The 72089-nt window shown below is 36.6% G+C and overlaps 4 protein-coding genes across 5 annotated transcripts in view; all 4 read right to left on the bottom strand.

Annotated features, from left to right (window-relative positions):
• LOC306869606 (actin-binding protein WASF3-like) overlaps positions 1-13376 on the bottom strand; it is a 15843-nt gene extending 2467 nt beyond the window's left edge. Inside the window, exons 1-9 of one of the 2 annotated variants that reach the window (XM_079416406.1) lie at positions 13304-13342; positions 12994-13051; positions 10098-10270; positions 9312-9446; positions 6016-6169; positions 5821-5938; positions 4672-4853; positions 3513-3764; positions 4-311 (exon numbers count right to left, since the gene is read on the bottom strand). In XM_079416406.1, the coding sequence (XP_079272532.1) occupies positions 4-311; positions 3513-3764; positions 4672-4853; positions 5821-5938; positions 6016-6169; positions 9312-9446; positions 10098-10230 (1282 nt within the window). In that variant the 5' untranslated portion in view covers positions 10231-10270; positions 12994-13051; positions 13304-13342. Of the gene's footprint in view, positions 1-3; positions 312-3512; positions 3765-4671; positions 4854-5820; positions 5939-6015; positions 6170-9311; positions 9447-10097; positions 10271-12993; positions 13052-13303 lie in introns of both variants that reach the window. The other variant, XM_079416405.1, reaches the window with a different exon arrangement.
• Positions 13377-17611: 4235 nt separating this feature from the next.
• LOC306869607 (E3 ubiquitin-protein ligase RNF167-like) lies at positions 17612-31173 on the bottom strand. The gene is made up of 10 exons (XM_079416407.1): positions 30928-31173; positions 27099-27214; positions 26820-26900; positions 26579-26719; positions 25581-25668; positions 25315-25405; positions 23138-23243; positions 22678-22771; positions 21826-21906; positions 17612-20242 (listed from the first exon to the last, which is right to left on the bottom strand). Exons 2-10 carry the CDS (start codon positions 27186-27188, stop codon positions 19782-19784), a joined length of 1233 nt encoding a protein of 410 aa, XP_079272533.1. The 5' UTR covers positions 27189-27214; positions 30928-31173; the 3' UTR covers positions 17612-19781.
• Positions 31174-32984: 1811 nt separating this feature from the next.
• On the bottom strand, positions 32985-37680 carry LOC306869616 (sperm-associated antigen 7 homolog). Its single transcript, XM_079416422.1, has 7 exons — positions 37560-37680; positions 36970-37037; positions 36792-36880; positions 36405-36489; positions 34533-34622; positions 34176-34332; positions 32985-33806 (listed from the first exon to the last, which is right to left on the bottom strand). The coding sequence occupies exons 1-7, from the start codon at positions 37642-37644 to the stop codon at positions 33688-33690; spliced, it is 693 nt and encodes a 230-aa protein (XP_079272548.1). The 5' UTR covers positions 37645-37680; the 3' UTR covers positions 32985-33687.
• Positions 37681-38117: 437 nt separating this feature from the next.
• On the bottom strand, positions 38118-56220 carry LOC306869609 (mitochondrial 2-oxoglutarate/malate carrier protein-like). Its single transcript, XM_079416410.1, has 8 exons — positions 55993-56220; positions 54049-54201; positions 53496-53702; positions 50631-50721; positions 44568-44658; positions 44244-44343; positions 40803-40854; positions 38118-39188 (listed from the first exon to the last, which is right to left on the bottom strand). The coding sequence occupies exons 1-8, from the start codon at positions 56073-56075 to the stop codon at positions 39033-39035; spliced, it is 933 nt and encodes a 310-aa protein (XP_079272536.1). The 5' UTR covers positions 56076-56220; the 3' UTR covers positions 38118-39032.
• Positions 56221-72089: the final 15869 nt, after the last annotated feature.

The raw sequence follows: 72089 nt of genomic DNA, 5'->3' as shown, positions 1-72089 counted from the left end.
TACCCATGCGTATTGCTGAGAGCAGGTCACTGCGAGCGTCTGTGACAGGCTGCAGAGTTAGTCTCCGTCCCTCTCCAAGTGCTACAGGATAAGGAGGCACGGGAGGTGCTGGAGGAGGAGGTGGGCCTTCAGGAGGTGAAGCTAAAACAGGTCCAGGAGGTGGCACAGGTGGAAGAGGATACTGTAAGGCTGATGTGATCAGTCCAGAATGAGGAGTAGCTGGAGGTGAGGCAAAAGCTGTCTGTGCAGATGGAATGACGGAACCCACTGGAGGGGGCGGCAGGCCTGAACTGGCATAGTACTCCATCATACTATAAGAGAGAAAACGAGAGCATGAGAAACCTAGTTTTTGAAACCTCTCCAAGTAACCTCTACCGTTACCAGCATATACTTTGTTTTGGATAAAGGCTTTTTACTACTGGCATGACGTCTGGTCCACTTTTTAGCTTTTTCTGTCCAAGAACTGCCTACTTATGGGGTGGGTTCCCCTGAAATGGTTTATAAACCAGAATTAACCAAGAAAATTGGCAGAAATATTGATTTTAATAAGAAGAACTTGTGTTAAATAGTATCAAGTACCTATTATTTTACAGCCATAACTCCAAACTATCTTTCCAAAATCTAATTATCTTTCTCAAAAGCGCTCACTGTATCATTCCTGTACTTTTACAACAAAACTTAAGTTTCCAGACTAACTTAAGATCCTGCTCCATATTATTTTTAAGATCTGTAACGGACAAGGTGGCTCTTAATAATTATGAACATGGGCAAGTTGTCACGCAACGTGGAAGCAAGGAGAATGCAGGAGGCATGAAATAACTTAAACTGTCTTTAATGACGAAACACAGGGATAATCCAACATGAAGGCTGAACAAATCAAAGAAACGCAGGGAGTGACACAAGTATTGTTGTGGGCAATACTTGGATATTTTGTTAAAAGCCTATTTCTAGACACACAAGCAGTGCATCTTTTTTCTACGCCCATGTTAACAGGTTAGGGGTACAAGGGGTACTTATTAGGGAAATAATATACTTTAAAAGAAGAATAAACTTATTTTCAGATATATAATAGCATGTTAACTGCAATCTAATGAAAATGTATTATAGTTTATATTTATATTTAATGCAATTAGCTGAATATTAGAGTGCTATTTTAAGCCACTTAAGTACATATGTTACATGGTTAAAGTATACTGTCGAATGTACTGATGATCATTTATGCTAAAGTAAATTATACTTTAATTGCCATTTCTATTGAAACTTGTATGTCATGTATTTACATGTATTTGTTATTTCAATTTACTACATTTAAAATAAATTTACTTAAGAAATATCAAATAACCCACTAAAGTTAAAATTGTTTTATGTACTTTGATTATAATGTAAGTGTTCTGTAGTATATTAGTCAGCATTTAATAACAAGAAAATTTTTTAATGTTTTAAAGTGTTTGTGTATATATATACATATATATATATATATATATATATATATATATATATATATATATTTATATGAAGTGAAGTGAAGTGACATACTGCCAAGTATAGTGACCCATACTCGGAATTCGTGCTCTGCATTTACCCCATCCAACGTGCACACACACAGCAGTGAACACACACACACCGTGAACACACACCCGGAGCAGTGGGCAGCCATTTATGCTGCGGCGCCCGGGGAGCAGTTGGGGGTTCGGTGCCTTGCTCAAGGGCACCTCAGTCGTGGTATTGAGAGTGGAGAGAGCGCTGGACATTCACTCCCCCCACCTACAATCCCTGCCGGCCCTAGACTCGAACCCGCAACCTTTGGATTACAAGTCCAACTCTCTAACCATTAGGCCACGATATATATATACATACATACATACAGTCATGGCCAAAAATATCGGCATCCTTGCAATTATGTCAGAAAATGCAACCCTTCTCCCAAAAAATTGTTCCAGTTGCAAATGTTTGGGTACTCACATGTTTTTTTTTGTTTGTTTGCATTGGAACAACACAAAAAAACAGAGGAAAAGTCAAATCTGATACAATTCCACACATAACCCAAAAAATGCACTGGACAAAATTATTGGCACCCTTAACTTAATATTTGGTAGCACCCCCTTTGGAAAAAATAACTGAAATTAATCGCTTCCCGTAACCATGATTGAATTTCTTACACCTCTCTACTGAAATTTTTGACCACTCTTCTTTTGCAAACTGCTCCAGGTCATTCAGATTTGAAGGATGCCTTCTCCCAACTGCTGTTTTGAGATCTCTCCACAGATGTTCTATGGGATTCAGATCTGAACTCATTGCTGGCCATTTCAGAACTCTCCAGCGCTTTGTTTGTAACCATTTCGGAGTGCTTTTTGAAGTGTGTTTCGGGTCATTGTCCTGCTGGAAGACCATGACCTCTGGTGGAGACGCAGCTTTCTGACACTGGCCACTATGTTGTGCCCCAAAATTCTTTGGTAACCATAAGATTTCATGATACCGTTCACACAGTCAAGGCATCCATTGCCAGAAGCAGCAAAGCAACCCCAAAACATCTTTGAACCTCCACCATGTTTGACTGTAGGGACTGTGTTCTTTTCTTTGAAGGCCTCATTTCTTTTTCTGTAAACAGTGCCATTATGTCCTTTACCAAAAAGCTCTACTTTTGTCTCATCTGTCCACAGTACGTTCTCCCAGAAGGATTGTGGTTTTGTCACATAAGATTTTGGCAAACTCCAGTCTTGCCTTTTTATGCCTTTGTGTCAGCAGTGGTGTCCTCCTGGGTTTCCTACCATAGCGTCCCTTTTCATTCAGATGGCGACAGAGTGTGAGCTGACACTGTAGTACCCGGTGTCTGCAGATCAGCTTGAATTTGTTTGGAAGTTAATCGGGTTTTTTTCGAACAATCCTTCGTTGTAATTTTTCATTAATTTTGCTCTTCCACATTCAGGGAGTTTAGCTACAGTGCCATGGGCTGTAAACCTCTTGATGATATTGCGCACAGTGGACACAGGAACATTAAAGATCTCTGGAGATGGACTTGTAGCCTTGAGATTGTCCATGTTTTTCCAAAAAATTTTCTCTCAAATCCACATTTTGTCCAGTCCATTTTTGAGTTCTGTGTGAAATTTTATAAAGTTTGACTTTTCAGTTTTTTTGTGTTGTTGCAGTGCAAACAAAAACAATAAGCACGTGAATACCAAAACATTTGCTACTGAAACAACTTTCTGAGAGAAGTGTTGCATTTTCTGACAGAATTGCAAGGGTGCTGATATTTTTGATCATGACTGTATATATCTTAAATTGTAGACTAATTTTACTATATGCTTTTATGATGCGTGTGTGAGGTGGGACACTATAGCATCAGAATGAGCTTTATTGGCCAAGTATGTTTACACATACAAGGAATTTGTTGTACAAATCCTTGTATGTGTATCACAGTGTATCACAATAGACTATCAGCATTCTGATACATTTTTCAACACAAAACCACAATATCTCATTATTTTTAAAGAGTCCCACATGTTTGCGGTTACCCATAGTCTGTTGGAGGAAGCGTGATGGTTCCATTGACTCCATTTTCAGGGGGTGGGTACTGTGGAGGTGTTGGATGTGTTCGAGCGAGTACACCCACTCTGTAAGAAACATCAGCACCCACCCCCACTCCCACAGGCCCTCCGATGCTGTGGTACTCATGCTCTACTCCTCCATTTGCACTAGATGATGCTGTCTCCACAGGCATGAAGGGACCGTGACATGCTTGGACTGGGTAGATGTTTGGATGTGGTCTGTTGAAAAGATGATAAATGCAATACATTGCAATAAAGGTTTTGACTAACTGAACCATAAGAAATGTATATATTTCATTTATTTAAAATAATTATAAAATACTCAATACAAGTTTGAACTACTGATCAAAAGTTTGGAATAACTATGAAAATTATGTTATGTATTTTTGCTCATGATGGATGTATTTTAACAAACTTTGTAAATATATTTTTGGGATATTTCATTTTTAACATTTATTTTGAGGAATTCTGTGAAAGCAAATATCTACATAGTTAAATAAATAAAAGGCCCTATAAACAGAATTTGTGAATCTTGCTGTAGAAAATTTCTATTTGTTCTGCTTGATGAGGTAAATCAATCAATCAATCAATCAATCATGCACTTATGCTCTTTGTTTTCATTTATTTCAGCACTTAAAGTCAGCATGAATCGGAAACTGTGATCATCTTTTTCGAAGTCAAAACAGCTTCTGGAATGAGAAAAACTTTAGGGCAGGAAGTGATTATTTATCAGAAATTGACTGGATTGTTGGATGTGAGTGACGGGTTACTGGAGGTTAATAAATAATTTTAATACACACTGCTATATTCCATAAAAATAAGAATTGTCCATTTTTATTTCATTGCAACTTTAAACAACTTGCCTTGTGAACTTGTGCATATCATGCCAGTGTGTATTTTGCATTGTGTGCCAGTGCATGTTAATGTTTGCATTGCATTGTCCCTTTCACTTTCTTTTAGTGCATTAATGTAGCTATTATTATTTCTACAAAAGCCTGACTGATAAGTAGATTTTTTTATGGCAATATGATTGTTATTGCACAAATGCTATTTAAAACCGCAGACATTTTCTTTAACTAGTATTTATACTATAAGGGATAATTTTGTGAATTGAGAGCTGACAAACCTGCCATCTGGAGACAGCGAGCCCTCAGATGATACACCCCTGTGAAGTGAATGATAATGACGATGGTCCGGTCGCAGCTCCTTATCAAATGCCATCATGTTCCATTCTTGTCTGCGGTTATGAGCCTTACGAACCTTTTTCACCTCACGGGGCAATGTACCATCAACACACCGCTTCTGCTCCTGTGTTAAAAATAGTTTATGGAGGTGAGAAAGTGAGGACATACTGAAGATGATCTAAGTGATTTGTATGCTAGCTTGAAAAAAAACAAACTTTTTCTGAAAGTTACTTCTGGGCAATACATTTTTCATCTGGCAGAAAAGTGAATAATATGCAAAAGTCCTTAAGGCAATAGTTTACCCAAAAATAAAATTATCAGGCCATCCAAGATGAAGATAGAGCTTATTTCTTCATCAGAACAGATTTGGAGAAAAATAAAACTGTGTTTGTAAGAAACAAATCCATCATTAAGATGTTTTTACCTTCAAATCATTGCATCCGGCTAAAATATGAGTCCTATAAGCATAATATAGAGAAAAATTTGTCTCATGTAAATCATGGTATGTACAGATCAAGCACTGTTTACAAGTGGAATCAGTCCAAGACAATTCTAAACAAACATGATTGTTGATTTTTATGTGAGAGGGCAACAAGGAATAAACTTCACTGGAGAAGCGTTATTATGGATTATGGACTTGTATTTTGGACAGAAGCAATGGTTTAAAGTTAAAATGCCTGGATGGATTTGTCTCTTACAAACACACATACCTACATTTCACTGCTGGTTATACTCTGTATGATTATGTATGTGACAAATAAAATAAATTACAGCTTTTCACTTCACAAGATGCTAACTGATGGACTAGAGCTGTGTGGATCATTGTGATGTTTTTATCCGCTGTTTGGACTCTTTGAATTCTGACGGCACCCATTCACTGCAGAGGATCCATTGGTGAGCAAGTGATGTAATGCATTTTTTTCCAAATGTGTTCTGATGAAGAAAAAAACTCCTCTATATCTTGGATGGCTTGGGGGATGAGTAAATTTTCATTTTTAGGTGTACTATTCCTTTAATGCAAGCCTCACTACTTTAGCAAGAATGTTACCAGATTTATAGATGAAAAACATTTAAAAGAGTAATTATTTTACCCTATGTTTTCTCTTCTCCTTTCTCTTGTCCTCTGTGTCTTGAAGCATTTTTTCCTTCCACAAGTCAAAGAAATATGAGGGGTCTGTGTAGAACTTAATCCCATCAATATGGTCATCCCTAGATAAAACAAACATATTTATAAACCTATAATGCATCTTGAAGAAGAAGAAGAAGAAGTACGCATACACACACACCTGTAGACAGAGAGTATATTCAGAGGTGGTGGTTTGTCGCTAGTGTTGTACATCTCTGTGATTGGGTTTGAAATGCTGCTCTTTGTCACCGCCTGCTGGTCTTGAACAGTAGAGCTCTTAAAGGCTTTACGCATATTAATATCCTGAAGTGAAACTGTGACAAAAATAAAACAGAGATTATTACACAGAGTACATCAACTATCTCTCCGCACTCCACAGATTTTTTCCAAATTCCCAAATCAACTTTTACAAAAATTCTGCACTTGCTCTATATAGTCTTTGAGTTGAATATATTTTGGTTTAATAATTTGTGTCATTGAAGTTCCATTAAACACATTAACCATGTTTATATCAATTCCACGTTTTCTTTAAAAATGGCGGAAAAAGAAAATTAACTCTGGGCCTGTCTATCATTTCTGTATCATGTTGCTAATCAGTGGTATTGAGTTTGATATTGTTTTGTTGGCCTTATGGTGTCATTTTTTCCCCCCACAATTCCCAGTCACCAACCCTGTCACCACAGAACTACATTTCCCAGCATCCCTCCTGGTTCCCATCGTGTTCTCACCTTGAAAACTTACTTACAGTCTTCTGTCTCTTCGGTTACACCTAGTTATGAGCAAATTAAGCCCCATGAAGCACTGAGACTTTCCTCTGACCGTTCAAAGCTTTGAGAGTGTCAAAAACAGTGCCATCTGGTGTCTGGTAAAAAATAAATAAATAAATAAAGCAGCAAAAAGCCTGTGAAAGAAGCCCTCTAGGACAAAGCACTCATGAACTGCATTTGGCAAATATTTTATTTTCCTAAAATAATTTGTATTCCTCATATTACTTGTGTGACGGAGTATTTAAAAATATAATTGAATAAATCTGAATGAAAACTTACTCGTAAAGTAAGATCTGTGGGTTTGAACATTCCAACACTCAAAGTGTGGACTGAAAGTGTGACTTCAGTTTCCATTGATCACAGGATTTCTAGGTTAACAACACAAGCCTCATCAGGCACACCCATTTATTCTCAACACAAACTCCGGTGCCTCGGTTTGAATGTCACATCATTAGTTACACCAGATGGCACCTGCAAAAAAAGGTATTGCTATTCACCTAGTTAAGTTTCTCAAATCATTCTATGAACTTATTTACTTAACCTTGCATCACTTGAATTTCTGACATTCCTGCTAATAACGACCTAGTTGTATGTTACCTCTGTGTCATCTGCTTCTGTTATTGTGACATAATACCAGATCATAACAGCTGCCATAGACATCATATCACTTGACCCAACAAATTTACTCCTGTCCATTCCACAAGATGGCAGTCCAATTGAAGATTATGTTGAGGAATTTCTTGATTTTTCAACAGCCAATGCCGGCGTCCAATTACCACCTGTCCTTTGGAGCGCTATATTGGTTATGCTCTGTGGCTAAGTGGTTCATCCTTCACTGTGGGAGTGGTTACTGTCTGCCATGTGGATAAAACTCACGTCTTCACGTCTTTGCAATGGTCTTTCAATACCATCACAGCAAGTGCTCTGGTTTTTCCTCGGGTGATAAAAGCAGTCTTAAACAGCGCGGACCTGACAGCAAAGCTAGTGGACCCACCTATCTTGTCCGTAAATTCTCAGTCCACAGTCCGCTCCAGTTACAGTGAACCAGTAAGCTTATTGTCTTACTGGTCTACTGGTCTTTATAGGCATTTCCCCCAGACCAAGAGTCCACTCCAGAGTTCAGCCTGGAATCCCTTTGTTTTCCAGAACTCAACCAGGAGCCCATTCAATTCCCCGCACACAGTCAGGAGCTTGCACTCGTCCCAGAGCTCAGCACAGTACCGCCAGAATCTTTAACCAACAAGGCCATCAAGTCAGTGTCTCCCACTATCATGAATGCTATGCCTGAGTCTCCTAATGTCATGGCCATCATGCCAGTACTTAGCTAGATAAGTTCTAAGCCAGTAAGCTGGTTCTAAGCCTAGAGCCAAGACCCTTCCACCACTGACTGATCTCCCTGTTACTGCAGTGACATAATGTGTGTTTCACACTGCTTTCTCACTCATATCGAAGTGGAGGTGTTCATTCCCAAGTTTCCTGTGTGTCATGAAGCGAAGGAGGTCATTCCCAAGTTTCCTGTCCATGCTCCTTCACGGCCATGGATGCCACCTTTGAACTCTTTATTTGTGTTTCATTTATGCTGAAATCAACCCTTCAGTCAGTCAGCCAGCCCCCAGACACCCCTTACTCAACTGGCACTCCAAACGATCTCAAGCCAGCCAGTCGGCCTAAGGTTAATTTCGGCTGTGGTGGTCTTCGGCTCCACCTTCGGGTCTTCAGTTCCACCATGGTGATCTGCTGCTCTGATAGATCCACCTGCACCTCCATGGTGGTCTCCAGCTCCACTTGACCCGCCGTGGTGGTTCTCAGCTCTGCCTGCTCTGCTGAAGGGGTCTTCAGTCCTGTCTGCTCTGCCCCGGTGGTCTTTAGCGCCATCGACTCTGCTATGGTGGTCTTCTGCTCTGCTATGGTGGTCAGTCCGCCATTCAGTCCGCCATCACCACACCTGCCACCTCATCAAGACACACTCATTCTCCACTTCACCTTGTTCCCAATGTAGCTACTTCCCAGTCTACTCACCTTGTTATACTTACCGGTCATCATCCTGTCTCTTCAGTTACACCAGCCAGGACCTGCATTGAAAGGGACTGTTGTCGGCGTCGATAGCCTCATGGTTATTGCTGCGGTTGGAATTGAACTGCTGGTTCATTTGGCCAGAGGAGAACTGGCCCCCCGACTGAGCCTGGTTTTTCTCCATTCTGTCACCGATGGAGTTTTGGTTCCTTGCCGCTGTCGCCTCTGGCTTGCTTAGTTGGGGACACTTAATTTCAAGCGATATCGTCGACTTGATTGCACAGATACTATTTAAACTGAACTGAGCTGGACAATGACATCATTGAATTCAATAATGAAATGCCTTTAACTGAAAATTGAGTGTTTAATCTTGTCATTTTACATTATTGATACTGTTTTCCTGTTTTGATATTGGAAAGTTGCTTTGACAAAATATGTATTGTTAAAAGCGCTATATAAATAAAGGTGACTTGACTTGACTAGTGCGGTGATACAGCCCAACTGTGCTCACGGTGACCCAAGTTCGATTCCCATGCCAATCCTGCTCCCCTCTCTCCAGTGCTTGAAGTGGAAAAAAAGAAGTGTCGGTACTCACCCTCACCCCTCCCCCTCCTCGCCCTCCCCCTATGCATCCCATGTCTGGTAAAGTGCATGTGATCTTTGACTTTTGACTGACCTTCCTCCACACTAGAGTCCAACTGAGTGACCTTGATTGCAAGACGATCTATACGGTCCTGTAGAGAATTAGCACGCAGGTAGAATGTATTGGCTTCATTGAAGAGCTCGCCAAACACATCTTCTGCATGTTTACCTGTTGTAGATGAGAAAGAAAGACTGAGGGTCAGAGATGACCTTTTAAATAGACCTGGATGCTTTATCCAAAGCATCTTACAGCACACTTATTAGGAAAATCCTCTTAAAGCAAACTGCTCAGCACTCAAGGGCACAATAGTGGTTATTGCTCAGTTTTTATTTACAATCTTCAACTGTTATGTCTACAAACTGATAATTCATTTGCATGCTCTAATCTACTGGAGAACTGCAAATCAATAGATGCAAGTCTTATTCTATACATTCACATAAACACAGCATCTTTGACTCATAGAACCCTGCAGGACATGCATATACTCCTTATCCACATCTGTTGATTGCTCTGTGCTTCATGGGATTAAGCTTTAGAGTGTTTCCTGGGGAGCCAGTGAACAAAAAAAAAGCATTGTTATCCCATCTCATTTATTCAATTGATTTATAGTGTATTTGTGTAAAACAGAAGTGCATGCATATAGGTTCAAATAAATTATGAATTAAACTGAAATGTTAAGTGTTCTTCTCAGAACAAGGTTGTTTTGCTTAAATGTCAGGTTGCACTTTTTTTTTTTTTTATCTGTGAATTTATAACATTTACATGCTCAGTATTTTTTTTTTTTTTTTTGTCAAACTAATATAATAAAGTAGATCTTACTGAGGCTGCTAAGTTGGCGTATGATGGCAGAGAGAGTGTTGTTGGTCACACACTCTAGCTCATTGCTGATGGTCTCAGGTAAAGCTCCTCTACACAGGTGCCTGGGCTCGATGTTTCTCTTCACCAGTGGCATGACTTCACCTCAACACATGTATACAAACAAACCTCAGAACCTGTAAGGACACACAAACAGGATGACAATTAGACCATATATACTCACACTGTCACAAACTACACAGGAGCGAGGAGACGAGGAGAATATTCAATAATCCTTTTTATTGAAGCCAACACAAGGAACATAGAACTTGGGGGTTAGACAAACAATACCAAAATAACAAAAACAGGTGGGGTATAAATCAAGCACAACTGGGAGGAATCATAATTGAAGAACCTAATGGGAACAGGAAACAGGAAAAACCATATATGGACATAAGAGGGAGGGAATCACAGGACATGGGGACACAAGACTGACACACACCATCCATCGCACATTTTTCTCATGTCACATGAGACTAACAGACTAATACACTAAATATGTTCTCTACAAATTGGAAGTCCTATTAAAAATCTATTTTGAGATAAATTATATGAATTTGTCTTATATTAAGAACCAATTAATATAAGGAAATTATCATAACATAAAATCATGGGTTCAGCCGTTAAGTGGACAATCATGAAGTCTATGAAGTAGCACCATGAAGAAGAGGAGGAAAAGATTAAAACTATTATGGAACTTTAGACATTCCACCAACACACAAAAATATCCCAAAATCTTTGGTTTACTATTGTTTTATTAAAACATAACAAATACCCTATGTGTGCTGTCTTCGACTTAATGCATTGATATTTAAATATTTGCACAAGTGGCTGAAGTGTCCAATATTTTGGTGGTCATATAGTTTTCTTTCCAAAACATATAGTTTTATATGTGGTCATGAATAAAATTTGTGTTTTGTTTATTTTAATTAAATAGTATCTAACTTGATTACGTTATAAATTGAAATGGCTAAATGGTCATAAATGGTATATATTGATAACTAGATTTATTTGTTTACTTACATACTTAACCTGCTACCCCTTATCTATTTCAGAAATAATATACTTAATAATACACTTAAAATTTAATGAGGTGCAAGCCGAATGTAATATTTTTGGACAATTAAGTGCATGTTAATTGCAATTAAAATAAAATGTATTAGTTTATAAATTAGTATGATGGATTTAAATCATATGCAATTTAGTTAGTCCAATTAGATCTTTTTTTTTTAACCGATTAAGGAGGACTTTGAAGTAAAGTGAAATGAAGTGAAGTGAAGGGAAGTGCAAGATGCAGTATCACAGGGCTGGAGCCTAAATTAAAATATGTTTCAATGTAATTTCCATTACTTCTCTGTCATGTGTTTAAATGTATTAGTAATTAGACATCTGTAATGGTGAAGTCGCGATTTAGTACATTTAAAACACATTAACTTTAAATGTAACACTCAGTACAGTTAGAATTATAATCAAGTATTCTTGTTAGTCAACGCATCAAAATCAGTGTACTTCTTTAAAGCACAAAAAAGATTGAGAAGAATGATTTAAAATCTACTTTAAAGTAAACTTTTAATTTGACATTATTACAAAGTGCACTTTAAAAGTCTACTTCAGTGTGTTTAACAGTTATGAAAGTGTCTCTCTTTAAGCGGACTTAAATGGACAGTTCAACCAACTAAGTAAATGATGAGTAATGATCATTTACATTTATGATGAGTACTGAGTAAATGATGACAAAATTGTCCTTTTTGGGTGAATTGTCCCTTTAATGGTCTTTTATTCCAGTTGTTATGTTATTTCATTAATATTACATTATTTGCCAGTACAGTTTAAAAATAAAAAAAGATTTGAAGCACACTATTAGTGCACGTTGAGTACAATTAAGTGTGCTTCTTTTTCACAAAGAATCCTCTATCCTGTTAATACGTATATTCTATAAACACCTTTGCACATCATAGGGTGACTTCAAAGATTCCACATGTTATGTTCGTTTCATTCTGTGGCCTACAATCCAGAAACGAGTAAGGTAACTGTATGTCACCAGAAGATTATACAGGGGGAGGTTGGTGTTCCCAGCCTCTCAGGATTAAGTTATTAGACACACGCTCACACACACACACACACACATACACACACAGCACTGCTCTCTGGATTACACCGCTTTCACTCACTAACTTCTATGACACATTTAAGAGCATTCGTTCCTATTCATAAATTATTCTTTAATGCATGGAACCAAGAATGTGTGTAGAAATAATTTGCAGGTAAATCTATTAAATCCACCACATCTCTTTTAGCCAATGGTCACCTTCCTGCAGAACATAACTGTACTGAAACATGTTTATTTCAATCATGGTTCAAGGTTTCCATTATTGAATATGTTTTATATATAATGCAGGTTTGAAATCACATTCCCTATCTCATTATAGCTAAATTTAGGTTTCAGGTTTCAGGAGAGGCTAAGAGCAAACATAATTGGTCAGCATCTCTCTGTTAGCTACCAATCATGCAGGCAGGGTTGTGGAAATGTCCATTAACTCAAATGGAAATCAATGGCTCACTACTCAACAGTGCTCCATTTCACTAGTAAAAGCAGAATATACATTATCACATTGTACTACATGACACTAATTACCTACTAATGACTAATCAAACGAGAAAATAATATTTCTAACGTCTAAATTATTGAAGACCATTCTATATTTGACATTCAATTCTCATTTTTGAAAAAGTGCCATGGTAATAGCAGGTTTTTTTTTTTTTTAAGTAATTTGAGTATACCATGCAAACATCAACATCAGACATATGATAACAATTCAGTACATAGTTTATATCATCATCAAAACATCACCAAACATACCATCACGGCACCATGATCCCACCACAGTACTTTTTGGGAATTGGAGTTGACTGAAAGGCTGATTCATAACAAAGTTGAGGTTTTTACTGTGAATGTGCAGTAATTAATATAAGGTCTACCATTACTGACGCAATGCTACACTGAATAAGGAGGAGTGCACTAGAGTTTATTATAGGGGACTGTTAATATACCAGCCTACGCTCTAAATAAACTATATAGACAAATTTAAACAAACGTTAGATTAAATATATTATACTAATGAAGCACTTTACAAAATTCTGAGCATGTATTTTAAAACATTTTCGCTTACCAAACGTAGCTTGAATGCAGATGTAATGTTAGATGAAACGGTCCGTCTGTTTGCGCTGACATCAGAGCACAGTATTAGGGCGGGATTATTCTGTTGATGGGCGGTTCTGTGCACCAATCGCATTTCAGCATCTGGAACGTTCTTTTGGGATTAAAACTGTGAGAGCCAATGAGATTTGTCCATAATTGCAAACACGCAGTCATGGGTGGATAAGGAGACGAGCCGGGTTGTAACGGGACAGTTTCAGGTGGGATATAAACAGTCCAATACACCGATTCTTTCGTTATAAAGTATATACTAACACACTCTAAAATCTGTTTTCTTGAAATGTCTTAACTGCTTTGTTATTAATGTTACCATGATTATTGTAGTTATTTGACCAATCTTAGTGTTTATAGGTCCTCGATTCGCTCACTGTTTTTATATTTTAGATTGTTTTATATTTCCCCCTGCAGTAATAGCTGTGATGTTTGCACACACTGGATCTCTGACTCCTCCTCTTCATAATCACACAGAAGTCCAGATCAATATTTCAATGTCATTCAAATGTAGGGCAGAACTAAATGTTAACACGTCAACAACCACAGCCTGATGCAATAAACAACCTTTCACAAATATGTTAATATTCCTATAAAAAATATAACTGATTTTAACTTGCATATTGAAAATATAAAACAGGGAATATTATAAAGCTATTGATTGTAAGGGAATCATCCATTAACTGTGATACGGTTTCTTGTATGATTCACTTCACTGGACTTGGCCATTCCAAAACCCTTTATTTTAGAGAGCGGACTCTTTGTCCTTTATGAACTCTCATGACCACAGTTGTGCAGTTTTTTCCAGAGCTGCCAGTAGATCCTTTGATGACACTGTGTGGTTCTTGGAGACTTCATCCTCAAACGAGAACGGTTCTTGGAGAAATTGTGGATTTTAAATTTCTTTACAGCATCATCAGACTCACCAGCCTACTTCTAAGGGTTTCAGGATAATATTGGTGCCATGTAATTCAATATTTATGACCAACCAGGCAGTGTATTGATGTTTATAAAAGGTGTGATCTTTCCTTTTAATGATGTTCTTGTCACGGCACAATCTCTGGAGAAGGGAACGAGGAACTTCTCTCAAGCATAAATATTTAATGAACAAACTGAGGAATCGCTGGAGACATTGAATTCACACTGAATGACGATAAGACGATCAGACTTGACACAGACTTGGCAGGGAAACACAGGGCTTATAAAGGGGAGACTAAACTTAGATAATTGACAGCACAGGGCTGGGGACTAATAAACTAATGATGACAGGAACAGGAGGAACACCAAATATGGGCATGGAAACACAGGGAGTACTTGGAAACACAAGACACAGGGAACCAAAGTCTGACATTACGCCCCCCTCTGGAAGGCGCATCCTCGTGCCATACACCATCCAACGGGGAGGGGGGGGGTGGGCGCTCTGGAGGCCTCCAGGGACCAGGAGGCAGGACTACCGGCCTCCAGGGCGGCGCCCGTTCCAGGAGCCATGGCGGGTCAGGGAGCTTGGGCGCCCATGGCGGGTCCGCCTCCGAGACCGCAGCCCTAGCCTCGGTCTCTTCGGCAGGAGCCCTAATCCCCCCCCCAAAAAAAATCCTTGGGAGAAGTAGGGGCTCGATCCAGCTGGCACACTGGAGTGGACTCTTGGAGGCGCTCGGAAGGTGTGGACTCTTTGGGGCGCTCGGGCGGTGCGGAGCTGGACAGGACCAGCGTGAACAATTGAGGGCGCTCTGGAAGCACGGACACTTGGGGGAGCTCGGGTAGCGTGGACACTTGGGGGCGCTTAGGCAGCGCGGAGCTGGACGGGACCAGCGTGAACACTTGAGGGCGCTCTGGAAGCGCGGACACTTGGGGGCACTCTGGAAGTGTGGAGCTGGCCATATGACCATACAAATTTGTGAATAATTACACCAAAGATTGAATACTTTTATATAAGATAAATGTGTTCTGTTTTTAAGGTTTTAATTTGAAAAACATAATGCTACTAAATGTGATTTTTCTCATTATGAATAATTAATTACCAATTACTAATGACAACATAAGAACAAGAGCAATAGTCTGAGTATTCATACCCCTTCATTTTTTTCCCGTTGTGTGTTGCTACCTTATGTTAATCTGCTTTAAATTACTTTTTTCCACATCAATCTACACTCCATACACTATAATGGTAAAGCAAAAAAAAAAAAAAAAAAAAAAAAGTTTTTTAACATCTTTGCAAATTTATTAAAAATAAAAAACTTAAATCATTCCATTGCATAAGTACTCATACCGTTATCTGGGACAGTTGGAATTTAGCTCAGGAGCATCCATATTTCTTGTAGGTGTTACTAGTAGACTTTGAGTGAAGGTAACCTGTGGCAAATTCAATTGAATGGGTCTGATTTGGAAAGGCACACGTCTTAATAAAAGGTCCAACAGCTGATAATGCATATCAGAGCAAAAACCAAGCCCTGGAGTCAAAAGAACAGTCTGTAGAGCTCAGAAACAGGTTTGCGTCAAGCCACACATGTGGGGAAGAGTTCAGAAAAAATTCTGCTTCATTGAAGGGTCACAGAAGCATGCAGTCTCTGTTACCCTTAATGGAAGAAGTTTGAAACAACCAGGATTCTTCTTAGAGCTGGCCTCCTGGCCAAACTGAGCAATTGATGGAGAAGGGCTTTGGTTAGAGTGGTGACGAAGAAGCTGATGGTCACTCTAGTAGAGCTTCATGATCGTATATGCAGATAGGAGAAATCTACAGAAGGACAAACACCACTGCAACACTCCATCAATCTGGGCTTTATGGCAGTGTGGCAAGACTCAATACTCTCTTCGGTGTAGACACTTGAAAACACACTTATAATTTGCAAAATAAATAATATTATGTGGTCTGATGAACCTCAATTCCAAGCATCATGTTTGAAGGAAAGCAGGCACTGCTCATCACCTGCAGAGTACCATCCCAAAAGTAAAGTGTGCTGGTAGCAGCCTCATGCTGTGGGGCTGTTTTTCAGCAGCCGGGACTGAGGGACTCGTCAGAGTAGAAGAAAAGCTCAGTGCACCAAAATATAGAGATAGCCTTAATGAAAACCCAGTCCAGAGCATTCAGAACCTCAGACGGGCAGAAGGTTTACCTTCCAACAGGACAATGGACCTAAACACACAACAAGAGTAGCTTAGACAACTCTGTGAATGTCCTTGAGTGGTCCAGCCAGAGCCTGAGCTTGAACCCAATCAAATATTTCTGGAGAAACCTGAAAATGTACGTCTGCCCCCATCCAACCTGACAGAGCTTGAGAGGTGAAGAGGTGAGGAGAAGAATAGCAGATAATTGCCAAATGCTGATGAGCAAAGCTTGTTGCATCAAACAAAAAAGACTTGAGGCTGTAAAGGTGCTTCAGCGAAATATTTATTTAAGAGTATGAATACTTATGCAATGTACTTATTTCAGTTTTTTTTTTTTTCATTAATTTACAAAGTTGTGACAATTCTTTTTTTGCTTTGTCAATATGGTGTATGGAGTGTAGACTGATGTAGAAAAATAATAATAATTTAAAACAGTTAACATAAGGCAGCAACATAACAAAACGTGAAAAAATGAAGGGGTATGAACTTCCGCAAGGCACTGCATGTAAATATGATCAAAGAATGCTGTGAAAATTAATCTACATTGTTAATCCTTTTGATCTTTTATTAAAAAATTCTCAAAAATCTAACCTTTCATTGGATAAGAATTTAAAATGGGGGGGAAATATCATTATGAATTTTTTTTTTTTTCTCTAATACACACTGGCCACAATTAACGGCACCCTTTTATTCAATACTTTTCGAAACTTCCATTTGCCAGTTTAACAGATCTAAATTTTCTCCTAAAATGCCAGATGCGGTTAGAGAACACCTGACAAAAGATCAGAGACCATTCCTTCATCCAGAATCACTCCAGACCCTTTAGATTCTCAGCTCCATGTTAGTGCTTCTTCTCTTAATGTTAATAATGTTACATGTAATTTGAAATTTGTTGTTTTTAAATGAGTTCAAGTAGTTTATATTTATTCAAAGAAAATCATTGTATAAATTGTGAAAATCCAGTTATTTACCACAGTCTGTTCAACTTAAAATTAAGCTGTATAGATAATTAATAAATAATTTAATAAATATTTACGCTCACTTCCGCAAACCTACAAAGCCACTCTACACCATGGGTTAAATTATGTGATAGTATGCGTATTTCATTGCCCAGTAAAGAACCCATTCCCTTTAACCACAGGGAATAATATACAATTAAATATCTCAAATAGTTGTTCTACAGTTTATTTACAACTCTTTTTATCATTCCATAAATCAGAGAAAAAAACTAACAACCAGAAAAAAAGAAAAGAATTTATCATGTTTTAGGAATAGTGTTATATAAAACAGGTGAATGATAAATGAAAATATTTCTCGGTAAAACCTTTAGAATATAGGCAGAAATAAATCAGAAAGGTCTGGTGTGTAAGTGCTGCTAAAGTGGAGATTTCTGAATTAGTTTTTAAATGGACTATAATAAAATAAAAGTTTTGGTCCCAGGGCACATCATTACAGTGTTATTTGTTTTATATTTTAAATTTGAGACAAACAGAACTGAATGTTTTGTCTTATCGACTTTCAATTTGTGATTTCCATGTCAGTTATATCAAAGACGGGGTTTGAACCTTGAACTGAAACCACAATAAACATTCAACTTGGGAAAGAAAAACAGACACTCATTTGACTGATTAGAGATTTAAAGGAAGAAACGGGTGGTACATTTACAAATGAAAATCTGAAAGAGGCACAGGTTTATTTAGTACAGACAACACAGTTTCTTATTCATCGGAGATGCGAACAGGACAGTAAAAGGTTATGAACATTGCTATAAAGTCAGTACACTGTCAGCTATGATCAAAGTCTATTTGAATTTCAAACAGCAGCTAGCATTTATATTGCAAATATCTTATATTAAACAAAGATTAAGACTGTTTGTCCATCCAGCTTTACAGCTAGCATCAAACCGATAATAAAACTTTTAACTGCAAACTTTGTATATCAATATGAGAGAGAATAATGCCATTATATGATGTAGAACGAGAGGAACAAGGAACTGGTTCCTATGAAAACAAAATGACAGATTATATAGGATTTTTGTTGTTGTTGTAATAACCCTAACAAATTCAAATCCACTGAATGTAAATCCTGTAGGTATGGTAATGTTTGATCGCTTAAAACAGGCTGATTTATGCACTAAAAATAACATAAAACAAAGTTAGTTTTCAAAGAAATTAGTTTCTAATTCAGAAGTCTGCAATAATTTTTGTGTGGCCTCTGTATGTATAAATAAACTAAAATGACTAATTTACAAACTGGCAACCGGTCCATATTGCACATAAATGGTGACAACAAAAAAATAATCCACCCAAAATGTTGAGAATTCTGTTGCTATTTACTCACCATTGCTTTGAGGTTGTTTTTTCTTAGTGAAACACACATGGAGAAATTTAGTAGAATAAGACCAAGCTCCCAAAACGACAATCAATCACCATTAAATTAATCCATATGATTAATGTGCTATATTCTACATCTCGTGAAGTCATATGGCAGCTTTGTGCAAGGAACACAGCAGAATTTAAATGGATAGTTCAACTAAAAATTTAAATTGTTATCATTTACTCACTATCATGTCAAATTTTATATTCTGACTTATTTTGCTTTTATGATGTCTTTTTTGTATGGTTTTATTTATGTTGTCATTAAATTGTTGGTTGCATGGACTTTCAACAGATGAAAGAATATTTTGAAGTTCTTCATTTGTGTTCAAAAGTAATGGAAGTCTTAAGGGTTTGGAATAACAAGAGTGAGTAATTGATGACAGATTTTTTTTTGTGTGTGAACAATCATCATTCACTTTCTATCGACAACGTAACTTTAAAATCTCATTTGTACTTCCACATATACAGCTTTGACACTGGATTTTTTTGTTGTTGTTGTCTTGTAGAACAGCATTTTGCAAGTCTCCCTAATCAAGCACAACTAACTGCATATGGGCTACTGCATCTTTTGTGTTTCATGGATGAAAGAAATTCATATTGGTTTGCAATGACATGAGGGCGAGTAAATAATCTGTTCTAATTTATTTATGGATGGACTATTTTGTTAAGAAACTGTTTCATTCACTTTAAAAAGTTACTTTTAACTTCTATTGGTACACGGATCAAATTTTAGGGTTGAAAAGATTTTGTGAACCACATACATCTGTGTGATTACAATGTATTTGTGTCAGAAACTGAACTGTTGCACATATGCTGTGTAGTGTTGATCGCACTAGCTAGGTGGATGCATATCTCAGCGAGACTGGAGTGCGCCAAAATAAGGGGTGTAAATATGAGCTCCGCGATTTACAACAGAGAAAACACACCCTATAACAACCAAAGCGGTTTTTAATTGACCCCTCAGACTCGCACAGCGCCCCGTCCGATAAGCTCTGTGGTATCGCTATCTGAGGGGTGACCCTCCTCCTCATCAGTACCTTCATCCGAGTCCTCTATGGGTGAGTAGTACTCATCGTATCCCAGCAGGGGCACGTCAAGCTGCGGTGCTTGTGGCAAGCACTGTGCAGAGGTTGTTACTGTAGCGATGGCTGCCTCTGACGTTACTGTGGAAGCGTAAGTGGGAGGCGGGCTGGAGGAGGCGGGGGATGCGGGGTTGGAGGGCCGAAGGAGAGGTGTGCGCTCGGAATCAGCCTCGCTGGTCGCTCCTTCCTCCTCCTCATCAGCCTCGTGCGGCCCTGACTCTCCGTCGGAATCTGAAGACTCTGAGTATTCTGGGTTGGGACGGGTCACGCGTTGCTTGCACACTGGGCAGGTTTTCTTAGTTTGGGTGAGCCAGGGGTCCACACACTTGCAGTGGTAAGCTGAATAACGGAACATAAAATAACTATGTTAAGGTATTCTGAACAGGGACAAAAAAATATCTATTTTTTCCTTTAAAATGCTATTATAACAATGCAAACAGTACTTGTCACAAGTCTGGAAACATTATGATTTTTTTTATATTTTTAATTAAATCTCTTACACTATCCGAGGCTGCATTTATGTGCTCAAACACACAGTAAAACACTAATACTGTGAAATAGTATTACAAATTAAAATAACTGTTTTTATTAGAATGACTTCTAAAGGATCATGTGACACTGAAGGCTGGAATAATGATGCTGAAAATTTAGCTTTTTCATCACGGAAATAAATTAAATTTTAAATTATATTCAAATAAAAAATAGTCATTTTAAATTGTAATAATATTCCAAATATTTGCTGTTTTTACTGTATTTTTGGCCAAATAAATGCAGCCTTGGTGAGTAGAAAAGACTTCGTTAAAAACATTGGAAAATCATAATGTTTTCAAACTTTTCACAAGTACTGCATGATAAAACACTATTTAAATTGAAGATAGTAGACAATACATGCACAACAATTTATGCAATGGATTTTCTATTTATTTTACGTAATATTTAATAAAATAATCCTTTGTGGTTTAAAATGCAAGCTCACAACAAAATGCCACGTCTTACATAAACATTAAAAGCCATTGAGATTTTGTTGTTGTTTTGGTGACCTAATGTGCAGGAATATTTTCACACACAGAGATTAAGAGACAATTTTGTCAAGTTTCATAGACAATTTTGATTGATAATTCTTTGAAGCAATTAATTTAGAGAGCAGGATGGCCTGATATTTATAATATCTATAAAAATAGTAAACAACACATGCATAGCGGTTTCTTGCAATTAAATTTATATTTATTTTTACATAACATTTACTAAAATAAGTAGAATTTTTCACTTAAAAATGATTAATTTAAAAAATATTTACTTGATAAAAATGTAAAAATGCAGCTTCTTTTTATTCTGTAATCAAAAAAGATTCTTCTGTGCACACTGAGAATCATATTTTCTCAAAAAAAGACGATGCTAATTTTACATTCAGTACAAAGGAAATATGACATGAATATGGCATTAAATGTTTATTAGAAATAGTCAAATAATTTGTATAATTTATATGAGTGCTTTCTGTTTGACAACATTTGCACTGAAGAAAATGACAAATGAGTAAGAACAATGATTTTTGCACTCATTAATGATATAATTTTATAAGTGAAATCAGCTATTTTTCCTGCAGTCATTCACTGTTGTTTGCATTTCTTTGAATGTAGGTGAGCTCATGGGTGACAATGTAAATTTTAAATTCCCATTAAAAATGCCTGGTTTTATGTATGAGAAACCTCCAATGTGTCTCTGATTAAGTCAAATCAGCTCGAAATGTTTCAGTTTGCTTTTTCAAAATCACACTAAACAGCAAGTCAAACTAAAACCTGTAATTTCTTGTAATATATGTGCACTTTACCTTTAGCAGCCAAATGTTAGATGTTTAAATTATTAGACAGAAGTGTAAAAGTTCACACTTTGCAAACAAACACAGACGTGAGCAGCTAACTTACCATGGGAACAGGGCAGCACTCTCAGCTTATCTCCTTCTTCATATTCATCAAGGCAGATCGCACACACATCATAATTATCACCTGAGAAGAATATGCAATTATTAAAGTGCTAGATGATCCAGTAGAACAATCTTGCTCACAATCAGAACCCACTCTGGACTCCCGACACCTGCGATCAGTGAATTTTCTTTGTTTGACCATGTGGTTTGTGCCCGTGTTATTTTAGCATAATTGAGATACTGTTATAGATTATGTTAATATTTTGAATTAGATTTAATTGTATTTTTTTCTTTCATGTTAACTGTAGTTAAAGCTTTAGTAATTTTGCCTTATCTTTTTGTGATTTATTTTTTTATTGTTTTTAAATGTACATAGTTATTAATTTTATTTCAGTTTTAGTTATAATTACTTTATAACAAAATCAAAATGTAAAATGTTGCTTTTGAAACTAGCTGAAATTAAATACGTTTTTTTAATATTTTCTTATGCTTTTAGTTAACAATAATAACATATATGCTCCTGCGCATAAGATTTCAGTGCTGTTATTATCTTTAGACCACCAAAACATGATGATTTCATGAAAAAATATCACTAAATCAATGATTTACAACAAGCAGTTGTGATGAATTTCTTTAACTATGTTGTGAAATTTCTCAGACATATCTTTGCCTTGTAACTTGACTATATTTTGGACTTGATTGTCAGTACATGTTGCATTTCAGTAAATGTGTTTGTTTTTGTTGGTGTAGTCAAGACTATTTCCTGTGGTAAATAAAGGCACACCACAGATGCGGTCCATAGAGTTTATGTAATTTAATACTGAATAAACCTTTAATACAGGCTCTTGCTCACCTTTAACAAACTTGTGAGTGGGGATTTTCTTCAGCTGTTCTTTGGAGAGTCTGTTTTTCCGAAGTCTCTTCCTGTGCTGCACGCACCGCACAATCTGGACCAATTAAAAACAGAACATTATTACCAAGGATGGACATTCGTTTTTCAGTCTGGTTCTCATGAGAGCACCTAGAGATTTGTTTTGGTGCTCATCCTGCATGTACTGTGACCTATTAAATATAGCTAGAAAAATGTAAATAATTAATAGTAGTAATAATTGTATTATTAGGACATATTTTATGATAGCTCTAGGTGCTTTTTACATAAAAGTAAATATTTAAAAAAATATGCAGCATAGTTTAAGAATATATCATACTATCATAACAATATTTGTGAAAAAAATTAATAATGTTCTAGACCCCTGTACTTTCATGCAAGGTCTTGTGTAAATCCAGAATGATATTTATAAAGCAGCACTGACCAGTATGATGACCATGACAATGATGATCATGCCAACAACTCCAGTGAAGGGGATAAGATAGTAGGTCAGAGGGAAGGAGAACTCAGGCTTTAGAATCACGTAAGCCCTAAAGCAAACATAAAACAACCTTTATAACAAACTGCCCTGAAAGATGGTAAGCTGTAATTAAAGTAATTCAAGTTTCAACACAATGCTCTCTGATTGAAATTAGAGTTGTACACAAATTTAAATTGTGCTTAATATGGCTGGGCGATAAATCGATTTTATCGATTAACTCGAATGTGTAGTTTACGTCGACTTGTTTGAATGACAATCGGCTTTCTCTTTAACATCCGCCGACGCTCCCCTCTGGGCTCCCGTAGTTCCGAATGGGCTCAGCCCTCCCCCCGCATGTTTGCCATATAGGTTTGGCCGATAGACGATGCTACCGTCCATCGCCGATGGCTGATAGAAATCACGATGTTAAGCTGGCATCATGACAATCGCTTGCTTTTTAATCGATCGCTTTTTAGTTTCACTTTCACTTTCGAAATTTGCGAACGCACGCATTCTGTTTATACTATGGAGCGGCAGTACTTACCACACATTTTACAAGATTAGATGCTTGTCAGTGGTGCTCAGGATCTGCAGATCATTCGTCATCGCCTCGCCAAAAAACAACCTACAGTCACTGATATTTAATGCTGTTGAATGTTTTGTTTGCACTTTATCATAACTACCTCCTATCTACTGAATAGCAAGATGTTAAACTTGTGTTTAAAGAAAACTTATCAAAAAGGGTCACATAATTTAATGTTTTATGTTATGTTACGGTATGTTACATTTTCACTGTTTACAATGGCAGGGCCTGCCATCTTGTCTTTTTGGCTTCCTGTTTCTGATTGCACTTTAACCCTAAGGGGGAAATCCAGATCAAATCTCAGAAGGGAAAATCAAAACAAAATAAAGTTAAAACTTGTTTTGAACAATTTATTTGTCATCTGCAGATTGATTTTAAGTAGGGAAAAAATTAAAAATCAGGGATTTTTTTCTTAGGCCATATCGCCCAGCCCAAGTGCTTAAGCATGATTTTTTTTTTGTTACAAATGACTAAAACATTTTTTTTTATTATTATTAAGCCTTTATTATTTTTAACTCTACAATTGTGCTGTAAAATTAACTTTAAAGTTTCACTTTTCATTCATGGAGACGACATGAAAAAATGTGCCAAAATCCTGGAGGAAAACAAAGACTTTTAAGGTGACAATTACATAAATTTACCATTATATCCGGTAGATGGCAGCAGAGGATCACTCATTCGCTCAGTTGCCATTTCCACTCCCTAGTTTTGACTTCTTGCTATTGGATTCATTATAAAATGAAAAACCGACAAGCTACGCAATTCGCACTCAGAATCACAGATGAATCGCCTGTGCTATGGAACGTGATATTGCTTAGCTTGTCAGTGAACTACGGCTCTGTGTATTAAATGCCGCTCCATTTGAAACTGGAGATTTAATCACGGAACCAGCTTTACTGATTAGATGCGCATGACAATCGCATACAATATATCGTGCAGCCCTACTCGCGTTTGTCCTTCTTGAAACAGTATATGTGGATGTTCGGACCTGTTAGACAAACAAAACTTTTCTTCAAATTGTCAATGGATTATGTAGAGAAACCATTCTATTTTAAATTTCTATTTTAGAAATCGTGGCCTAATGGTTAGAGTCGGACTCGTAATTCAAAGGTTGCAGGTTCGAGTCTCGGGCCGACAGGGATTGTAGGTGGGGGGAGTGAATAACCAGTGCTCTCTCCACTCTCAATAGCAAGACTGAGGTGCCCTTGAGCAAGGCACCGAACCCCTAACTGCTCCCTAGGCGCCGCAACAAATTGCTGCCCACTGCTCCAGGTGTGTGTTCACGGTGTGTGTGTGTTCACTGCTGTGTGTGTGCACTTTGGATTGGTTAAATGCAGAGCACGAATTCTGAGTATGGGTCACCACACTTGGCCGTATGTCACGTCACTTTCACTTTTTTAAATAAGGTACAAATCTGTACCTTTTGAAAAGGTACTGCCTCAGTGACAGCTTTTCTACCTATTTTCTGAGAACGTAGGAGTATACAAATGACTGGTTCTGCTCATATATCTATCTTCGTTCCCTTTTTGTGTAAGAATGTAGACTATATTATTCTCACCCTTTCTCTGGTATGATAAAGCTGCGCAGTATCTGAGAAGCATAGTAGCTTGTGAACACCGAGGGAATCGCGATCTCCTCCGCAATGGTGTCTAAACAAAAACAAAATGGACATCAGACTAGACTGCAAATATGATAAAAGTTTTCAGTTTTTACAGTTAGACAGTAGTATTCTGATTACTTATTTACAACAAACCTATGAAGGTGCACAGGTGTTATTTCCCATAATTTCTCAAAAGAATGTGTTTGTGTGTGTGTCAATCTCACCATTGCTGTATCCCATACTAAGAAGTGAATTAGAGTACATGTTGTGAACTATGGCTGCACTGAAACCGGCCTGCTGTGCATGGAGCACCTATGAGACAAAACAAAAAAAAACAATATTGCTCACATATTGTGTTATTCATTGTACATTAAACATACCTGTGACCATACAAAGTCACTAACATTATGATAGCCTTGACACCGGATAACATACCCTTATGAAAAAGAACTGTGCTTCATTGTATTGAATGTGCATAGTGTACTTGAAATCTTAAGATTTTTTTTACATTTATTTTATTTTATAAATTTAAATGTATTTGCATGACTGTTTCTTTACACAATTACTCTTAAAAATTGCTCTTTGTAACAATGTCAAATGAAAAGTTTTGCTTTTTAATCATTATGTTTTAATAATCTTTAATCACGCTTCAAAGTACACTTATTTTGATGTGTTGACTAACATACTAAATCTTTCTAATACACTAAACTTGACATTACATTTAAAGTTAATGTTTTAAATGAACTACATTGTGTTTGTGACTTTATTATTACAAATGCATAATTACAAATATATTGAAATGCATGACACAAGTTTCAACTGAGATTAAAGTACTTTAGTTTACCTTAAATGCTTGTCAGTACATTAGGCAGTAACCATATTTCAAAGACAATAGAAGTACTTATGAAACTACAAAAAAAATGCACTTAAGTCCTACTTAAGTGGGTCAGAAAGCATGGACCAAGTGGACAAAACCATTACATTTACTTCACACTTAAGTATATTCTTTTAAAGTACATTATTTCTATAATAAGTATGTAGTCATAAATATTTTTATAAGCATGCCAAAGTGTACTTCTTTTTCACAAGAGGACATTGTCTATTGTCACATGCTTTTAGTTGTATATATATTCTTGTCAGTTGACCATATTACTACACTACAACTTTTATAGCCCATATTTTGGAATCTTTTGGAATAGCACAGCTGTGCAAGAACATTAACCTTGATATCAAAGTTACAGTCATAGCGTCGAATAAGGACAATGTATTTTGTAGTGCTGTTGGGATCGGAAGGTGTGGGAGAAACCGGAGGAGGATCTATAGGTGTGCAGGCATTTTGAGGACGAGCTTCAACCAGCACACCCTGGGAGAGAGAGAGAACAAAAAAAGAGAAGTTAGTCACTCATATGCAGTTACTTTATTCACTGGCCAAAACTACAAGTCCAGCAGTAGAGATTGATTACCATGAGTCCATCTTTTGGCAGAGGAGGGCCAAAAAAAGCAGGCAGATCCTCAAACAGCATGGAGGTCATGTTACTGTAATGCTGCATGGAATAGAAAATAGGCCATTAGCAGCTGCATTATAAAGCCATTATAAAGCAATCAATTGCTTCACATTATAAAATTGATATTGACTGTTGAAAGGTAAAGTGTGTAGATTTGGTGCAATCAAATACTCAACAAATGTACTGTACCATAAAAACGTCTGTAAAACCAATGAAAGCCTGAAAGCAAACACTTACAGCATATATATATGCCTGACCAGGAGACGGCGCAATAGTGCAGAATAAGACTAGCACAGATACGCCCAGCTGCGCCCCCACATACACCATCCTGAATTAGGCTGGGCAATCAAGACCTGCATACAGACGCATGATTTTACAATCTTCAACATGACAAACATTTTCAGTGCAACAATTCAAAAAGAATTTAGACAGAAGTATACAAGAGGCAGTTCAATCTCTTCAATACATGAATCACTTTAAGATTTATAACTGTAAAATAACTGTTGTATTACAAAATCGATTCTAAGAAAGCACAACTCATGATTAATCATTTCTCCCCCCAGGATGAAGTCATGATTATCACCGGTTTTGTACATGGCCTGCAGACTGTTGAGCAATGGCTGATCTGTCATGTGCTAACACCAAAATAAAAATCTGTAATTATGAATGATATCATAAACATGCAATGACCAACTAATGAGCTTTCAAAGATCCAATGAAACAGAAGTAGCCACATATATCTTTTCTTTCATATTGCGACATACATCCGTGTGTAGCAGATTATTGGGGGAAAAAATAAATAAAAATTATATATATATATATATATATATATATATATATATATATATATATATATATACACTGTATATACAGTTGAAGTCAAAACTTTACATACACCTTTCAGAATCTGCAAAATGATAATTATTTTACCAAAATAAAAAGCATTTTGTATGATCCCTCTTATTGTGGTAAAATAATTATCATTTTGCAGATTCTGAAAGGTTTCTAAAGTTTTGACTTCAACTATATATATATATAGGGTGGGAGTTGGTTCTATCTGTTGGTTGTTGATTGGCTTGTGAAATGTGGGCGGGGCACTCGTCTTGCAGTTTTTTTTTTTTTTGTCTTTTTGTGGAGGGGCGGAGTTTAAAGGGATAGTTCACCCAAAATTAAAAATTCTGTCATTAATTAGTCAATCTCATGTTGTTCCAAACCCTTGAGACATTCATTTATCTTAAAACATTTTAAAACAGTATTTTATATTTATAAAATATTTTGAAGAATTGGGGTAACCAAACAGTCGATGATTGACCATAGTATTATTTTTTCATACTATGTAAGTCAATGGCTAACGTCAACTGTTTGGTTATCCACATTCTGAAAAATATCATCTTCTGTGTTCACAACAACGCCAGGGTGAGTAAATGATGAAAGAATTTTCATTTTTAGGTAACTATTACTTTAAAATGAACCACTTTTCATATGAATGCATCAAATCAAGTCATTCTAAGGACTCATCTTTCCAATAAATAATTAACCCTGACCAAATGATTTTGAATGGTACTAAACTAGGAAACTGCTGTTTACATGAGTCATCAACAACCTATAAGGAAGTAAAACTACTTGAGAAGTCTGACTAGTCTAAATTGTGTTAACCTCTATGAAGCAGAACCAGCTGAAAGATCTACTTTTACTGGGTTTATTTCATAGACACTCCCTGTAACAAATTGGTGAAACAACAACAAGAGCATTCATTTCAATTCAATTAATTTTATTTTATTTAAAGAAAAGCAAAACAATAGATAACACATGCACCAGGTGTGTCTCAGAGTCATCCAACGTGTTTGGAAAGTTTCGGTTCCTTATTATCATGGCCAGATCAAATGCTGAGACTTTCTAAACAGCAACTGTAATTGTCACTTTATAGGCTAGTAGTCTTGGCCTACTTATAAAAGGGTTATGAAAAGAAGAATCAAAATGTTTACACATAGAAGAGGCTACTCTGCAATAAAAAAAACATACGGCAAGTTTCAGAACTCAAAACCAGCTCTCAAGTTTAAAATATTCATTATTGTTTGAAATATGGTAGAATCGTCACAAATTTTAGATGTCGTTCTGTCTGTTAGTGGATTAAAGAACCTGCACCTCCAGGAAACCTACATAGATTCCCTAAAGATCTGAGCATTAGAAATGCATGGCTGGAGTTTATCTTTACTAACGCACCTGAGCGACTGAAAGATATTTAGTTTGTTCTTCACGTTTCACAACCGTTTTGTGAATTATTCTAAACATACTGCCGTGTTTTCACACTTTTTTACAGAAAGAGTGCCAAGCATTTTGTTCTCGGAGGTAATAAAGGTAAGTACATATTTTTTTAATCTTGAAGTGTGTTTGTAATAAATGTCAAACTGTTGTTTAACACTAATAAGACACTAAGGGCCAGTTTTACTAACAGCTCAAACATGCACAGCTCTATACAACATGCTGTAAAAGAGGCCGTGGAAACGGTGAAATAAATAAAATTAGCCAATCACAGCAATGCACGCTTATTTCCACTTCCATTTCCATTACCTTTTCAAGGTATTACCCCGTCAAATTGAACCTTTTCCACATAGAGTGATAATGAGGATGGAAAATTATCATTTTTTCCAAATATATATGGACCTTTTTAGGTAAAAAAATAAATACAAATTTAGCAAAATAAACTAATTCCTCCAGAAACAGAATATAAAAAGCCTGAAAGTGCATTTCATGATTAAACTGCAAAGCACTATGCTTAACAACTGATTTGCATGTTCTTGAATAAAGGGTTATAAGGATGCACGTCTATAATAACATGGGTATTACAACATAAACATGGTTTATGACGATCCTGCCTGTTTTGCCAGTAAAATTGCCAGTAGTTTTGTGTGATGGGTAGGTTTAGGGTAGGGGTGGCCAACATCGCTCCTGTAGAGCCCCTGTGACAGCCCTTCAGAGCAGCGTTCAGAGCACCTTTAGTAACCCTTACACCCTTGATTAGCTGGTTCAAGTGTACCTGAATTGAGCTGGAGTGAAACTCTGCAGGACTGTGAAAATACAGTGTGTACAGTATAAAAACCATTACGCCTATGGAGAGTCCCCATAAACAACATATACAAGTACGTGTGTGCAGTTTAGCCAAGTTTCTACAGAATACTACAAGAAAGAAAGCATATTTCCCAGCTATGATTCTGCCACTGTAAACATTCAATCTGTCGATGTTGTCAAGAGATACAATTCAACAGGATGGGTTAGTCTAGCATTCGGTCATTTGGAGATTATAGTCACCAGCCAATAACTAACAGCTCTTAGCCAATTAACAGTAGTTGTTCATTTGCATGTAAGTTTGAGATCTAATCATGCTAAATCATTAAATACTTAGAACTTAAAAATTCCACATGTGCGAAGAAAATGGTCATTTTCTATTAAGTGTTGACTGCCGCTTTCAGGTTCTCATAGGGATGTGTGTGTGTTGTAACGCATTGTTTTGTTATTTTGTTATTCATTATTCTAGATCTCTCCACAAACATGGAACTAACATTTTTGTTTACAAAATGAAGGTCAAAGGATGCGCATTGGGTATGACATTACTGATGAAATGCGTATTTTAACGCTAAGCCCTAAATAATTCTAGGGAATAGTCTTTTATATAATTGTACTTTTGTAGCCATTCTCCTCAGGTAATATTTACTAGCAGACTTTATTGCTATGTATGGACAATACACAGACTTCAACAAACAATTGCAGCTTTTTAAGCCCACTTCTACCGCGACACAGACAAACACACATAAAACAAAATCAGGCCTAAACAAAACCCCAAAACTCATCACTGGTGACTTTGATAATGAACGAAATACAATCATTCACCAGAAATTGATCATCCCCGACTTGGAGGCTGCTAACGTACTTGCCGATCCCTGTTGTCTCATGGAAGATACTATTTCCGAAAACCCAAATTATATCCCAAGTGTACAAACAATTCAAATTAAACAATGGCTAGGACTCAGTTAAAATGCAGTTAAGATGTCTGTAATTCTTTACTCACAGTACAAGCGACTGCCAGCTAACGTTAGCTGGCTTATCACTCGTCTTCCAGCTAATGTCTCTCAGTCGCGTCTTCGCTTTGATTCAGCTAAAATCGTTGTAACACGGCGTTCTTCTCCCAAAAATGCTTACTCGAAGCTTAAAGCTCATTGATCTGTGTCGGTTTCTAGAGGAACTGGCCTGATTCACCCCTTGATGGAACTACGATCACACGTTTGTTTACAATTCTGCAAGGCCAGCGGGAAGTGCGAGAACTGCAATTATCGCGAGAGATGTTCGATTCTCCCAAAGGTTCCTGGATCTATCTAGAGACTCATGAAGGAACTGCAGGGGCTGATGGCAATGCCAAGGCGAAATGAGCTAAAATAAACTGAAAATAAATGTTTTATATATACAGGTGCTGGTCATAAAATTAGAATATCATGAAAAAGTTCATTTATTTCAGTAATACCATTCAAAAAGTGAAAGTTGTATATTAGATTCATTCATTACACACAGACTGATATTTTTCAAATGTTTACTTCCTTTAATTTTGATGATTATAACTGACAACTAATGAAAGTCCCAAATTCAGTATCTCAGAAAATTAGAATATCAATTAAGACCAATGCAAAAAAAAAGATTTTTAGAAATGTTGGCCAACTGAAAAGTATGAACATGAAAAGTATGAGCATGTACAGCACTCAATATTTAGTTGGGGCTCCTTTGGCCTGGATTACTGCAGCAATGCGGCGTGGCATGGGGTCGATCAGTCTGTGGCACTGCTCAGGTGTTATGAGAGCCCATGTTGCTCTGATAGTGGCCTTCAGCTCTTCTGAATTGTTGGGTCTGGCGTATTGCATCTTCCTCTTCACAATACCCCATAGGATTTCTATGGGGTTAAGGTCAGGCAAGTTTGCTGGCCAATCAAGAACAGGGATACCATGGTCCTTAAACCAGGTACTGGTAGCTTTGGCAGTGTGTGCAGGTGCCAAGTCTTGTTGGAAAATGAAATCTGCATCTCCATAAAGTTGGTCAGCAGCAGGAAGCATGAAGTGCTCTAAAACGTCCTGGTAGACGGCTGCGTTGACCTTGGACCTCAGAAAACACAATGGACCAACACCAGCAGATGACATGGCACCCCAAACCATCAATGACTGTGGAAACTTTATGGGTTTATGTGCCTCTCCTCTCTTCCTCCAGACTCTGGGACCTTGATTTCCAAAGGAAATGCAAAATTTACTTTCATCAGAGAACATAACTTTGGACCACTCAGCAGCAGTCCAGTCAAGACGCTTCTGACGCTGTCTCTTGTTCAAGAGTGGCTTGACACAAGGAATGCGACAGCTGAAACCCATGTCTTGCATACGTCTGTGCGTGGTGGTTCTTGAAGCACTGACTCCAGCTGCAGTCCACTCTTTGTGAATCTCCCCCACATTTTTGAATGGGTTTTGTTTCACAATCCTCTCCAGGGTGCGGTTATCCCTATTGCTTGTACACTTTTTTCTACCACATCTTGTCCTTCCCTTCGCCTCTCTATTAATGTGCTTGGACACAGAGCTCTGTGAACAGCCAGCCTCTTTAGCAATGACCTTTTGTGTCTTGCCCTCATTGTGCAAGGTGTCAATGGTCGTCTTTTGGACAACTGTCAAGTCAGCAGTCTTCCCCATGATTGTGTAGCCTACAGAACTAGACTGAGAGACCATTTAAAGGCTTTTGCAGGTGTTTTGAGTTAATTAGCTGATTAGAGTGTGGCACCAGGGGTCTTCAATATTGAACATTTTCACAATATTCTAATTTTCTGAGATACTGAATTTGGGACTTTCATTAGTTGTCAGTTATAATCATCAAAATTAAAGGAAATAAACATTTGAAATATATCAGTCTGTGTGTAATGCATGAATCTAATATACAAGTTTCACTTTTTGAATGGTATTACTGAAATAAATCAACTTTTTCATGATATTATAATTTTATGACCAGCACCTGTATATATATATATATATATAGAGAGAGAGAGAGAGAGGATAAGGTTTAAAAATTAAAGTAAATATAACAAGTTGATAAAAATGTCAATGTCAAGTGTAAAAAATAAACGACACAATTTTATTTTATTTGATCTAGTCCATATACACAAGGACATAATGATTCACGGCTCAGAATAAGACAGCGTAAATTGACAAAATGTGTGAGCAATGGATTAGATGATATACAGCATATGCTTATTAGAATATGCTTATAAACTGCATACAACACCTGTACATAAAAGACACAAGGAGCACTTAAAATTGTCCACAACCAAATTTATTTAAAACAAAGCAAATAAACTGTAACGAGAAACAACTACTAGTTTAAGGACATAAACTTAAAATGAACATTAAAACGGTCATGGAGTCAAACATACCTACTACAGTTATGTCAAGGCAATAAATATGACTGTTTTAAGCAATTAATGCAAATAAAAACTATTCTAAGACCAACTGTGACTTTACTTTAAAAAGAGCCATTATAGAACCATGCCAAAATACAAAGGATTTTCAATATTAAACACCATGTTTCTGTTTATTCTAATAATGAGGTCTAAAAACACATTATTTGGGACAGTAATATAGAGGTGAAAGCATTTTTGAACAGTGCGGTTATCCTGCGGCAGTTTTGGACTACCTTTTTGTGCATGACAATTCATCTTTATCAAACCCTGCTGTTCATGTAAAACATTGTTATACTGTTCAATCACTGTTCTGTTCTGCATAGCAACTGATCATATACACACACACTGCTCTCACACACTGCTGCCGCTGCCAGTGGCTTCCTCCTCGCCTTTCTTCAGTCTTTTTTTGGCTCTGATCTCGTTCATGGCTTCCTCAATGGAGCGAGTGTCTCTCTTATTGGCCACAGGGACTGTAACAAGACAACAAACATGATTCTAAAAATCAAGGCAAAAGCTGCATCCTCTGGAGGTCGCATTTGTTGGCCGCATAGAAAGAAATGACAGTATTTACACCTCACGAGGAATAACAGCCAATTGTACTACCATTACTTTTCTTAAATGAGACGTACTTATAGCCTTGCAGTGTTTCAACATGTAATGTTGTGCATTGGGCAACTTGAATCATAACTTTATGACTCAAGTTCTATGACGTAATGCTTTTTTACTTTGGTGTTTTTCCTGTTTGATGTTATAGTCCTTTATGCTACTAAATATATATGCCTTTGTTCATTTAATAATTTTTTAGGGGATACAATCTGGACGATTATAATTATACTCACCACAGCCATATGTCTGGTTGGCTTCAAGCGTGTGGGCGGCATCTTTAGCAGCAGATGTTCCAATCAGATGGCTGTATTTGTCTCTGTAGTTTGAATTGGGTGACGCAGGCCTCTTCTGAGTGTGACTGGCCTCTTCCATCTCCAATGCAGCCCGTTCCTGAAGAGTGCAGTAAAACAATTACCCAACTTAAATATGGTGTTCTGAGTAGTAAAATAAAAGAGATCCAATTAGGCAGACATGAACGAACAGAAAAATTAACTCAAAGCAAAGCTCTCCAAGATTATGAAACGACTTCTCTCTTAATCTTACAACTTTGAGGTTTTAAACATGTTCTTGCACAGTATTCAGGATCTTACCTTTAGCCGACGTCTCTCCTCAGCTTTCTGCGGGTCCCACTCCTCACCCTTCCGATAAGCCTCCAGTTCTTCATCTGATGGCGCAAACTCCTACATAAAAACACACTAAATATTAATGCAGAGAACACCACAGGCCAGAGGAGAACTGGTCCTCGGACTGAGGTTGGGCTTCTCCTGTTGTATTTTTTCCCTCCATTTCTTGGCTCCTTGCCACTGTCGCCTTTTGGCTTGCTCAGTTGGCGTTTAAAAGACCACTGATACTTAGGCTGATGATACACGGGGCAACTTTTTGAGCAATGCTGCCAAGCAACTTTGGTTAATGTTGTCGTCAACGGGCAACCAGGTGAGGCACAGGGCCCACGACCAATCTAAAGTATCCAGATTGAAATTTCTTACCCATTTTCAGTAAGAAAGTGCCCAAGCAACACTGCTCTCAACTTGCCCTGTGTATCATCAGCTTTAGTCATATTATCTATTTGACTGCACTGACAATATAAAAAAAAAAAAAAGGCAAAAGTTCATCTGAATTGAGCTGAACAACTACACTATTGTCCATAGTAGAGCTGCTTTAAAGATGAAATTGAAGTAGTTGCATAATAGATTCATTCTGCATAATTAACACCATCGTTTATTAAAATATCACTGCTGTCGCTGCTGATTTATGCTTCGTGTTGTACCTAAAATCAATGTGGTAAACTGTTATTTTAGTATAATTTATATACTATTAAAGTATTTGAGTCAGCTTTTGTATTTTCAGTATTCAATTTGAGTAATTTTATGTTCCTAGTAAGCTTTAGTTTTTTTATTTCAGTTTTAGTAAATATATTTTTGTACATATTTTTGCTTAATCTTATTTCACTTAGTTACCAAGGCAACATTTCTAATTTTCATTTATGTTCCTTTTAAAGGGATAGTTCACTTAAAATGAAAATTCTGTCATTAATTACTCACCCTCACATCGTTCCAAACCCGTAACACCTTTCACAGAACACAAATTAAGACATTTTTGATGAAATCCAAAAGCTTTCCGACCCTGCATAGACAGCAATGCAACATACACGTTCAAGGCCCAGAAAGGTAGTAAGGACATTGTTAAAATAGTCCATGTGACATCAGTGGTTCACCCGAAATGATATGAAGCGAGAATTCTGTGCGTGCAATACCACATCGCATGCGTGTGCATTCCTCTGCTTGTAAACAAGGCGCAGTGCATCCGGGTTCTACGTCAGAATGCCGGCATCAGCAGCACCACACACATGCGTCATGGTGCTCTGATGAACTGGCGTCAAAGACTGATGCGGAAGAGAAGAAATTGTTGAATAAAGTCGTTATTTTGGTTTCTTTGCACACAAAAAGTATTCTCGTAGCTTCATAAAATTAAGGTTGAACCACTGAGGTCACATGGACTATTTTATCAATGTCCTTACTACCTTTCTGGGCCTTGAATGTGGTAGTTGAGTTGCTGTCTATACAGAGTCAGAAAGTCATAAAAATATCTTAAATATCTTGTTCCTAAATGAACGAAGGTCTTATGGGTTCGGAACGACATGAGGGTGAGTAATTCATGACAAAATTTTCATATTTGGGCGAACTATCCCTTTAAGTAGCCTTGAAAACTACATTGAATTAACATTTAGCTGAATAATGACACTACTGTAATTTTTCTGAATTTTAAGTCATTTCATAATTGTTGCATTTTGCAAAATGAACAGTTATTGTCTATTTCTTACTGTCAAGCTGCTTTGGAACAATCTGTATTATATAAAGCGCTATATAAATAAATATGTATAAATTCATTATACAGAATACTAAACACAAAGAAACACATTTACAAAGATCCTTGTGAGAGGAAATTGTGCAATGCATACTTACCTTTTTAAACAGCATGACATATCTGCTCTCTTCATCTTCACCAAAAGAAAATGATGCCAGTCCAGCCACCTCAGCCACATCATGCCTAAGACAGATGGAGGCATTCAGCACAAACTGTACAGTACGCAGGGAAACAGGTAGTCCTGCACAAAACTCATGCCACTGGTAAAACCAGTAGTTGAAGGAGAGCAGTGGCTTACTTATAGTTATCTTTTAGTATTAAACTAGAATAGCAGTATGCATTTAAAATAAACATATTCTAACATTATTTGCATTGCACTTTTGTAAACCACAGCTGATAATGCTATTCTGGAGAACATCAAATTTAACCTAAACCCAGACTGTCTGAAATATCTTGATACTAATATAACACTGTGTTGAACTCACAATATGCTTCTCTCGATCTTGCCCATTGGGTTATATTTCTTCTTCTGCAGTGTGCTGTTCTGAATGAACTCTGACACCTCCTTCTCCATCTAATGGAAAACCACACTGATTTTCAGAAACAAAAGCTCACCGTCACAAGATCATGTTTATGTGGGACAAATAAAGTCATAAGTTATACCTTTTTCCTAAACTCTGCTTTCTTTCTCCTCTCATTCTCCTCCATCTTCTTCAGTCTGGCAGCTTGTTCTGCTCAGTTACAGCAAGAGAGGAATCAGAATACATCGTAAAATTAGAAAAATAATGTCTTTGTACCACATGCATGTGAACTGTCAGTGAAATAAATATTAAGCGTTTTCATGTTTATGGCAATGCTGTTGCTGCAGTAAAGCTCAGCTATTATTGCATGCCAGGCATCTGGCTGTAGCTTCCTCCTGCTTTTCCTCATTTCGAAAGTCACTTTACATAAAAGCGTGTGTGCATCAACACAAAGCACGGCCTATTCATGAAGCAATTTAATAAATCGCATGTATAAAAAGAAATAAACAAAGCAGCTATGACGTCGAGAGGCGTTTCAACGGGCAAACGTGCAGAAACATGACGTCCTTGCATCTATCATTTCTCAGGCGCTGATTGGCTCTTTTTATTACAGCGTTAGTGTCGCAGAGGGCACTCGGATATTTCTCAAGTTTCACTTGGAAACCTACAAGCACGCCCAGGTTCAATTTCTGCACTATAAGGAAGTGTATTTGTAGGATTAAAACTTTCTACCTCTAGCTTTCCGTCGGCTTTCTTGGTTGTGGACTGTAGGAGGCTTTTCCATCGAGCTCAAGATCGAGCCCAGGAGGTCCGCCATCTTTGGACTGTCTAATTTTCACCGGAAGCTCGCTATATGCTGCATTCCTGAAATGGCATTATGGGTAATGTCGTCCAACCACTGGATTTCACAATGACGTCATTGAGACGCTCGCTGAAAGCAGAGCAAATGGGTGCCTCAGATTTTATTCCCACGTAGGAATCTATCGTGTTGATTCATTAAAGCATTATATTGGCATCTCAGTGTAGATTAATAATTGCTAATTATTACCACATATTATGCATGTGGATAATTTTTGTGATTCACATTCAGCTGTATTTTCGTTTATTCTGGAATTGTCTTCTCATTTATTCACATTTTAGTAATTAATTGCATTTCTCAATAGAATATTTGTAAAAGTAATATCTGATCAATTATCACCTTGTTAGTTATTTTTCGGTGCATGTTATATGTAGAACCATTGTCTTAAATGATTAAACCTGATATCCACCAGTACAACTACAACTGTTATTAAGCATTATTTAATTCATTTAATGGACTAGTTTTATTCAGATTGCATAATTAGTTTGTTGTTTCTGCATAGCAAGCAAATGAGAAACAACACAATGGTAAGTCTTTTAAATTCTTTACTTGATGAAAGTTACAATAGCAGGATTTAAAAAAGCTGGGCTGTTTGATTGATACTGCTCTTCATTAAAAACAGAAATACTATGCCTTACATACTAGGAAGAAAATATCAAGCTGTCTATTTTCGTAGCTCCTCAGACCAGAAAATGAATTCTGAAATACCTTATACAATTTAATACATCACAACAAGCTATATGGAGTGGTGGTGGCCTTTATACACCACATTATCTTTATTACAACATAATTTCCAGTTAATTGTGCTCAACGTTAGCAAACATCACCAAATGTTCACTGCAAAACAGTCCTTTATGATAGGACATACGGTGGATTAGGATCATAGGTATTTTGCTCACCATGTTGGTAAGAATCAGAATTATGAAATAAAGAGAAAATCTTCCATGATTTCACTCAGAATACAGTTTCAGCATCTGTATTGACAACAATTCCTCAGAACTACTTCTGTTGACAGGACAGTACAGCTGTTGACCTTTAAAGAGGAAAACATTTGTGTGGAAGATGGGGGGGGGGGGTACATAAATATAATTTAAAACTAAAAGAGGGATATGACTGGTGTGAACAATAACTTCATTCAATTCAATTTATAGTTTAGCTAGTCAGTCTGTTTAAGATAAGAGCCCAAATTGTCTTCACAGTCACCACTACAGCAAAGGGTCAAGTTGGTAAAGTGCTTCTGTTACCAACCATCAAAAACAGAAACTATACTGGTAAACCGGATGTGGGAGAGAAACATAATGTGGAAATATGGCCTGTGCTGTCCACAGATGACCTTCAGGGCAAATTTAGGAGTCAAGGAAATAGATCTTGTAGAATTTGTTCATCTGCTCCAGGAAGATGAAGGTGAGAACTGTGTGTGGCCCGAGACGAGCATAATAAGGAGTAAAACCCTTCCACAGACTGAAGAATCCTTCCTTCCTTATGACCGTCACCAATACATCCTACAAAAAGAGAAAGAGAGAGTGAAAATGAATTAGAGGAAGGGTGGATGTGTCAAAGACATGGACAAAGAACAGAAATGGTGGTCTCTACCAAGTGTCATTTAATGGATAGTGCGTTATTTTACTGGATATACACTTTAAATATATTTCTAGTGAATGCAATCACTTATTATAAAACTAAAAAAGCAAAACACTATTACAACAACTTGATATAATTGTAACAACATGAAAAAAAATCATAACATTTTAAATGTATGGTAACACTTTAAAATAATGTTCATTAGTAAACATGACCTAAGAATTAATAATACTTCTACAGCATTTATTAATCTTAATGTTAATTTCAGCATTTACTAATGCATTATTAAAATCATAAGTTGTGTTTGTTAACATTAGTTAATGCATGAATAAACATTGAACAACTGTATTTTCATTAACTAACATTAACAAAGATTAATAAATATTGTAATAAATGCATTGTTCATTGTTTGTCCATGTTAGTTAATACATAACAATAAGGTGTCATTTGTTAACATTAAAGTGTTTCCAAATGTACAGTATATAATCGGCTATTTCAGTGGAGATAAGATCTAATAGGATATACTATACAGTTGTTAATATTCTGAATTAGATTTTATTTTTGTATATTTTGTTAATTTTAGTTAGTTTTTAATCTTTTTGTTGTTTTATGTCACTTATTAGTTTTTGTTGCTTTTAAATAATGTCTATATAGTTCTTAATTTTTATTTAAGTTTTAGTTATTCAGTGTCAAGTTAAACTAAATGAAAGATAAATGTTGCCCTGAAAACTAGCTGAAATAAGAAAAATAAAATACATGATTTTAGATTATTTTATTATTGTATTTTACATTTATTTTATTTCAAGTAACAGTCCAGGTAAAACAATACATGTGACATCAGTGGTTCAACCGTAATTTTACGAAGCTACGAGAATACTTTTTATGTGCAAAGAAAATTACGGTTGAACCACTGATGTCACATGAACTGTTTTACCAATGTCCTTACTACCTTTCTCAGAAAGCTCTTGGATTTCATAAAAATCTCAATGTGTGTTCTCAAGATGAACAAAGGTCTTACGGGTTGGAATGAAATGAGGGTGAGTATTTAATGACAGATTGTTTGGGTGAACTATAACATAACTGATCTGTGTCACTGATTACATACTGATGTAGTGGCAATGTGCAAGCTACTACATCTAAAACAATTGTGTATTTTCAGCAAAACAGAATGTGTGTATTTCTGTTTGAGTCACCATTGCCACAAAATCAGACAAAAGCCCTTTGAAATTCTGGTGGGACTGACTATTGAACAACACAACCATAAGACTGGTACTGAAAACGTTCCGCCATCCCGATCTGCTAATCGCATGTTACTGTTGGTGCACTAATACCTGCAACCCAGCGCAAATCAATTGTTTACTGTTTCTCTGGGTTTCCTCCAAGACAAGAGGCTTTACTGAAACCTGATCCATTTCTGACGTTCTCCCTGCATCAGTGTGACTGAAAGCTCACAACTCCAGCAACCAGATCAGTTGCTTAAAACAGATAGCATAACAGGGAAAAATAGCAAGATTGAGTACAAGTTGAAAACTTACCAAACCATTTTTGTACTCCGGCTTCCCATCAATCATTTTCATGTTCTGGATTCTTTTGAAAAGGAGGAGATATATGTCAGCATTAAATATTAAACAATTTCTACAGAAAACAAACAGAATCAGAATTAATTAGTGATCGACCGATAGGGATTTTTTTTTTATAACCGATACCAATTATTTGCATGTTTATGGGCCCGATAACCGATATGCAGAACCGATATTTATTTACTGTTATAAAGTAAATAAATGACTGCGTGAAGTAAGTCCATACTTCACTTTGGTTTTTCCTCCTTTCAGTCATCTTAAAAATGTTTTGAGAATTAGCAGTCTTTCATGCAGGGCTCTAGACTCATTCTTCCTACTGGTCGCACTTTTGCAACTAACTTTCTCAGTTGGTCGCACGAGCACATAATTTGGTTGCAATTTTATTTATTTTTTTGCTACAACATTTGATTAATCAATGCATGCTGATGAACTTTTATCATAGTTTATAGTTATATGGTAACGAAAGTGTTATTTGTATTATTTGTGATTTTAAATTTTGTGAACTGGAATTACTTTTTTCGTGCACTTTCACTTTCAAATTCGGGATCTTGGTGTCACATTTTACAAAAAAAGGTAATTGTCTGTTTTGCTTATATCTATACACCTTTCACTTTATAAGACTAAAACAAAAGATGGATTCATTGTTATTCTTAATTAAAAAGCACAACAACAATAAAACAGTACGTTACAATGACAAACTAGCTTACATAACATTAACAAAAATTAATAAGATGAGGCATGGCACAGGACACATCACATGCTGTCTTATATTCAGAGTAATACATTACAGAATGTTTAGCAAACACTGAGGAATCAAATAAATAATAATAAAAAACCTACGCCGTAGCCTACACAGGCCTGCGCCGTACCTGACGTGCACCTCTCCAAAAATCTAAAGCCCAATTTATATTTCTGCGTCGGACCTATGCCATAGCCTCTACGCCTTAAGCTATGCATCGGTTTTCATTTACACTTTTGCGTCGTCGTCCGCGTCGACGTGCAGTACACATGCGGACCGCTAGTATGCAGTGTCCATGGGCATATTGCTGGTGTAACCCGCAGTACCACGGCAAAAGCCAAAGAAGAAGCGGCTCGTTGGAGAAGCATTATAGCCGTGATGGCGGCAAATAAATATCAAATCATTATCGTTAAATCATTATTTAAAAAAAAATAAAAAAAGGGGACAACATCGGAACAGGAGATGATGGCATTCTTTCAACCTCCACAAGGACGTGTACCACGGCAGATCCACATTGTTTGTTGTGGACAACTACTGATGTATAATGCTATGTAGTATAATAAATAATAAGACACTTGTTCTTTGTTTTGTTTTATTTTAAATAAGATGTAACATTAAACTATATTACAGTGCTCATAAACGCACACAAAACTCAAGTACATACGGAGGGAGGGGTTCTAGCAGACCAATCACAGCGCTTGCGGTCCGCGTAGAATTGATGCGCTGTTAAGATTTTTAGAGAGGTGCATGTCAGGTACGGCGTAGGTTACGGCGCAGGCCTGTGCGTAGGCTACGGCGTAGGTTCGATGCAGAAGTATAAATTGGGCTTAAACCAGGCTCTACCCACGAAACGCTCGCGCTGAAAGCACCTCTATTCACGTGATCAGTGAAATCTGACTCCTGCTACAATGTGCCGTGGCTCTGCAGCGCGCGCTGTATGAAGCAGACGCTTTGGAGCAGCGCAGACCATGCACTCGCACAAATGCGACCACTTCAAATTTTAACTCGCACACTCTCAAAAAATGACCATTTTGGTCGCAGTCTAGAGCCCTGTCATGTTAAATTTAATCTTCATATTACAACAATAAAAAACATTTTATTTATAAAAAGCTTTAGCAGCAACTAATATTAGCAGTAAGCAAAATAAACATAGAATGTCTAATGTTTTCAAATGGAGAAAATAAATAAAGGACAGGACTCATATCAACTTCATTTTTAACTACAGTTTTAGTAGGTTTATAAGCGGTTTAATAGGATAAAGAGTGAAGAATAATTCACTGGATAATGTTAATTCACTGAATAATATTCTCTGGAATATTGGAATATCACAAGCATTGTATTTTATTGCATTTCTCAACTAGCATGCTCTAAATTATGCTGCTGACAGCGCGGTTTATCTATGCATTTACACAGAACTATAGGCTACTCAAACTGCGATCGATCGCGGAGATAACAAATAATTTCCATAGAGTTCTATTAATTTAGATGTTCATAAACGAAATAATAGTTATATAGTAAGTGTTAATACAATTTAGGGTGCTTCAAAAAAGTGAATCTTGTTAAAAGTTACATGCGGTGTCCGACCTGGAGCATTTAAACATCAACCGCTGAGTGAACTGCAATATGAAAGCGGCTTCACGAGACTAATGATGAGCATGTAGACAACAGAGAGAGAATTAAATTCAATGCTTTTATTTCCAACATGCAATCATTAATGGCTGTATTATTTAATTCATGCAAAGTCTTTACTGGGAGAGGACTTGACGGATTATCTACGTGACTCCGACTTCACGAGACTAATAGACCACAGAGAGAGAGAATTAAATTCAGCGCTTTTATTTCCAACATTCGCTAATTGATGGCTGTTATTTAATTCAGGCAAAGTTACATCTTTATTGGGACAGGGCTTGACAGAGTATCTTATTTATCATATTTCTTAGAGCCAAGTTGCATAAACTACATATCAGGCATTTATGTAAGACATCTAATTTGTGTATTAATGACTGTAATGCTAAATAACGTTTACTAACTACAGCAAATCAAGTATCTGCACGCCGTTGTTGTGGTCTCATCTCCCCTCAGATGCTGATACTGCGCGCAATTTTCAAAACACCCACAAGATGGCGGTGTTTATCGGTGAATCCGATATTACAAAACCGATATCTGATTATGGGAAAACGCTTAAATAGTGGGGAAAATATTGGTAAATCTATATATCGGTCGATCTCTACTTTTAATGTTTTTAGTCTTCTCTTTTAAGTCAGGTGCTAGTTAATGATTGAATCATTTGTTGTGTGTAATCTTATCTTTTAGTTCGCATCCAGTTGTTCTTGATGACAACGGACTGTGATATAAATTTTGGTCTGTTTTTGGTCATATCACCTTCATTCGCTATCATTTCATTTACATAGACTGTGTATTCAGTGATATCAGCCACATCTCTACATATGAGCAGAGGTATTAGTCATTTAAAAAAAAAAAACTTATTTGCCAACAAGCATGTATACGTAAGATAAGATACAGAATAACATAACAAATCATCATGTTCCCATAGATCATGTTACTGTAGCTTAATAATCAGTCCCAAAATTTACAGCCCTAACCAGAAGACAACTGAACAAAACCCAGAAAGTCACAGGAATTAAAAGTGATTGTACCTGGTCTTAACAATGTCTACTGGCATGGAGGCTGCAGTGGTGACCAGTCCACTGATCATACTGGCACAGAAATGACACAGGATACCATCTCTGAAATATCCTGCACAGTAAACAGAATGAGAGAGATGTTGAAGTTCACTGCAGCACATTTCAGTTTGATCTCTGTTCTACAACTCACTCATTCAGAAGAGCACGCATAGAATGATACACTTAACGGGGTAAATAAATAAAAGTTCACTACCATCCAAATCTGATATTAGCCAGATTTTCTAGAAGGGCTGACTGTATAAGTTTGTGACTTATAAGATAAAAGAATGCTCATACCAGAGTCCAGCAGTGCTTGTTTGGACTGGGAATATGAAGCAAGTTGGGCTGCATTCACAACAACTGCTCTAGCCATGGTGGGTATGCAACCCTACATTGAAAATAAAACAATACACTTATTACATATACACAGGGTTTCTGCAAGCTTTATGAAGGTAAATTAAAGACATTTTAAGACATTGAAGAAAATGTATGGGAAAATCTGAAGGGAACACAATGTGTTTTCTCAATGTAAATGTGTACATGGCTAGGAAGCACACTGTATGAGTTATATTAGCAAGCCTTAAAAGTATGAAAACTATGAAGGTAATTTGATGCTAGGGGTGTGCGATATGACGATTTTTGATCGTGGACGATAAAAATGTCTCCACGATCTGCTTTTTAAGAAATATCGTAGTATCGCGCTACCGCGCACATTGTCAAATACAGTTCTGACGCCGCCGTCTCTATATACTGTACAACACGACATACAGCAGTAGAGTTACTCTGACAGGACACTGCACTTATTCGCGATCGCAAAAGTACATTATTTGCACACAAGCCTTGCTGGTTAAATGTTTAATTCGCGCGCTGGTCTGACGTGCGCTTGTTCTGAGCGCATACACCTGAAGCATGCGCACTAAAACGCCTGTCTAACAGCGCCTGATTACTCAACTAAGTTATATTTTGCGCTAATACTGTCAAAACACACAAGGTTTACATACAGACTGAGTTGGTTATCTCTAAAATGAAAGTAAATAGCACTAGTTAAGAGAGAAACGGATGCGTGCCTGTACTGTATATTAGATGCGTGCAGCTCTTAAAGGGACAGGACACTAAACGTGCTGTCGACTGTCATTAAAGGGATAGTTCACCCTAAAATTTAATTTCTGTCATTATTTACTCAGTGGAAAACCAAACAGTTGCTGGTCCACATTGACTTTGATAATAGGAAAGAAAAATCCTATGGAAGTCACTGCGGACCAGCAACTGTTTGGTTTTCCACCTTCTTCAAAATAGCATTTATGTTCAGCAGAAGAAAGAAACTCATTCCGTTTTAAAACAACTTTTGAGTAAATGATGGTATAAAAATAAAACATTATGACAGAATTGACAGACAGATGACAGAATATTAATTTGTGGGGGAACTATTCATTTAACGTTAACAAAACAACAAAACGCAAAAGAGAAAAATCACTCACTATTCTTGACTGAAAAACTTTAATACAGTTGCTTTAGGAATCAGTCTATCTAGTGTTTTATTTTTATATTTGTTCATTCAATTTAATTGAATGCTCTGCTAAATACACCTATTGTACCTGAAAATAAAGCACTGTTTGTTTTATTTGTATATTATGTGTATTTGTAATGTGTATCTTTGTTCTTATTTTTTAATAAGAAAAATAAAATAATGACAAAGATTTTTTATCTTCGCCCACTTTGGCCTAAATATCTGCCATGCATCTTTGTCTTTCTAGTTTGGCTGTAATGCTCAGACAACTTGTAAAACCAAAATAGTAAAACTAACAAAGAATCGTGATAAAAATCGTGAATCGTGATATTTCTATAAAAAATCGTGATATGATATTTTCCCCATATCGCCCACCCCTATTTGATGCCATAATGATTTACATGCGCTGGGTAAGATTTGTGAAAGTGTACAAAAGACTGTAAGCGTAAATTAAATTTGCATGCGCAAGAGAAGCTTTGTAAAGGTGTAAATCGCGTTTCAAGCGCAAGAAAATAATATTTACAGCATTTGACTGTTACTCGTAAGTGTAATTCATGTATTGTGAACCTGCAGCTTCATGCTAACGCAAAATAAATATGATCTGCATTCTTATGACTTCCATTTTTCCGCGCTTACACTTTTGGCATGTTTTTTTCGCCAAAATATGGTGAAAAGCACTGCAAGCCTGTGAACAGTAATTTGCAAGCGAAAACAACAGTTTAAAGAACTGCAAAACGGATTGACTGCACCTGCTGTCAAACGATTAATCGCATCCAAAATAAAAGTGTTTACAAAACATGTAAATGCACTGTTTATATTTATTATGTATATATAAATACATATGCATTTATATATTTAAGAAAAATATGTTACATTGTTACGTTTATATATAAAATATATTTATATTAAATTATATGAATAAATACAATGTAAATACATGTAAATATTTTAAAAATATATACTGCATGTGTGTGTATTTATTTTAGGGCTGTTAAATAATTTTTTGAATTTTGAATATTCGTTGAATTTAAAATAAAACAGACTGTCAAATATCTAAATGACTTGTGCATGTGGGGCAAAAAGTTCTCAAAATAATCCGATATGTACAGCTCCGTCTTTCTTTTATCTGCGCTCACAGTTTTGACACGATTCTCTCACTAACTGAGTTTTGCAAGCGTGAGGGGGAGGGCGGGTCCACCTTCTTTTTGTAGCCAATCAAATGAGGCTCTCGCTGACTCTCCATTTACTTTTATCTGATTGGTTCAAATAAACAAATAATAAGCCAAGACATTTATCTTCATTTAGTTCGGGAACGTTCTCGATACTTTTAACTTGCACGTACAGTAAAAATAAATTAATAAATAAATAAATAAATACCAACTTAATTAAAACATGATATTTTATAAGTCGTGTTCCTTTAGGCTAGACTCCCATGTGTTCATACTGAATTACGAGCTGGTGTTAACATGATTTGGTTTAGTTTTGCTTTACATTCAAATTTCATAATCTGCTTACACCACTGATTTTAAACTTTATAATTAAAATGATGTTATGCGACAATGCTCAACACTATGGTATCAGAGTGCTACAATTTGTAATACCTTTTTTGCCAATATGCCAATAAAGCCACTTAAATCTGAATTTGTCAATTTTTCAAACCATGTCTCTGTTTATGGTTTTTAACACTCAATTGTATATTTTGAAATTTCAGTATTGATTCTGATTACTTTCATGTGACCGATCAAGCTATTATATGAAGCAAGAATGAGTAACAAAATCCTTTCTTTGTCCAGATTTGACTAATGCAAAAACTTTGATATATATGTATTTAATCATGTCTAAATATATATCCAAATTCAAGTAACTAATTATGTGGGAATCCAAAGTTCCCAGCCACACAGCCATGTTTATGTGTTTATATAATGTGTTTATTTATTGTATTTATAGAGCTAAACAGTCATCTAGTGGTTACACGATGGTATTACAGATGATAAATGGTGAATTAGTTAGAGATAAATATTTAATAAATATTTTAGTAATATTTTGTAAAGTCCCTTTAAATTACACATGTTAAAGAAAAAAATATTACTGTTGGTTCTGTTGGTTCAATTATTATTGAATCAAATTTTTGTTAAAATATTGAACCATCCCTGATCAGTAGACAAGTGCAATTATGCATGTATTAGGCTAGTGCAGATACTAGGCCTTCTTTAATTATCATCAAAATTACAATATAATACTCCAATAAACTAAATATATCATATAGCCTGTTTAGGAGGAGAAGGATACTACACAGCTCGAAATTCAGTATGAACACATAGCTTAATGGTACACAACTTATAAAATATCATGTTTTAATTAAGTTGGTATTTATTTATTTTTTACTGTGTGTGTACGTTAAAAGTATCATTCTGGTAGCGAGAATGTTCCCGAACTAAATGAAGATAAATGTCTTGGTGTATGATGTGTTTATTTGAACCAATCAGATAAGAGTAAATGGGAGAGTCAGCGAGAGCCTCATTTGATAGGCGCGGAAAAATGGAAGCCATAAGAATGCAGATCATATTTATTTTGCGTTAGCATGAAGCTGCAGTTTCACAATACATGAATTACACTTACGAGTAACAGTAAAATGCTGCAAATAAATTATTGCGCTTGAAACGCGATTTACACCTTTACAAAACTTATCTTGCGCATGTAGATTTAATTTACCCTTACAGTCTTATAAACACTTTCACAAATCTTACCCTGCGCATGCAAATCTTTATGGCATCAAATTACCTTCATAGAAAACACAACTTCCTTCAAATCTTTGTTACTTTTGAATTCATTTCACAAAAACAATGGCTTAAGCTTGACCTTTGCTCCAAAGTATCTTCCGAATACACTGCAAAAACTGCTTACTTTTATTGCCTTGTTTTCAAACACCTAAAGATTCACTGGAAAATCAAAACGACATAAGATACAGGTGCTGGTCATAAAATTAGAATATCATGAAAAAGTTTATTTCAGTAATACCATTCAAAAAGTGAAACACACAGACTGATATATTTCAAATGTTTATTTCCTTTAATTTTGATGATTATAACTGACAACTAATGAAAGTCCCAAATTCAGTATCTCAGAAAATTAGAATATCAATTAAGACCAATGCAAAAAAAATGATTTTTAGAAATGTTGGCCAACTGAAAAGTATGAACATGAAAAGTATGAGCATGTACAGCACTCAGTATTTAGTTGGGGCTCCTTTGGCCTGGATTACTGCAGCAATGCGGCGTGGAGTCGATCAGTCTGTGGCACTGCTCAGGTGTTATGAGAGCCCATGTTGCTCTGATAGTGGCCTTCAGCTCTTCTGAATTGTTGGGTCTGGTGTATTGCATCTTCCTCTTCACAATACCCCATAGGTTTTCTATGGGGTTAAGGTCAGGCGAGTTTGCTGGCCAATCAAGAACAGGGATACCATGGTCCTTAAACCAGGTACTGGTAGCTTTGGCAGTGTGTGCAGGTGCCAAGTCCTGTTGGAAAATTAAATCTGCATCTCCATAAAGTTGGTCAGCAGCAGGAAGCATGAAGTGCTCTAAAACTTCCTGGTAGACGGCTGCGTTGACCTTGGACCTCAGAAAACACAATGGACCAACACCAGCAGATGACATGGCACCCCAAACCATCAATGACTGTGGAAACTTTACACTGGACCTCAAGCAACGTGGATTATGTGCCTCTCCTCTCTTCCTCCAGACTCTGGGACCTTGATTTCCAAAGGAAATGCTAAATTTACTTTCATCAGAGAACATAACTTTGGACCACTCAGCAGCAGTCCACTCTTTGTGAATCTCCCTCACATTTTTGAATGGGTTTTGTTTCACAATCCTCTCCAGGGTGCGGTTATCCCTATTGCTTGTACACTTTTTTCTACCACATCTTGTCCTTCCCTTCGCCTCTCTATTAATGTGCTTGGACACAGAGCTCTGTGAACAGCCAGCCTCTTTAGCAATGACCTTTTGTGTCTTGCCCTCCTTGTGCAAGGTGTCAATGGTCGTCTTTTGGACAACTGTCACGTCAGCAGTCTTCCCCATGATTGTGTAGCCTACAGAACTAGACTGAGAGACCATTTAAAGGCTTTTGCAGGTGTTTTGAGTTAATTAGCTGATTAGAGTGTGGCACCAGGGGTCTTCAATATTGAACATTTTCACAATATTCTAATTTTCTGAGATACTGAATTTGGGACTTTCATTAGTTGTCAGTTATAATCATCAAAATTAAAGGAAGTAAACATTTGAAATATATTAGTCTGTGTGTAATGAATGAATCTAATATACAAGTTTCACTTTTTGAATGGTATTACTGAAATAAATCAACTTTTTCATGATATTCTAATTTTATGACCAGCACCTGTATGAGGTCTGGATTTCTGAAAATTGGACAAAATGAAGAGAGGTTATGATTAAATCAAAAATAAATATCAGCTAACAGAGTAAGAAAAATCTATTTTGTTTAGTTTCTTAGAAAACAAGACTTCGTATCTCCATTTTGCATCTCAGGTAAATGTATCTTGATTTAAGTATTTTAAGACAAAAACACTGAAGGAAATGTTCATTTTGTTTAAAGTGAATGCAACATTTAATGCCATGACTTTATTCATTTAAGACTTTCAGCTCTGATTTAAGACCTTTAAAGGCCTTCATTTGTGCAAGAGCCACTTAAGACCTGCAAAAACCCCATATATAAAATTTCAGAATAATACACCAAACATACAGGAAAACACACGCACACACGGAATTGTAACAATAGTAAAAGTAACACACATAACGTTTACACAACATGTTCTAATTTAAGCTAACACACACACTTACCCTCCAGAGTGTGGGGACTCCCTCCTCCCTAGTAATTCTGATGAGGGCATTAAAGACATTTGTGTAACCCCTCCTTTGATCTGGAGGCAACCTGGACAAGAAAGATAATGGTGGGAGTGATGTTATTAATTGTTTTATTAGTTTAATAGAAACAAAAAGAAAAGTTAATGACAATATTAATATTTTAACAATTAAATATTAAGTGTTAAGTATTATTTAAATACCATAGTGTTTTTTTGTTCAATTGAAAATGATAGCTGAATAAATTTTAGTTTATGTATTTTTTTTATAAGTTTTTTAAACATTACTTAACAGTTTTGTATTTTTAATCTAATATTTATTTTTATTTTTTAGATCGATTTCAATTACCAAAACCATTTTTAATAGTTTTAGTTAACATTAACAATTCATTTTGGCACAATGTATAATCAATAATTTGTATTGGACAAAATTCATGCCCAGCACAACCCGGACACATGACACACACACATTCTAAATCTAGCAACCTGGCAATCTGATTGAGAGACTTGAGAATGATCACCTGAAAGCAGAATAAATAAGCTTTCCATTGATGTATGGTTTGGACAATATTTGGCTGAGATACATCCATTTGAAAATCTGGAATCTGAGGGTGCAAAAAAAATCTAAATATTGAGAAAATCGCCTTTAAAGTTGTCCAAATGAAGTCCTTAGCAATGCATATTACTAATCAAAACTGATATTTTTATATATTTACTGTAAGAAATTTACAAAATATCTTCATGGAACATGATCTTTATGATGATCTACTTAATGATCTACTTAATATCCTAATGATTTTAGGCATAAAAGAAAAAAAGGATCATTTTGACCCATACAATGTAGTTTTGGCTATTGCTACAAATATACCCCAGCGACTTAAGACTGGTTTTGTGGTCCAGGGTCACATATAGTCTATAGCCTCTTTTCCACTGCAGGAACTTTACCCAGAAACTAGGGACTTTGGGCCGGTACTTGGTGTGTTTCCACCACAGAAACCAGGATCTAAATAAAGTTCCGGGTACAAATTTGCCCCTGCTCACGAGGTAGTGCTTTTTCAAAGGTCCGGAACTTTCGGGGGCGGGACTTGGGCGCTGAGCATGCTGATTGGTTGAGTTCACGCAGCATTGAATTTCAACCACCATATTCGCATACATTTTTTAAATATTGCTGTTATTTTGTCATGAAATGTAGTTTTAAAACTACTTCAGGCGAGAATGTAGTTGTTCAAAACTCAAATCTGCTGTTTATTTATAAAGACAGCGCCTATTTGAAAATGTGTTTCGCCGATTTTGGATAAGTGAGCTCCACGTGATCACCGGGTGCTCATGTATCCCACTGAAAGGAGCACAACCTCGGCTAGTCCTTCTGACATTTGCCGCTGGCTCTGATGTCTCTGTAGTGGTATAATTCACTGGTATAATGATAGAATTTGCTTTGGGTAAATCTAACAAGTAATCTTTGGTCTTTATTTTATTATTAATATGTTAAAATGAAAATGAAAAGAGGCAATGCTGTTTGATATTTCGTTTCATTAGCCGCTTTTCCATCGAAATTACCTGGAACTATTTGTCCCAGGAACTTTTTTTACCCCAGCGTTTACATCGCGGTCTAAAGTACCGAGAAGAATAGGCAAATAGTCTGGTGACGTAGGTCTGCACGCGTTTCTCAATACCAAGTACGCAAATTTCGGACTCGACTCTGAAGTGTGAACTGCCGCGGATGGGACAACGCATGCCCGGTAATTCTGCAAAGAGCAGCGTACTTGATAACATCAGTCAGCTCGCCTACTGCAATTTTCCTCACTGTATTTACAATAGGATGAAATATATGAAACACCACTGCCACTTTCCTTTTCATTTAAACATATATTAATATAGCCGCGGAAATGTAGTTCAAGGAATGTACATTACAATGATTTTAATGTACATTGCAAATTAAGTAGATATCCATGTGTAGAGCTATGTACTCCTGTTATAGGTAATTTTTTAAATTACAAATTGGAATACATGTTTATTTTTGAATAGGTCAAAATTCTATTGTCAAGTCTATTGTTGTGGAATCATCCATTTCATGGAAACCTGCCCCTAAAAGGGCACAACTTTGTTGGTTGTTCACATTACATGTCAAATAAACAAATCTCTTTCCGTATAAGGGAGCAGTTTTTGGTCAGAATGATACAAAAACCTAGTGTTTCACAAGACTATAAAGGACACGTCTTCAGAATTATCCCAAGACTGTCTTAAAGGGATAGTTCACCCAAAAATGAAAATGTGATGTTTATCTGCTTACCCCCAGGGCATCCAACATGAGACTTTGTTTCTTCAGTAGAACACAAACAAAGATTTTTAACTCAAACCGTTGCAGTCTGTCAGTCATATATTGGTAGTCAATGGGACCCACGGCTTTGAGAGTAAAAAAAAAAACAAACAGACAAAACCAAGACAGCTGGATATTGCTGTGGATCAGAGGTAAAGAAATTATAGAAATACTGTTCACTTTCTTACACAGACCAATTTTTTTGTGTCTTAAGACCTCAATGTATTGTCACGAGCCGCAGGGTTTAATTTGGTTTTGTCTGTGTATGTTTTTTTGACTCTCAAAGCCGTGGGTCCCATTGACTGCCATTATATGAAAGATAGACTGCAACGGTTTGAGTTAAAAATCTTCATTTGTGTTCTACTGAAGAAAAAGTCACCTACATCTTGGATGCCCTGGGGGTAAGAAGATAAATATCAAATTTTCTAATTTTCTTTAAAGCAGCAGTGTTTGGTTAATTTAGTCAATTTTACAATTACAACCAATTTGTAAGAATGCTAAATATGGAGTGCAGTTATATTCTTCTACCTCCCATCAGCCGTCATTCGAATAAGCGCCACCTCAGCTGGAGTCCCAACAAACGCTCCCGTGGCCCCAGCAGTCATTCCTATTAAAGCCTTCATGAAGAAGTTGGGAGGTGTGCCGTCTGCTTTGGACATGCGCTCAAACAGGACTGTGTAGATGCCCAAACGTGTCGTGGTATAAGTAGCCTGCCTCAACAGACCTGCAGAGAGTCTACAACGAAAAACACAGGAGAGAAGACAACAAAGGCGTGAAAACAATAAACGTGGCGTCAGACAACGAGATCAAATATAAATCAGATATAAACCTAATCAGATATTTACTGCTTGTGTAAAGCTATGGGCTCCATCTACAGTCACTCAGTAAAGATGTTCAGCTAGAGCTCCCTAGTTTCTCTCATCCAGTGTCTGGTAAAATTAATCTTAAAAAAAACAAAAAAACATTCATTCAATAATTCATTCAGCTCTTCTTAAACTGCAGTAAAACATTCCTGCCTTCTGAAAAGTTGACCTCTCTATCTACAACGCCGGCGTCAGTGTGTTGTGCCTCTCTTTCTTACCCAGTGTAGATACCACGGATGCCCTCGTTGCGAAGGATGCTGGTCACTGCATGGAAGCTGGTCTTGTACTCTCGAGCCTTGGAGCCCTGACCGCTCAACTGCATTCGGTTCTTCACCAGGTCTAGTGGCTGCACAAACACTGTGGCGCCCATCCTGAAAGTCGGAACGAATGTGTATTAGCGAAATCATTTATTTAAAGTCTTGTATTAATCCTGAAGGAATCCTATGTTAGCATCAAAATTTGGAACCAATCCTAAAGAAACCTACACTTAAAAAATACTTTGAGATTATTTTTACTAATAAAATGCTGGTATATTTCACGAATAATTACAAAGATATGCCAAGTAGCACATTAAATTAAATGTGAAATTCTGAAGTGGAACGTAAAACATACTCCAATAATCTTTTTTTTATTTTGTGCAATGTGACATTTTCCAAATGATCCCCAATAACAGGGAAAACAATAAAATTTAAACTTTAAAAATCATAAAATGTAAAAAACAATCTAGGAAGGAGACATTAAATCCTGTAGGAATTAAATTTTATCCTTTATGACCTAATTAGAAATCTCATTTAATCACATCAAGATCCTTTAAGACTATTTCCAGATAATGATTGAAATGTATTATGATTTTATAATAATAACATGAGTGCTGCACACATCCTTTGAGAATATATTGACTAAGGATCACACACAGTTCCTACAATGAACAGCTGCTGTTTCTTTAACAGATGTCACATCAAATGAATTTCCTTTTAAACTAGTGCATTTGATTTATGGTGTCCATTAGACTTTGGCTCAGTTTAAACACATGTAAGATTATTACACCTTTAATTTCTACATTCAAGAACAACCTGAATATGAAATAGCATTGATTTATAGATCTTTATGTTTGTTTCAGAGTCCATGTGTTAAAGTCCTGTCTTACATGTCAAAATTATTATATTTTGTCGTATATTTTCTTAGATTTAAAAATGTCCCCATAAATATTAAACGGTTTATGTTTAGATTGTTAGTTTAAAAAAAAAAAAATTAAGCATTATTTTAAGGATGGAATTCAATGCTTCACAAAATATAATCTATAAGTGCACAGAATATGCATATTCCTAAAGATTTTTTCATTTAAATGAATTCAAATTGAAATCAATTATTAAAAAAAAAAAAAAAAACTCAATTAAAAGATGTTTCTGGATAAACTAAGTGGGTGTTTTTTTTTTTCAGTTATGGCTACTTTTGCCATAATTCACACTCACATGAGTTTAATTTGGCTACAACAATGTAAAAGAGATTTCTATCATTTTTGTCATTTCAACAAATGTCAGCTACTTAAATCAGATTTTGTCTAACTAAAGCTCATTTTCTAGTTTTCGCTTTTAAATAATCTTGTAAATTAAATCATATGGACCCTTTTCACATTCCCAGGGTTCTCAGAAGCAGAAATCATCATAAAAAAAACTGAAGTAGTGGTAAATAAGAAACCAGAGCCCTTTTATATTATGTTCCCATTTGCAACAAAAGAAAAATAAAAATCAGCTATTTTTTTTTGTATGTCTTAGAAAGATAAAGAAAGATTGATTGCAGCAGTTAGTTAACAGAAAGTACAGTATTATGTAAGAAAAAACAAGAGTTTAGGAACAAATTCTAACAGGAATTCATCAGTGACAGCAGGTCAAACACATGGTGCATGACATTTAAACTGAAGTTCAGATAGTCACGGGGTTACCAGGCTTCCTCTGGGCCTGCAAACATTCACAACAGAACTGACAGAAAGAGTAAAGAAAATTCATAACACTACATAAACGCATTTTGCTGATCCTCCTATCGACAGCTAAGTTATCCTAGAGAATACTAATGGCCCTCATGAATAACCTCCCATCAAATTGGTCATTCAGTTGAAGCCCATGTAACAGAGAGCGCCGCTGCACGTATGGACGCATACGTACCCAGCCAAGCCACCGAAGAGAAACTTAATAGATTTGGGCGACGTTTTGGGCCTGGGTTTGGCCGTGTCCGCTGCGGCTGCCATGGCTGCAGTGCTGGTTTGGCTTTCTGGAGGACACCTTGGCTTCTGCCGCTCCGCTGATATACTGTTGCTACTGTATACAGCAAGGTGACTCGCCTGGTCTGCCCACGTCAAGCGGAACACGCCTGGACCAATCACATACGAGTTTTGAGTCGCGGTGCCGCGCACGTAAGTGACGTGCGAGTTCTCGTATAATTTCTCTTAAAGAGACAGACACGTTTTTATCTTAAACGGTGATCTATTCAAAATAGACAATTCACTCAAATCTATTGCAGAAGACTAATTAACAACAACAGAAACAACAACCTTCAACAAGCTTTGCTATTTCACAGGCTATTTTAAAGATTGTCAGTGTCAGTGTAACGTTACAGATCAAGAGGTGAATCGTCATCTATACAGTGTTACTTTTGTCACTTTTCTCAGCATAGCTCACAACGGACCAATCACACTCGTCTGTGATTACTGGCTATATATTTTTCTTATACATTACTTTTTTCAAGTAACTAGTAAAGTAACACATTACTTTTTAATTTACAAGAAAAAAAGTAATGCGAGTTACTTTTTTCCCATTTATTGACTGACAGTGCGCTGTGTGAACATGCTGTTATAGTTCTAGACTAAATGTGAATGTGCATTCATTCATTCCACTCACAAAAAAACTGATTTAGTATTCATCAAAATGAATTAAAACAGTGAAATGCATACTTAGGATATGACGCAAACCTGCAATAATTAAATATGTTAAACAACATAAATGTATCTAATCCATTTTATTAACCAATGTCTTTGACCTTTGATGATCCAGTTCAACCATACTAATAAACAAAAATGACTTTAGATAAACTAACAATTGTGCTTCATTTGTTTTTTTTTTATTGCTGAAGAGTGTTAAACCTTCTTCTCCTGTGTTCTACTTTACAGACGTGAATTTACTTTTTCTTCAGCCTGAGGTTTATTCATTACACTTTTTGGTGTGAACGGGCTTTTACATTTGCTATGATTAGAACTTCTTGTATTAAAAACAATCAAGCCCAGCTCATATTTAAAAAGTAACGCAAAAGTAACGTAACGCATTACTTTCCATAAAAAGTAGCTAAGTAACGTAATTAGTTACTTTTTTAGGGAGTAACGCAATATTGTAATGCATTACTTTTAAAAGTAACTTTCCCCAACACTGTTAATACTGTATACTGTGTTTTCAATGGCTACTTATTTTCAGTGTCAATGCTGAGGTTAAAATATTGTCCAGACTCCAGATCAATAAGTCCAAACCATTGCTGAACTGCCTATATAGGTTAATTTTGTAAGTTTTCTCAGTGCTGCTCAAAACTGACCAGTCACAGTCTGTGATTACTGGATATATTTTTTTCCGATAGTTATTATATATAGAATAATAAAACCAAAAAATAGACTTTTAATTTCTTAACTGGATAATCAGATCATAATTTCACACTTAGGCTATTTCTAGGAACTTCAATAAGAATAGGTTTGTTGATCATGATACTAAACAGAACTAAAAAAGGATATGAGTGCATTTAAAGAAGAGCTTGGACAAACTGATTGGGCTTTGTTTTTATCTACTGAAAATCTGGAAACTGGACATATTATTATTTATTTATTTTTATAGTGGAGATAAAAACGTAAGGAATAAATACACAAAATCAGTTAGAATAAAAATAACAGACCATGGATTAATGAACAGGTATGGACACTTATTTTGATATAGAAAATAGCTTATTGTTTCCTATGCAATTTTGAATCGGTAAACAGCATTCAACATAAATTGCTGTATGCTATTTTACTGAGCAAGTACAGTGGACAAGGGTGGGGTTGTGGGTTCTGTGTTTCTTGATTAACAAAAGGCATTTGACACACTAAATCACAATATCCTATTATCTAAATTATAACATTTTAACTTTTCAGTAGATATAATGAAATGGATTGAGTCTTATCTTACATGAAAGTGTACCTGCATTAAAGCACATACAGTATATCTTCTTTAAGAGATTGTTCCACAGAGGTTCCTCAGGGGTCAACTCTAGGGCCCATACTTTTCAGTTTGTACTTGAATAAATTCCCAGATGTTTCACCTGATTCAAATCTATGCAGATGACACTGTGATTTATGTACATGACAAAACAAATGAACAGTTGGCACAAAAATCAGTTTCAACGTCAAACATTTTTAGACTGGCTTACTCAGTGATGTTTAGAAAACTGCCTGTATGCATTTTAAAATCAAAACGAAGGAGTAGGTCTAACCAAAAATATTTGTTAATAGTGAAAAATTACTAATTGTGTCAGATTTTAAATATCCTGGAGTTATTTTAGACCAGGGCTGGGCAACTTTGGTCCTGGAGTGCCACTGTCCTGCAGAGTTTAGCTCCAACCCTAATTAAACACCCTCCAGGACCGTAATTGTCCAGCCCTGCTAAAGACTCTGATTTAACATTTGAAAAGTATGTTAAAAAAAATAGTTTGTGCAGTGACTCCTCAACTTAGAAATTTACAATTTATACAGAGTCATATTTCTATGGAAACTGCAAGAGTCTTTCTGCATTCTTTGGTCTTTTCTCATTTCTCCTATTGTATTAATTCATGGTCACAAGCAGAAAAATCTACTTTTAGACCTTTAGCTTAAATTTATTTGACAAGAAATAGACATCATCATTGTTTTATAAAAAGAAATTTTTTGGACAATTTTGGTATGTTTAACAATTATTGTTTAATGTACAAAATTGTTCATAACCTTGCACCCTCACTCTTGAAAGAATATGTTTTTGGAGTACTGAAAAATATAGAACAAACAAGAGCTTTGTTAATGTCACGGGTTGTGGTTGTAGAGAGGCACGAAGAATGAATTAATAAACTAAGACAATCTTTAATTATCTTCAACACACGTAGACCATTGAAAATAACATTAATCCAGGACAAAGAATACAACGAAACTGAAGGCTTATAAAGATCAGGAAACAAAGGAGCAAGCGAGATTAACTAACGCAGGTGGAAACTAATAAATTAAATTTACCAAAAAAGGGCAAACAGGAAACTCAACAGGAACATAAACGTAACAGGGCAGGAACAGGGAGGAGACAAGGAAGGCCTCCAGGGCGGTCAGGGATCTCGGGGGGCCATGGTGGATCAGGAAACTCGGGGAGCCATGTCGGATCCGCCTCCGTGGCCTTGACCCTTGGCCTGGCCACTATGACCATGAATATATATGGAGCTCTGGGGCTGGAGCCGACACTGGAGCGAGCTCTGTGGCTGAAATGAGGTCAGAGAGAAGTATTTTTCTCCTCTTATTCCTCTTCTGGTTCACAGTGGGGGAGGCTGCTGCTGACCGCTGAGGGCTTGAGTGAGCCACGGACGGCGGCCTTGAGTGAGGTGTGGTCGGCATTTCTGGACTGAGGACGATGGTTGTAGAGAGGCACAAAGAATGAATGAATAAATGTAGACAATCTTTGAAGACTGAAGGCTTATAAAGATCAGGAAACAAAGGAGCAAACAAGATGATTAACTAACACAGGTGGAAACTAATAAATTAAATCAGGGAACACAGGAACAAGACCAAAAAAGGGCAAACAGGAAACTCAACAGGAACATAAACGTAACAGTTAAGAGGTGATTGTGCAGCACATTTTTGAGTTCCTGTTTTTGTTCAGCTTTTTCTGTAAGAGCTGTTAATAACTGGAATAATTTACCAATTAATTTTAGACAATGTCTTACTGTTGAACAGCTTAAGCTACATTTGAAAATATTTTTAAAGATGAGTCAGGTTTGTGATCATTGAATATTCTTTGTTTTGAAATGGTTACATAACTTTAGGGATTTTATTTTCATTTTCTTTTTAATTTGTATTATAGGGTGATGTTTTGTAGCATTTATATTATATGCGAGGGATTATATTATATTTCTTATTTCAATGTATTTGCTATTATATTGATGTTTTTTTATGTAATGTGTTCTGTAGCTAATTCTGGGGCAGTCTTTGACTGTCCATTGTCCCTGCTAAATAAAGATTTAAATATAATAATATAAAAAAGTTTCTCAGTGTCATGCTCCGGGATTCTTTTCATGGATGTTTTTTTTTTGTCTCACCAGATCAAAGGTACCAGTCCGAGAATGACAGCAGCAACAACAAAAACTTATGAAAAACACAGACAGCTGAAAGAGATTAAGTTGAGTTTTCGCTTTTCAATACTCAAAGTGCCCCCTGAAAGAATAACACATCATAGGTTTTACCAGCATAAAAAGTTTTTCATCTAAAATAATGAAATATTGTCTCCTGTTGAGAAGTTGTTTGTCTTCGACCTGATATATTCCATTTTGTTCACTCACTGTCATATCTAAACCCATGTAGCTACTTGTATAAGGACCAATTCTTACTATTTACTAGTAGCTTATTAACATACCACTTATTAATATATTGGCTGTTTATTCGTAAGCACATATTCTGCATTTTACATCTCTAATCCTACCAAATACCTAAACTTAATAACTACCTTACTAACTATTACTAAGCAACAAATTGGTTTGTTAATAGCAAGAATTGGACCCTAAAATATAGTATGACCAAAGGGGCTTTTTAAATATCAAAGCTTGAATTCCATGAAGATCATTCTTAAACTCTTTAACGTTTAAATTTCCCTGAAAAAGATTACAATATAAAATATGTATAATTTCTCACAGTTTAATACAAAAAAAATAACAAAAATGTTTGGTAACACTTTATTTTAGGGTCTCTTAAGTAGTTGCTTATTAGCATGCATATAACTAGAATATTAGCCATTTATGAGTAGTAATTAAGTACATGTTAATGCCTTTTTCTACATGACCTTATTCTACATCCCTAATCCTACTCAATACCTAAACTTAACAACTACCTTACTAACTATTAATAAGCAGAAAAGTAGGAATGAATTGAGGGAAAAGTCGTAGTTAATAGTGAATAAGTGTTCCCTATTCTAAAGTGTTACCAAATGTTTTTACACGAGGCCATATTTTTGACCATATATTATATACCATGGGGATATTTTAAGAAGAATATGATGATTCAGTACTGTATTTCAAATTAAAAATGGTATAATCATTTGCAGTTTAATGTCATTCAGGTAAGATTATAGATTTAATAAAAAAAAAATGAATGTCTGAAAAAAAAAGGAATTGCATGACAATAGGGGGCATCCTAGGATATTGTAAATATTTGACATTGTTTCAGAAGCAAGGTCATTCTTTCATTATCTGGTGAATGTGATGGAACAAGTGCAGACAGTCTCACTGAACTGACAAAGATGGAGGTGACAGGCTGCACATATTCAACTCAAGTCAACTTCTAACATTTGTGCATAGAAGTACACTGGAGCAGATATACTAATTAACATATACAATATGAGAAAATAATTATATACGGTATGAGAATCTCTTGAAGTAATACAAGAGTGGAGTACATGAGATAATGAGGCAATATTTAATGTGCAAAGTGTGCAATTTGGAAAATAAATGAATATCCTTGTAGTGCAACAATCAGAAACAATGTGTGCTAAATCTTATGCAGTGGATCAATAGCATATTCTGATATACTGCATGCTGAAATAACATAGAAGAAGAGGCACTTAAATGTTATTTCTGCATAAATGTGTGAATACATTGTATATTTATGTTTATGCCTAAGGCATGAAATATTAAATTTATTTATAAATACTACAACTGTGTATGTTTGCAGCCATGTGTAATCAGTGATGAAATGCACAAACATACAACATACAATACATGTCCATTTGATGTTCATATCAGGTTAGTGTATATTTTATTGTTTGCTATTGTGTGTGTGTGTGTGTTTTCTGATCGTGTTAAGCTCTGGCTCTTTCCCCTTTGACAGTATTGGTTGGCACTTTTCCTTTGGTGCGTCATGATAACCATCACAGTTTCTCCTGAAGGCTGTGCGATGCCTTTGGCGTCTCCCTGTCACCATGCATTATGACTCTTTTACTCATTCATGTATGTGTGTGTGTGTGTGTGTGTGTCAGTATATACACCGGTGAATTGGTCACTGAATGCGTTATTAAATGCTTTAACTCTCTGATGCGTAAGTTCAAATGACCTTCAGTTTACTTTTATATTATTTTCTGTCATATGTCATCACCTACTGAAGATATAAATAGACAAATGATTTCTCAGGAGTCGCAGCAGCCTGAAAAACTGCTCAGCTTAGATAATGCTTTTCTGTTTTGCAGCTGACCACTGACTCACCAAGCTTAGTGTTTATGCTTGGCTGGAAATAAATTAGACATTGGGTGAAGAAAGAAAAAGAGATCTCTTCAGTCCTGTATAAAGCAATGTATTTGTTGATTTGACTCCATAAGGTGGCTATTTCATTGTTTGGATATTATGAATACCTTGAAGATTTCTTTTACACAGAAAATCAGTCTTGCCTACATGTATATGAACTTTATACAAAGCCTGTCAAGAACATGCCCAGGTCACATTTCATTTCAAAACCACCCAAAAAATGAAAATTTGCATTACATCACTTGCTGCAGTGAATGGGTGCCGTCAGAATGAGAGTTCAAAAAGCTGATAAAACATCACAATAATCTATCTCCAGTGAAAAAGTCATCTCTTCTGAATCAGGAGAGAACTATGCACAGATCAAGCACTGTGTACAAGTAAAAACAGTCCAAAACAGTTGTAAACAAATATGTCTGTGTATTTTGCTGTGAGATGACAACAGGAAATAGAGGTATGGATTATGGACTGGTATTTTGGCCAGAAGCAAAATGCCTTAATGATGGATTTGGTTTATAAAAATACGCAGCTTTTCTTTTTACAAGTTGTTAATAAATGGACTGGAGTTGTGTGTACATTTTCTTTACATAAGGGAAAATAATGTTTTAAAAATTATCCATAAATTGTGTACATTAATATAAAGTACAAAGAGTGTTTTTGTTACAACCTAACCCACTGCCAGGGTGAGCTGTGAAAACATGGAAACTTTGTACATGAATTTATTTTATTTAAATTTACATTTGCCTCAACATAATTTTTGTGTTAATGGTAGTTGCTTGGCTGGCAAATGACTTACATACTTTGACATACATTCTGCCATCTTTGCTCATGTGACAGAAAATGGCAACACTGATTGGCTAATGACACTGCAAGAATGCATACAGTCCCAACCCCTTTGCTGAAGTCAATTTCATGCATTTAAGAGACCGCCAAAGAAAATTGGTCACTGGAAATTATATAATGATATATTTGCAGTTTAAATTGTATTTATTCTTCAATTGAAAAATTGGATGTTGACAGATTGCATGACTTTCTAGCAGGTGTTTTTGGTGCCTGATGATGTAGTCACGGTATCCACCAGCAGGGGCAAACAGGACTAGCCAGCCGCACATTGGCCCCTTGTTTTGCACATGGATTTATGTAGTTGCCATGGCATCATAGCATTAGCTCTGGGGAAGCTGGAGTGACAATGATTTTGCCTCTACATATAGCATCGTAGATTACTGGGGTTTACATGTCCCTTCTCATTTAGCACTTTAAAGCTAGATCATTTGAGGGATTTCAGTGTGTTCCTTAGCAAAGTAATTGTAATGTAGATTCACTGTGTACATTTGCTGTGTTTTTATTTGCTTTATACAGTACCTTGTGATTACTTTTAGTCCTGTTCTGTTTTGATTGTGTTATTTTCTGTTTCAATCAGTCATTAATAAATAAGTAGTATGTGCTAGTGCTAGTAATATAATTGGAATCATATAGTTTCACATTAAATATAAATCTTTTAAAAATATTTTTAGCCTTTGCCCCCACATCTCACACAATTTTGTGACTGAATTTTGCACATAAACATGAATATTGATGAACCATTGCAGCATGAAAAATACTTTTTTCTTCTCAAGTTTATGCAAGTAAAATGAATTTATTTTGTTTGAAATGTTTACAAATGTTTACATATATGTTGGTTGATGTTTTGATAGAAAAAAATAAATGTTTTGAGTTTTGAGTAATGTAATTAAATTCCATTCACTCCAATGGCGTTAATACGGGTAATTCTCAGATCATTTGTTATATATATATATATATATATATATATATATATATATATATATATATATATACACAGTCATGGCCAAAAATATCAGCACCCTTGGTAAATCGGATCAAAGAAGGCTGTGAAAATTAATCGGCATTGTTAATCCATTCGATCTTTTATTCAAAAAATCACAAAAATCTAACCTTTCATTAGACAATAATAATTTAAAATGGGAGGAAATATCATTATGAAATAAATGTTTTTCTCTAATACACATTTGCCACAATTAATGGCACCCTTTTATTCAATACTTTTTGAAACCTCCATTTGCCAGTTTAACAGCTCTAAATTTTCTCCTATAATGCCTGATGAGGTTAGAGAACACCTGACAAGAGATCAGAGACCATTCCTTCATCCAGAATCACTCCAGACCCTTTAGATTCTCAGCTCCATGTAGGTGCTTCTTCTCTTCAGTTCACCTCACTCATTTTCTACAGGGTTCAGGTCAGAGGACTGGAATGGCCAGCAGAAGCTTGGTTTTGTGCTCAGTGACCCATTTTTGTGTTGTTTTTGAGGTTTGTGTTTGGATTATTGTGCGGTTGGAAGATCCAAACATGGCCCATTATAAGATTTCTAACAGAGTCAGTCACGTATTGATTTTTTATCTGTTGTTATTTGATAGAATCCATGATGCCATGTGTCTAAACAAGATGTCCAGGACCTCCAGCAGAAATATAGGAGTATATTTCATTGTACACATGGGGTACTTTTTATCCCTGCTCACCAAACCCATCTTGAGTGTTTGCTGCTAAAAATATAATTTTTTAGTTTCATCTTACCATAGAAGCCAGTCCCATTTGAAGTTCCAGTCGTGTCTGATAACTGATTATGCTGGAGTTTGTTTTTGGATGAGTGAGAAGAATTTTTCTTGAAACCCTCCCCAACAACATGTGGTGATGTACAATGTAAAAAAAAAAGTAAAAAAAAAAAATTAAAACTTAAAATTTTAAAGCAACCAGCTTTTTGCAGATTTTTGAGTTCTCTCAACTTATTTTTGTAGGAGATTCTCAACTTTTTGTTGTATAAACTTAAAACAACAAGGCTCAACTTTTTTTTTTTTACAGTGTAGGTGCTGTTTGACCATTTTTTTCTGACCCCGAGACTGCAATTCTACAGCTGTGGTCCTTGGAGAGTCTTTAGCCACTCAAACTCTCCTTCTCACCGTGCATTAGGACGATATAGACACACGTCTTCTTCCAGGCAGATTCATAACATTTTATGTTGATTGGAAATTCTTAATTATTGCCCTGATGGTGGAAATGGTAATTTTCACTGCTCTAGCTCTTTTCTTAAAGACACTTCACTTTTTTTCACATTTTTGAAGCTCAATTATCTTTTGCTGCACATCAGAAATATATTCTTTGGTTTTTGTCATTGTGATGGATGATTAAGGGAATTTGGGCTTTGTTTTTCCTCCTATTTATATTTCTGTGAAACAGGAAGACATGGCTGGATAATTTCATGTTCATAACCACCCTGGAGTACGCAAAATTGTTAATATGAATGGGAATATACTTCAGAGGTATTTTACTCATAAGAATTTCTAGGGGTGCCGATAATTGTGTCCATCGTGTATTTGAGAAAAAATATTTATTTCATAATGATATTTCCCCCCATTTTAAATTCTTATTATCCAATGAAAGGTTAGATTTTTGTGGATTTTTTAAATAAAATATCAAAAGAATTAACTATGCAGATTAATTTTCACAGCCTTCTTTGATCAGATTTACCAAGGGTGGCAATATTTTTGGCCATGACTGTATTATACATGAAGAGTTTATTTGCAAAAACAGATAACAGATCATTTTCGAAACATGTTTTTTATTATGTTATCATGTATTTATTGTGTTTTATTGTGTTAGTTAGCTGGGGTTTTTGGGTTTTTTTTTTTATCTAGTTAAAATAACACAACTGCAGTTTGATTGAGATTAATTGGAGTGCAAAATGAAAAAAAAATGATTTCTGAGAATTGTTAAAAACGGAGTTATCTGTTTTTGCAAATGAACTCTTCATACATTATATATATATATATATATATATATATATATATACATATATATATATATATATATATATATATATCATAGTTTTGGTGTGGTTCAGGGGTAAATGCAGTAATAACATTGTAACATTCAAAACTTGGATTTTTCCCCCCATATTCACTCATTAAGTTACTTCTCAAATAAACAATGTTTTATTAAAAACAAAACAAAAACAAAGGGGTTTTTTAGAATGTGAAAGTCGTACAGATTTTGAATGCATTATGAGGTTAAAATTAAGGTTCTTGCATTTATGGTTCCATAATGTCATGAATCTGGTCTACGAACATCCGTTAACTCACCACCAGAGGTCACTCACTCACCACAGCACTACACTAACTGTTGCACGCCACCTCAGACTACAATTCCCATCATCCATTGCACTGACAACACACACAGCTGATTGCACTGATCACACACCCTACATAAACCATGGACTTCCTCTTCCTTTCTTCCAAGTATTGTTTAGCATATATCCTAGCGATAGCTACTCTACAGAGCGGTCTCAGTTGTTATAGTCTTGCATTGTTAGTTTTCTCGTGTTTGATACCTGCCCGTGTTACCTGGATTATCTCTCTTGCCTTGCACCTGTTGGATATTGTTCGCCGATCAAAGACCCATGCTTGCCCTAGTACTACTCTTTGTCTTGCCATTTATGAACCTGTTTGCCTATGTTTGACCCATGTCTGTTTGATGACCGCGCCTTTTAATAAAGCTCTGCAAATGGATCCGCTTGCCTCATGTCTCTTCGGCTCCGTAACACATAAAGAACCTTTAACATCAATGTAAATTTCCACAAAAGGATCTTTTATAGTTGAAAAATGTTATTTTGATGATTAAAATACTTTTCACACCAAGTAAACAATATGCAAAAACTGTATATTGAATGTTTTTTTGGTGAACCTAAAATAGTTTTTCTATGGCATCACTGTGAAGACGCCCTTTTAAAATCTTAATAATGATGTAACAATATTATAAAGTATTTCCACTTCAGCAACAGCCTAACAACAACCCAGAATTCCCTAGCAACCACACAAGACCAAGATAAAAGTCACTCAGAACAGATTAGCAACCATTAGATTTATGTGAGCAAGCAGTTTATGGGACTTTTACAAACACAACATGTGGTCAAAAAGCAGAATTTTTGGAATATCTCTCTTTTCTACCCACACACCATAAACCTTTCTCTCGCTTTGGCCAGAACCCAATGATCCTGAATGAGAGCATAAAGAGAGAGTGACTGATTGAATGAAAGAGAAGAGATGAGACGGAACAGCTGTACCCAGAGGAGCTGCAGTCATTCGCAGTCTCTTAGTCAAGAGTTTAATCGCTGATAAGCTGACCCTCTTACAGCGGATGATGGATCAAGGGCAGCTCAGCGTCCCATCTCTCACATTCTGTGTGTGTATTTGTGGTTTACAATTTGAATCAGATGGTTGAACACTGTCCTGTCAGAGATGTTCAAATAAACTCAAAGTTCATTTTAAAACTAGCTGTTCATTCAAACTACAATAAATTAATTCAATTTTCCTCAGTAAATACATCTCAGTGGTCATCCTTCTTCAAAATTTCCAAATCTTCAACTTTATAAATTTCTAATTTTAATTAGAAATTCCATTTGTACATTGTCATTTTTCCTTCACTTTTTGAGAATGTTTGCTGCTCCTTATTTTTCTGCTAAAGCTGAATTTGAGAAACGCACAGGAATTCCAGTGTACCTGCACTGTATTATGCCTGTACAAATAGCAATGAATCTTAAAACAGCCATTTAAACAGCTCAATTATTTGTATCAACCTAACAGTTCAAGTTTTCAATAAAAGACCAATAAAAGAAAAATTATGAACACATTAATTAATTTATTTAATGTTTGTTTTTTACTATGAGATATTACAATAAACCTGCATTTTGAGGTTCAAATAATTATATCATTTAATGTAAAGCTTATTGTTTTTAGAGCAAGATGTTTTTTACTTGACAACCTTTGCACAGTGTTCATGTAGGCTATTTGTTACTCACCTCATCCAACACAGAGCATGAATGGATTAGCCATAGCTTAACAATTTACATTGAAAAAAATGCTTTATTGGATGCTTAGATGCAGGCTTATCAATTCCCTCCTCCAGTTTCCACCTGACTGGGGCAGAGTGTGGGAAAAATGTCTTAGGTTGAAAAAAAAAAGTTGGTAACACTTTATTTGAAGACCAATTCTCACTATTAAGTAGCAAGCATGTTAATAGCATATTGGCTATTTATTAGTACTACTTATAAGTACGTAGTAATGCCTTATTCTGCATGACCATATTTTAGATAACTTTACCCCATACCTAAATTTAACAACTACCTAAACTATTAGCAGTAAACTGAACGTTAATTGAGTCAAAATCATAGTTAATAGTGAGAATTGAACCTTAAAATAAAGTTATTATGATTACATTATGAAGTTCAAATGCAGTAGTGCTATATTCACAGTTCCATTTCACAGTTTACAAAGTTTAACAAGAATAAAGACAATCCTATGTAGGCCTATATCTTTTGCGAAAAATATCTTTTGCATAAATAAAGGTTCTCAAAACAAATATACATTTATTTAAAAAGCAAAAAATGAGTAAATTTTCAGAGAAAAAGAAATTGCCTCAATTCTGTTGGATAATGCAATTATAGTGTACTCTTTATTTTGAAAGTTTTTTTTTTTTTACATTATTTGCAGATAATGTTATATTCAGAAAATGGCCACTTGAAGAGAGTTCACTTTCATGACTGTTTCTTAAAATTATTTAAAAAATTGCAATAAATAATAAAGTTAATCAAGTAAAATTACAAGTTTTACATTAAAGAACATTTGAAATCATTGTTTTAATAATCTTTTGTTGTGTTTTAAGAAGTACACTTTGTTGTGTTGACTAAAATATAAAGAACAAAATATCTGATTATAATTTTAACTGAAATTACATTTAAAGTTAATATATTCTAAATGTATTAAATTGCAAGTTCAATAGTGCAATGGGTAAAATAAATATATTTAAATACATACAAGCTTCAATAGAAATTACAGTTAGTATATTTTAGTTTAACAAAGGCTTGTCAGTAGATTTATCACTTTAACCATATTTCAAATAAATAGGTTAATTATGAAATTACATATAAAGATGTAGGCCTACTTACATTGGTCAAAAAAGGGATCTACTTGCAGTTCAGCTACTTGCATTTAATAAACATTAAACTATAAAATATACTCTTTATAAACATGTCTTTTTGCGCATGTTTGCAGTATGTGTTGTGATGGATGAATAGTGTACTGTTAAAGAATGCAATGCTTAATGCTGGAGCTGTGCTGAGTTCAACAGATTAATCACTTTGAATCTGCTGCAGTCTATTACACTGCTCTCTAGTCTCTCATCCCCCTCCCAATCCCTCTGTGTCCTGTGACACAAATGGGACAGAGAGCAATACATCTGTGTGTGTGTGTTTGTTAATGCGTGAGAGCAAGAGAGATAGATTGAGAGACATGGAGAGCTCAGCGTTCCATAGAGAGGCTGTTAAAAAACCATCCAGAGGAAAATTCAACAGTATAGATATTGATTTTTCATGACTAATGGAGTTCATCTTATGTTTCATTTAAGTCTCAACTTTGTTTCAGATTATTCTCATTATTCTGCACGTAATCACCTTCTGTACAGCAGGATTGCAGTACAAATATAGTGATACAGCAGTTCCCTTTCAGTCAGTCACGTTCGACGTAACGTCAGAGTGACTGACGTAATGGGATCTCACCCGAGAGCCCAATCACCTTCAAGTGTTAACAAAACAAGCAAATGAAAGTTGGTGTGCGTGTTTCGCCATGCACACCCCGCCCCGCAGTGCGGGTACAAAAGGAGAGAGCGTGCAAACGCACATAAGCTTTTCGCTTCGGAGCCAAGCCTTCTGCGAATCTCCGAGAGTATCTGCAAGACAGCATTTTGACAAGTGTTGGTGTGAGGGCACATCAGCGGAGGTTGCTGTCCAGTGCTGCTGCTTCATCTGAGCATGCTGCAGCTCTCATTCTGCGGTCGTGCTGCGACCTCTCCTGGGCACTTCAACACTTTTTCCTTTTCTAAAAAAGTAATATCTAAAAGAGCTCCACGAGCGACGGGCGTCTTTTTAAAGCTTCCCGCTCGTGTGTTTCTGGATGTGGTCATTCTGCCCTGCACGCCATGGCCCTCATACAAACCTATAAGGCCAAGGTGTTTAAGCAGCTGTACGAGGGCAGTTCTGACCCAGGTTTGATGCAGGATCTGGGCACAGTGACAGACCTTGTCCTTCGGGCAACGAAAGTCACAGCGCGGTCTATGCCACCTATGGCTGGACCTGGCAGATATGAGCGAGTCCGACAAGCACCGCTTCCTGGACTCCCCGATCTCCCAAGCAGGCCTTTTCGACAACGCGGTGGAGAGCTTTGCCCAGCAGTTCTCAGTCGCACAGAAGCGGATGGAGGCCATTGGACACATTTTGCCCCGGCAGCCCGCTGCTGTCATCACCCCGCCGCCGGTTGCAGCCCCTCCGCCCACTCGTCACCAAGGGCACCCTCCTGCTGCCCCCACCTTTGCTCCAGCGTGGCCCCAGCAGCAGCTTTCACTCTGGCCGCAGTGTGGAGCTGGCAGCAGGAAAGTGGCGCAGCCAGGCTCGTGAAGTGCCAGGGCAAGCGGCGTTCCTGGGACGGGCGAACCCGAGACACTGGGTCCTGCTCTTCAGGAGATGGTGAGTCCGCTCCTTCCTAACGGTGGAGGGCCGGGTAGAAATTATTTTCCCTTTTTGGGTTGTTCTGCCACTGGTTCCCTGGCCAGTGGTACTCAAACTTTCAGATCAGTTTCTGATGTCTCCGGGGGCGAGGACGGCAGTGCATGGGACACAGTCTCGACACCCCCGTCCACCACTTCTTTCGCCAGTGGGCAGCAGGGTCCGGTCCAAGGACGCGATGCCTTCTCCCATGCCCCCTGCCCAGCCGTAGAGCCAGGTAAGTGTTACACCGCACACTCAGACCCCACTTCGGGACAAGTTGCCTTCCGAGTCAGGTCCCTGTGCTCCACTTCGCTGCCCCACTGCGGGTACGTCAGTGGCTCCCCAGGTCCTGCTTGTATGGTCTCTGGGGGCCTGGCTAGCATTCCCCAGGCCGTCTCGCTGGCTTCTGAGAACCATCAGACTCAGCTGCACGATTCAGTTCACCCGGCGTCCTCCCAAGTTCAGGGGAGTTCAGTTCACCTCTGTGTTGAACAAAGATGCTCCTGTCTTGCGTAAAGAACTCGCGGCCCTGCTGGCGAAGGATGCAATAGAGCCGGTCCCTCCAGCCGAGATGAAGTCAGGGTTCTACAGCCCCTACTTCATCGTACCAAAGAAAGGTGGTGGGTTACGACCATTCTTGGACCTGCGTGTTCTTAAACCGGGCCCTTCACAAGCTCCCGTTCAGGATGTTGACGCAGAAACGCATCTTTCATCGCATCCGTCCCTTCGATTCATTTATCTGCCTGAAGGACACATACTTTCATGTCTCAATCTCCCCTCGACACAGACCATTTATCCGCTTTACATTCGAAGGGCGAGCATATCAGTACAAGGTCCTCCCTTTCGGACACCTCAGCCGGTTGGGGCTTCGGATCAACTGGGAAAGGAGCAAACTCTCCCATGGGCAGAGGATCTCTTTCTCGGTATGGAGTTGGACTCGGTCAACCTCACAGCACATCTCTCAATAGAATGTACTCAGTCGATGCTGAACTGCCTGGAGTCTTTCCAGCGCAAGAGGGCGGTTCCACTGAAACTCCTGGGGCATATGGCATCCGCAGCCGCTGTCACGCAGCTTGGATTACTTCACATGAGGCCGCTTCAGCGTTGGCTTCACGACTGGGTCCCGAG

The sequence above is a fragment of the Barbus barbus genome (genome assembly GCF_936440315.1).
Source record: "Barbus barbus genome assembly, chromosome: 5".
Taxonomy (NCBI): domain Eukaryota; kingdom Metazoa; phylum Chordata; class Actinopteri; order Cypriniformes; family Cyprinidae; genus Barbus; species Barbus barbus.
Note: the sequence above shows the minus strand (reverse complement) of the source record. Positions and strands in the feature narration are given on the sequence as shown.

What these genes read in the sequence shown, in the direction of transcription:
- LOC306869607 (XM_079416407.1), bottom strand. Translation starts at nt 27,188, where the DNA reads ATGGTGTATGTGGGGGCGCAGCTGGGCGTATCTGTGCTAGTCTTATTC. An exon ending in TGCCAAAAGATGGACTCATG is followed by an intron (nt 26,720 to 26,819) that starts GTAATCAATCTC and finishes TCTCTCTCCCAG; the next exon opens with GGTGTGCTGGTTGAAGCTCG. An exon ending in CACTCACAAGTTTGTTAAAG is followed by an intron (nt 21,907 to 22,677) that starts GTGAGCAAGAGC and finishes TATTCTTCTCAG; the next exon opens with GTGATAATTATGATGTGTGT.
- LOC306869616 (XM_079416422.1), bottom strand. Translation starts at nt 37,644, where the DNA reads ATGGCGGACCTCCTGGGCTCGATCTTGAGCTCGATGGAAAAGCCTCCT. An exon ending in AGGAGAGACGTCGGCTAAAG is followed by an intron (nt 34,333 to 34,532) that starts GTAAGATCCTGA and finishes TGCACTCTTCAG; the next exon opens with GAACGGGCTGCATTGGAGAT. An exon ending in CAACCAGACATATGGCTGTG is followed by an intron (nt 33,807 to 34,175) that starts GTGAGTATAATT and finishes GTCTTGTTACAG; the next exon opens with TCCCTGTGGCCAATAAGAGA.
- LOC306869609 (XM_079416410.1), bottom strand. Translation starts at nt 56,075, where the DNA reads ATGGCAGCCGCAGCGGACACGGCCAAACCCAGGCCCAAAACGTCGCCC. An exon ending in ATCCGTGGTATCTACACTGG is followed by an intron (nt 53,703 to 54,048) that starts GTAAGAAAGAGA and finishes TTTTCGTTGTAG; the next exon opens with ACTCTCTGCAGGTCTGTTGA. An exon ending in GTAGACATTGTTAAGACCAG is followed by an intron (nt 40,855 to 44,243) that starts GTACAATCACTT and finishes CCTTTTCAAAAG; the next exon opens with AATCCAGAACATGAAAATGA.